At 43.5% G+C, this 72,089-nt stretch overlaps 1 protein-coding gene across 12 annotated transcripts; it reads left to right on the top strand.

Moving 5' to 3' along the window:
- Window positions 1–713: 713 nt before the first annotated feature.
- Window positions 714–35,250, top strand: HOPX (HOP homeobox). 12 transcript variants are annotated; one of them, XM_017849258.1, is made up of 4 exons: window positions 779–1,159; window positions 2,328–2,359; window positions 27,224–27,382; window positions 34,444–35,250. In XM_017849258.1, the coding sequence occupies exons 2-4, from the start codon at window positions 2,357–2,359 to the stop codon at window positions 34,519–34,521; spliced, it is 240 nt and encodes a 79-aa protein (XP_017704747.1). In that variant the 5' UTR covers window positions 779–1,159; window positions 2,328–2,356; the 3' UTR covers window positions 34,522–35,250. The 12 variants fall into 12 exon arrangements, with proteins under 12 accessions (XP_017704752.1, XP_017704747.1, XP_017704751.1 ...); XM_017849262.1 differs by having other exon boundaries at window positions 27,227–27,382; XM_017849259.1 differs by lacking the exon at window positions 779–1,159 and adding an exon at window positions 2,070–2,175.
- Window positions 35,251–72,089: the final 36,839 nt, after the last annotated feature.

Genomic DNA, 72,089 nt, shown 5'->3' on the forward strand with positions numbered 1-72,089 from the left:
AGGGAAAGAGATATTCTGAAAGAGCGCTGCTCTTCTTTCACTTATGGCTACTGTTCCCAAGAGACTCCAATGGGCTTTCTCTTTCTCCCGTGACGTGAAAAATACAGGGTGTGGCTCTCTGGATGGCACTTACTGGTTTGTGCTATGAAGCAGCAAAAACACACAGATACACCCGTAGATGATCTCACCAGACCTTATCTCCCTTCCCTCATTCCCTCAAAATCATACCCACCTAATAATGTGTTTAGTGCACTGCAATTGAGTATTAACTCCCGTATCTAGCTAATAAAATACATAAACATCCAACAGCCGGGTCCTCACACCCACACACATACCCTCGCCTTTAGAAACATTTGCACGGATTGTCACACGAGCCCCTGAACTCTCCATCACACTCTGCATGCATCTTCCCACAGACTTGCTCACACACTGGCTTTTTATTTGCAGGCCCATGGGGAATCTTTCACCTCTTAGACAGGAATTTCATTAACGAAGGGGAGGGGATGGTAAGAGGAAAGTACAGATGCAGGGCAAATAAATGAGAATAGTTTTTGAGGGAGACCTAAAATTGTATCATCCTAGTCCCGAATCTCTCCCTTTTAACTGTTCTTTATTTGTACATTCTGTGCCCAAAAGAAAACAACCTTTCATTAATTGGGCAATTGTCCAGGCTCTTAGCCTGGCATCCAGCCCACAGAGCTGTGAAATCAACCGCACCAGATCTACACTTTGAAATGAGGCAACATCCAACTGGAAACCCGCTCAAAGTAAGGAAGTGGGTGAAAAGACTCAGGGTCTCTTTTCTCTTCCCAGTCTTCTCTCAGCCACATCTCTCTTATCTGATCTTGGTGAAGAAGCTTGCTTGGCTAGGAGAAAGGTCAGGGACGAGAAGATAGTGACGAGAAAGTTCCATGAAACTCTCAGAAGTCCCAGCCTGAACATCAAACCTGAATAACCAGGAGAGACGTAACTTCAGCATACTTTCAGTGGTTTTCCTCCTGCCCACGCTGCAGGTTTTTCAGGTCCTTGCTGGAGTGTGCGCTCACAGGCATAAATAAACGTGCTATCAGCAGCCTGCGTCAGCCAGCCCAGCTATTTAAGCAGGCTGGCATCAGCAAACACTGCTTCCAAACCCAGGGCTTGCCTTTGCCTCTTCCACGTAAGTACCTTTCAAAGGTCTGCCTTTTATGCAGAGGGATGAGTTTGTGTAGGAACTAGACCAAAATGCTATCGTTACCGTATTTGCTCTTCTGTTGGAAAACGGTAGAGGTGAAAGGGAGAAGAGGAATGAAAAACTTACCCCCGAGCAGAAGCCAGGAAATGCTGCTGAGTGTAAGACATCAGTCCCTTACAAACAAAACTGCATGGGGTCAAGGGGAATTTGGAGGAAGGGGAGTTGGTGTTGGTCTTTTGGCCAGCAGGTGAGATGTTTTTCTTGCTCGCTTCTATTTCGGAAAGATAACTTTGAAACCAGCACTTGTCAGATGCCTATGATTTTCTCATTTAGGAGCAGATTATTGTTACTCTACATCCCAGACTTTTATCAAAAATCAGACATGGTATCATTTTAAAATATGTTTTCTGTTTGACGAGGGGAAGTGAGGGAGGTGTCTCTGGATGGAGAAGTGGCTTGATTTTGAATTTGCAGTTTATCGTTACTTCTGGTTCTCATAATACTTATTTACAACAACAAAAACATTGATTTTTTTTTTTTTTTTTTTTTTGTGAGGTGAAAAGGAATCCCAGGCTCTGGGGTCTAGAGAAAATATAGATTTGTGATATGTGAGTGGCATCCAAGTATTCAGGGTAAACTGTTAAATAAAGTGGAATAAGAATCATTGAATAAAAAGGTACAATCTGTCACATAGTTCAGATGAGAAGCTCTTAAAGAGAAGAGGAATGCAAACAGTTTCCGTGAAGTGGCACTGCCATTGGACAGGGCCCTGTAGTGTGTTTAGTTAAGTAGGGTTAAGTATAACCAGGGCAGGCAGAGAACAAACAAAGGTGCTGGGGAGGTGGGAAGGGAGAAGGGAGGAGCAGATAGTAAAGGATTTATAATTAGACATCAGATTCATAAAAAGCAGATAGGAAATTATAAGGAATAGAGCAGGGCATTAATTCTATAGTCTATCCCTTTGTGTCAAGAATCTGTTGAAAGCCAAGGACCTTTTTCAGGTATTCATTCCCCGCATCCTGAGCCTCCCCCTCCACCCCACTCCCCAACCCACACCTTGACTCTCACTTTCTGGACTCCTGGAAGTCCACGGACCCTAAATTAAGCTCATGTGCTTATTTATTTATTTATTTATTTTTTTACTGGGCTGAAGCTGCCAACTGAGGAACCTCTCCAGAAGTGATGGTGAGTTAAAAACCTTCAAGGTGGCAGGCATTTCTTAGCCACCAAACTGAAACTTGGTTTTAAGTTCATGAAAGTCTTATGTCAATCAAGCAAATAATGATTAAGGGCTGTATCTTAGCAAAGATAAGTTGAGGGCCAAGAGGAAGAGAAAAGAAAAAGTGATCTTGTTCTCAAGAGCTTGAAATCTAAAGTCCAGGGAGATAATTAGAAGTTATGTCCAGGCACAAAATAGGATGTGTTGAGTGATTACATTTGTACAAAATGATAGAAAATGCAAACTAATCTACAGCAAAAGAAAGTGGCTGGGCGTGGTGGCCTATGCCTGTAATCCCAGCACTTTGGGAGACCGAGGCGAGCGGATCACTTGAGGTCAGGAGTTTGAGACCAGCCTGGCCAACATGGTGAAACCCCATCTCTACTAAAAATACAAAAATTAGCCGGGCATGGTGATGGGCACCCGTAATCTCAGCTACTCGGGAGGCTGAGACAGGAGAATTGCTTGAACCTGGGAGGCAGAGGTTGCAGTGAGCTGAGATTGCACCACTGCACTCCAGCCTGGGTGACAGAGCAAGACTCTGTCAAAAAAGAAAGAAAAGAAAGAAAGAAAGAAAGAAAGAAAGAAAGAAAAGAAAGAAGAAAGAAAGAAAGGAAAGAAAGAAGAGAAAAGAAAGAAAGGAAGAGGAAGGAAGGAAGGAAGGGAAGGAAGGAAGGAAGGAAGGAAGGAAGGAAGGAAGGAAAAGGAAAGGAAAAGAAAAGAAAAGAAAAGAAAAGAAAAGAAAAGAAAAGAAAAGAAAAGAAAGAAGGAAGGAAGGAAGGAAGGAAGGAAGGAAGGAAGGAAGGAAGGAAAGAAAGAAAGATCCATGGTTACTTGGGAAGGTAGAGGCAGGAGAAAAAAATGTTTGGGGGGATTCCCAAGGGACACAGGAAACTTTTGAGGGTGATGGATATGTTCATTATTATGACTGTGACCATTTCTTATATGGGAAGATTTATCAAATTGTATACTTTAAACATTCAGTATTATAGCTGATTACCCCCAACAAACAATACTTTAACAACATTATTTTTGTTTTTTTGAGATAGGATCTCACTCTGTCACCCAGACTGGAGTGCAGTAGCACGATCTCAGCTCACTGAAGCCTCTGCCTCCCAGGCTCAAGCAATCCTCCCACCTCAGCCTCCCAAGTACCTGGGACCACAGACTTGTGCCACCACTCCCAGCTGTAGAGATGGGGTTTCGCCATGTTGCCCAGGCTCGTCCCAAACTCCTGAGCTCAAGCAATCTGCCTATCTCGGCCTCCCAAAGTGCTGGGATTACAGGTGTGAGCCAATGCGCCTAACCAACAATATGATTTTTAAATGAGTAAAAGCATTTCTAAAAATCAGCCTATGTAACATGCTGAACATAAAAGATGAGTATTTATGGAGAAAAGATAAATTCAATAAAGCACAGAGACCAGAGAGTAAGGATCATAGACTTTATTAGAACTGGGAGGGTTCCTGGAGATAATTTAACCTAGTGGTTGTGGGACATGGAGAACTTAAAAACAAAAAAACATAAGTCACTGGGGCAGGGCACGGTGGCTTATGCCTGTAACCCCAGCACTTTGGGAGGCTGAGGCGGGTGGATCACCTGAGGTCAGGAGTTTGAGACCAGCTTGACCAACATGGTAAAACCCCATCTTTACTAAAATACAAAAATTAGCCTGGGCGTTGTGGTGAGTGCCTGTAATCCCAGCTTCTTGGGAGGCTGAGGCAGGAAAATCGCTTGAACCTGGGAGGCGGAGGTTGCAGTGAGCGGATATCACGCCACTGCACTCCTGCCTGGGTGACAGAGCAAGACTCTGTCTCAAAAAAAAAAAAAAAAAAAAAATCAGTGACTGGCCCCACCCTGGACCAACTAAATCAGAATCCCTGGGTGTGCAGCCCTGGCATTGGGTTTCAAAGTTCCCCAGGTGAGTCTAATGTGCAGCTAGGGATGAAAACCAGTGAAATCAAAACCATTCACTTGACAGATAAGGATAGTAAGGGCCAAAGAGAGGGTGCCACCTGGCCACCAAGTCCAAAGGCAGGATGAGGCTGGGAGGCTAAGGGAACACAGCAACAGAAGCTCAGAGGTAAAGAAAGATGCTGCTTCTGGATACTCCCAGCTCCAGGTAGGATAGGGTATCCAGCACCTTCCAAGCAAATCCTTGGAACCCAGACATGCTGTGGGGCAGCAAACTAGAAGAATTACTCAGGGCCTCCAAGGTGCATTATTAAAGGATTGTGCTAATGAGTGAGAAGGGATGTTTCAAAACTAAAGCTTCCTTTTGTTCCCGATTAATATCTGGCATAAGCAGAGGATTCTAACTATTGAAAGGAATCCTAGTGTACACACCAGGCACTCTGCTCTGGGGGACAGCCAAGTTGTTCTTTCAAGAAACAGCATGTGTGCGTTCCCAGCATTGGGATGAGTCTATCTGGAAGTTCGGGGTCTTTTAATTAGGACTTCCAGGTCAGGCCCAGGTAAAAGCATGAGTGGGTGAAGTTTGTCTTTGTGACTTCTGTCCTTCCTGTCTGTGGCTCCTTAGCTCTCCCTCAGCACCTGTATGGGTGCAGGTGTCAGTTCAGAGGTGTCTGTGGGACCACAGAGCCTCATTGGCTCCACCCTGGTTGTGTTTCCAGTCTGTTCTCACCTCCCCTTCAATCCAAATGTGCCACTTTCCAGGTCTCATTCTCTCAGGGCTTGTTTTCCTCATCTGTGGAAAACTAATTAAAATTAGGATGTTAATAGACAATAATTGTTTAATGAATTATGTCCCTCCCTGGTATATTAAGTAAGTTCCAGCAAGATAACATATCTAGGAGTTCCTTGAAATGTTATATATAGTTACCATTTGAATTTTAAAAGGGGGCAATCAAGAGAATCAAAGTTTTATGCAAAATATGTCCTCCTTACTGGTCAGAATTCCAAGCATCTTGCTGGGCAAAAACATACCAAGATTGTGGGTTTTCAGTATAATTTTTCAAACCCTATCCAGTAGGCAACCATCTATAGGTTGTGGGCCCTGTTAGATTGTTTTTTCTGAATGAGTCCATTCTTTGTCAATGCAGTCGAACTCATCAGAAGTAGATGCATTTCCTGTGTCTTTCTGAAAAATGGAGAGCCACTTTAAGGTTACTATAATGAAGACAAAATGTCAAGAAATTCTGCTCATAGGGATTTTAAAATATTACCTGCTTCTTTCTCGGGAGCAGAAGGCTGGCACCAACAGAGTAGCTTGCCTAGTCTTAGTGACCTTAGTGGCCAGGAGCCTCATTCTTTGGGGACCCAGTTTTGCAGCTCGGGCAGGGCCCCCCCAGTGCATGTGGCCATGGGCCCATTCCGGCACTTTTGCCCCGTTCGAAAACCAGATTGCTGCAGCTCTTGAAAACAAGTGGCAGCTGCATGTGGCTAGTCCTGCCTCTGAAGAGGGGCATGTCTGGGTGTGTAATTAACATCTCTTCTGGGGAAGCAGTCTGCAGGCTGTCAGGGCCCAAAGCAGCCCTGCGGCCAGAGGACACGCTGTGACAGCAGCAGTGGGGAGGAGAGGGTGAAGGCAAGCTCCATCTTGAGCCCCTGGGAGCCCTGGCACTCTAGCTCTGGGGAAAGGATTAAGCCGTTGGCATCAGGACAGCAGTCAATACCAGTTTAACGCCCCTATTTGGAAGCCAAATGCTTTTTCCTGTTATTCAGAGCTTCTCCAAAATTTAAAAAAAGAAAAGAAAAGAAAAGAAAAATAAATGACAAGCTTGCAAAATTGATAAAACAGGTTTATATGACCAATAGAATTTCTTCCTTCCTTGGATGACTTTTCTTTGAATATTTCTCCTTCACCTTCATTTCCAAATTCTCTCATTACACAGTGACAAGAGGTCACTTGGACATTTTTCAGGGCTGTGTTATGACCTAACTCAGCTTAATTTCTGGATGTTGTTGATGGCTTCCTTAGACTTTTTGTTGCTGTTGAGACAGAGTCTCACTGTCACCCAGGCTGGAGTGCAGTAGCACGATCTCAGCTCACTGCAACCTCCACCTCCCAGGCTCAAGCAATCCTCCCACCTCAGCCTCTAGAGTAGCTGGGACCACAGACACACACCATCATGCCTGGCTAATTTTTTGTAGTTTTGGTAGAGACAGGGTTTCACCATGTTGTCAAGGCTGGTCTCGAACTCCTGAGCTCAAAAGATCCTTCCACCTTGGCCTCCCAAAATGCTGGCATTAACAAGCATGAGCCACCACACCCGGCCGGCTTCCTTTGACTTTTAAAACATCAAGTGACTAGGGACAGTGGACAGTGCTATAGAAAGATGAAATTGTTGGTAGAAGGATAACCTGTGGCTTGGAGTGGTTTATAAAGAAGTAACCTGCCCTTTTAAAAACCAACACCTGGGGATCCTGAAGCAGCCCCTGCTCTGTCCTGGACCATAGCCATCCTGCCCACTCACTTGGGGCATCGCCTGCCAGTGGGGAACAGGTCTGATAGAGGGGCAGCAAGCCTGATGCTGCAAATGGAAGGCTCTTGTCTCCTGGTGCAGGAGGTGCGTGCATCTGCTGTCTTCCTGGGCAACGGCCCTGATGTGTTTTTGGCCTTCCAGTGCTGTTGATTTTGAACACACAGTGCAACCAAGCAGGTGCAGTTTAGGCTGTCCTTTTTATTTGCTGGGAAAGTGCCTACATATATCTTTTACAATATGCTGAACAATCTTCCCCAGGACTCCAGGCTGAGCTATCTCCTGCCAGGGGAGCAGAGGACAGGTCTGGTGAGCAGGAACCTGGCTCCTATTTTCTCAGCTGTAATGGAATTTTAAAGCAGCTGTGAGCCTGAAAGATTCGTTGTCCTAGTGGTATTACTAATAGCACCCCCTTTTACTCTAAAAAATACCTGGCCTGAGCAATAAACTATATGGTCACCTGTGCGTACAATCCACTTTATGCAAGAGCATAAAGTGATTTGCTTGGAATCTTAGGATGAGCTGGTATCTGAGCTGGCTCTTGAACCCAGGCAGCCCCAGGCCTCATTCTGACCTCCGTGTCAAGTCATTTACTCTTGCTGTGACTCAGGGTTCCTGCAGGAAGCATTGTATACCTCCCGTCCAGGCCGAGAACTGGTATATTTATGTTGGGTAAACCAAAAAGAAGTTCAGTATAAATGTCGGGCATTCAAGGAATTGCTCATCACAAGGTCATGCTACTCTGATCTTTGCTTCAGCCTCTTATTTGGCTATACTTAGGTAGTAATAGAAGCTCTTTTAAATGTAGAGAAGTTGGCTGGGCATGGTGGTTTGTGCCTATAATCCCAGCCCTTTGGGAAGCAGAGGTGGGAGGATTGTTTGAGCCTGATCTCTACTTTTTTTTTTTTTTTTTTTTTTTTTTGGTTAGCTAGACGTGGTGGCACACACTTGTAGTTTTAGCTACTTGGGAGACTGAGGCGGGAAGGTTGCTTGAGCCCAGAAGTTCGAGACTGTAGTAAGCTATGATCACGATGCCACTGTACTCCAGTCTGGGCAACAGAGCAAGACCCCATCTCTAAAACAAACTAATAAATGAAAAGTAGAGAAGTTAATTTTACCCATATCCACATAATTTCTTGTAATTTGCTTCCGGTAGTTTTGATGAAATGTGACCGAACATGAAAACACTGTGAGATCTTTCACAAATGATCTACTCTGTCCTTGTACGTTCAGAACGAAATGAAACAAAAACCTGAGGCAGACATTGATCAGTTCTAATCTCTTAGTGTATACTGGGCAGGAAACAAGTGGCAGTCATTCTGGCTGTTAGATCTAGTCATTCTATCTAGGACCATGAGGAAAATTTCCTAGGTTTCTTAAGGTCGTGACAGATCTGCTTAGATAGTCTAGTCGTTGTTGAGGTATTTTCATTTTTTTCCTGTGTGGCTTCTTCCTAAGGAAATGTACATAAATAATCTTCCTTAGTCCTAATATCCTCATCAACCCTTTCCAAATTTTCAGTTTGCTGGTGCCGGGAGTGAAATCTGTTTTACAAAAAACTTTAATTCAGTGGCTAACATTTAATTGAATAACTAATGTTGGAAGTATCTATCACTTTATTATATATGCCTTACCCTCTTCCTGGGACATAGACTAGCATCTTTGGAGATGGCTGGAACTGGGATTTACGAAGCAGGAGTGAAGAAAGCAGGAGGCCACCCCTACTTTCATTAACACACTGGCTCAGGGTTCCATAGTTGAAAAGGGAGGAGAGTCCTTGGAACTAACTCAAGAGTTAAACAATAGTTGACTAAACAATAGTAAAATTAGGGCCGGGTGCAGTGGCTCATGCCTGTAATCCCAGCACTTTAGGAGGATGAGGTGGGCGGATCACCTGAAGCCAGGAGTTCAAGACCAGCCTGGCCAACATGGTGAAACCCCGTCTCTACTAAAAATCCCAAAATTAGTTGGGCATGTTGGTGGTGCATGCCTGTAATCCCAGCTACTCGGGAGGCTGAGGCAGGAGAATCAGTTGAACCCAGGAGGCGAAGGCTGCAGGGAGCCAAGATCACAGCACTGCACACCAGCCTGGGTGACAGAGCAAGACTACACAGACACACACACACACACACACACACACATAGAGATCAGATGTATAAGGAACACAAAAAGGCCTGATGTTATTTAGCTTGGACAAGAGAAGGCTATAAAGCCACTGAATGATGGTGTTGAAAAGCATGGAAGGAGGTCGTGGAGATCAATACCCAGCTCTTCACCTTGGCTTTTGAGGAAAAAATCCAAGACCAAGGGTTGGTGGGGCTGCAGTACAAAGGACATTAAGTAAGCCGTGAGGTATTCCCTCATTATACAAAAAACACAGTGGAAAGAATTAATTATACAGGCAAACTCTGAAAGATGAGGCAGTCCACCAATCTTTTAATTTTTAAAGCCCCTTTTTTTTGTTTGTCTTTAGGCCTGTAATGAGTTAACATAGTCCTTCATTCATGGCATACACAAGACCCCTTCTTAGGTTTTATATCTCATTCCATTTCTCCTGCTCTCCCACTCTCCCTCTTTTCTCTCTTTCTTTTCACTGAACGCTAAAATTTTAAGAGGTATCTGTGTTGTTGATGATATTTCTAATGCATTATTATCAATAGTCTGTTAATTACATGTATCTTTTACTTATTGACTCCTCCAATAATGGACATCTTTCTTGCCTCCAATTCTCTGAAATGATGCTGTAATGAATATTCTTATACATATGTTCTACCACCCTTTAGATCTGGTTCGTGGGAAACAGGAAGGGAAAGGAGTGGGCTAGAAGGCTTATGCTTTCTTTACGCAGCATGGAATATTGAACTGTCCATGAGAAATGGAAACATAATGTAACCAGTTAGTATTTCAAACATTTAGAAGCTTCTCCAGGTTCCCTTGTACTTTAATAAGAGATTGAGTGACACATAATTTTCTAGAACTAAGAGAGCACAATCTTCAGTGATCTCCCCTTCTCAATATAATTTTCCTTTTTTTCATTAAAAAAATTTTTTTTAGCCAGTCAGGCTGGGTACGGTGGCTCACACCTGTAATCCCAGCACTCTGGGAGGCTGAGGCAGGCAGACCACCTGAGCTCAGGAGTTCGAGACCAGCCTGGCCAACATGGTGAAAACTTATCTCTACTAAAAATACAAAAAGGTGTGGTGGTGGGCGCCTGTTGTCCCAGCTACTCGGGAGGCTGAGGCAGTAGAATCACTTGAATCTGGGAGGGGAGACAGAGGTTGCAGTGAGCCAAGATCAGTGCCACTGAACTGCAGCCTGGGTGACAGAGCAAGACTTCGTCTCAAATAATAATAATAATAATAATAATAATAATAATAATAATTTTTTTAGCCAATCAAATTTAGCAGTGGGGGATTGTATTCAATGTCATCTTCTTTTCTTTCTTTCTTTTTTTTTTTAGACAAAGTTTTGCTCTGTCACACAGGCTGGAGTGCAGTGGCACCATCTCGGCTGCAACCTCCACTTCTCGGGTTCAAGCAATTCTCATCCCTCAGCATCCAGAGCAGCTGGGATTACAGGCGTGTGCCACCATGCCTGGCTAATTTTTGTGTTTTTAGTAGAGATGGGGTTTCTCCATGTTGCCCAGGCTGGTCTCGAACTCCTGGCCTCAAGTGATCCACCCGCCTCAACCTCCCAAAGTGCTGGGATTACAGGCATGAGCCACGGTGCCCAGTCAAATGTCATTTTCTTAAACTTGGCTTTATCAATTCTAGAAGCATTTTATTTCTGGATATTGGTTATTGATTACCCAGAAAAAGCAAATGACATGTTCGAAGAAATCTTATTAGTCATGAGATTGAGTGAAGTTTCTACAATGTTTTGCCATTTTAATGATTGCAAAACCTGATGTCATTTAGTTGCCCAGTTATATCCTGATTCACTGGGAAAGCTGGATTAGAACCTTAATAATGGTACCTTGTATTTATGTAACGTTGATAATTTATAGTGCCATTCATAAACATAATCCATCTCATTGAATCTGATAACACTGTGTGACAGGTGGGGCAGGTTAATAGCTTCAGTAGTAGATGATGAAATGGAGGTCTAAAGCAACTAAGAGAGTTGTCCAAAGTTACCTGGAGACTATGTGATAGAGCTGGAAGGAGACTCCGGGTCTTCTGAAGCTTCACTCAATCTCTGCAGTATCATGGCTGATGCTCAGAAAAGTGATCTATTGTAGGTTCAAAGCTATCCCCTGAGCTGGACATTCTGGTATATCTGTCCTTTTCAATTATTTTGTGATGTTAATGAGTTGGCTAAAGCTGCACACCCTCTGTTTGTCCTATTAGCTGAACACCTGCTCATAAAAACCACTCAATTGGGGAAAATATCTGGTCCATATCACTGAGTAGCATGGCAACAAGCAGCATGGGTGGTTGGACTTTGGCATAATTAGGAGCTCTGCAAGGCACCAGCTGTGGGTCATTTTATCCATGACCTAATTATAATCATAAAATAAGAATGGTAGTTGGACCATAAAAATAATAATCTATTAAAATATATTTATGCAAAGAGATAATTCCATTCTGTCAGAGACTCTTTTCTGGACTTTTCAAAATACTCAACTAACCTGAGGAAGTTCTGTCTGCTCGCAGTAGACGATCTAATGGTCTAAGGAAAGCCATGTGATTGGGCAGCCTGAAAATATACTCATGGCGCATGTGCAACACCACACAGGTCTCTAATGTATCTTGCTATGTAATTTGAGCTCAGGCAAAAATACTGTATAACCCAGCATATATTTTCAAAAAAACCAATCATGATGTCACATCCCCAGAATTACAAATGAACAGCTCTTTTCAGAGTCAGGCACTGGGAATGAGAACATTTTTAGAAAGAACATTGTAATGTTTTAAAGTGATTGGATGTCTACAGAGCAATATGACAATTTTATCTACTTGATTCTCCATTGTATGTGTAGCTTATGTGTATTAGATTTTTTTTTTCACCCAGGCTGGGGTGCAATGGCACGATCTCGGCTCACTGTAACCTCTGCCTCCCGGGTTCAAGTGATTCTCCTGCCTCAACCTTCCGAGTAGCTGAGATTACAGGCGCCCACCACCATGCCTGGCTGATTTTTGTATTTTTAGTAGAGATGGAGTTTCACCATGTTGGTCAAGCTGGTCTCAAACTTCTGATATCAAGTAATCTGCTCACCTCAGCCTCCCAAAGTAATGGGATTACAGGCATGACCCACCGCGCCTGGCCTGTATTAGATTTTTTAAAACTACCAAACTGATTTATACCATCATTTAAGTTTTTGAGCACCCTTTGTCCTCCATGCAACAAATATATCTCTCTATCCTTCAAATATTGACCTAATTAATCTAATTATAAACAAAACATAAGAAGTTAAATGGGCAATCAAAAATTAATAACATACTCCAAAACACAAAAGGAATATTTATTAGCTGTCATTTAAACTTATTTGAGCCATTTTTCCTCTCTACAAACTATTTAGAAAGTTGATCCTTTTGTTATTTGCTTCCAAGCTTAGTAGTACACATTTCTCTTCTGGTTTAAAGGTTCTTTTTAGAAAATATTGAGACATTTCCCCCATATCAGAAATCTATTTGCCTCATTTATTGGAGGCAAGTAGATTATTAGGACATTAGACATTTTCAAAGAGATTTCATAATTCAATTTGTTTGACAAATCAGACCCCTTCTCTATTATCTGGTTTGAAAAGCCCTGAGTGCTTGGCTGTGCCCCATAGAAATCTCTAGGACAAACCATTTTTGCTTCTCTGTTTATATTTGATCACAGGACTGACTCTATTGGAGATGTAATGGATATTCACACTTACTAAGCATTAGCACAACCATATTGACAATAACCAAAGCAGGCAGAGGCCCAAGCATAACTCGGTCTACCAGACAGATTCCTATCCTACGTATTCAAGTTGCAATAAAAATGAAAGATCAGGAAATTTGAAGCTAAACTGTTTCCTCTTACCTTTAACCACAGAGCTGCAGCATATGCATTTTTAAGAGGGAAAAACAGCCTCCTGTCCATCACTGTGGTTAAATATATGTTATTCTGTCCTCTAACATCCTAACATACCTGCATTTTGCTAATCCCTAACAGAAGTTAGGGTACCTAGGTGCAAGAGTAGCATTTTTGCTATTCTATACCTAAGTGAGAAATTTAACATTTTATGTATAATAAAGGCACCAGATATCCAGGTCTGCCTGGGACACTTCTGATGCATGCCTGTTGTACTGGTGTTATTATTATTATTATTATTATTATTTTGAAACAGAGTCTCACTCTATTGCCAGGTTGGAGTGTAGTGGTGTGATCTCGACTCACTGCAACCTCTGCCTCCCAGGTTCAAGCAATTCTCCTGCCTCAGTCTCCTGAGTAGCTGGGACTACAGGCCCCTGCTACCTCGTCTGGCTAATTTTTGTATTTTTAGTAGAGATGGGGTTTTGCCATGTTGGCCAGGCTGGTCTCGAACTCCTGACCTCAGGTGATCCACACGTCTCAGCCTCCCCTGGTCTAATTATTAATAGTACTCCTTTTATCTTCACTGTTCTAGGTTGGGTGACAAATTATATGATCACATTAACTTAACAGCCAGGTTGAATACTAACAAGCACCTTCGTTCCGAATGTTTCATGGGCTCCTCCATTGTCCCTTGAAGTAGAAACTAGGCACAAAGTGTTCAGCAAATCAGGAGCAGAGCCTAGAACAGGGCTCCGTGCTCTTCCTTCTTGAGTCAGCAACATTAGCGACCTGTTGATGAGGAAGAACCCTATCACTTAAAACCTAGGCCACTCTGACTGTCAGAACTTGAGAAGAGAAACTTCCTCAGAAGTCATCTGGCCCACACCTTCACTTTTCTAGATTAAGAAATAAGTATAATACTTCTGGAAATGCATATGCCATTTTACACTAGAAAAGTGCAAGGTTGTTTCATGAGCATAATCTCACTGGATCACAACTGGAGTAAAGAGGCAAGGAAGAACATTCTTAGTCACATTTTACAGAGAAGAGAGCTAGGTTTTAAATAAGTTAAATAATGCAGCCAAGGATATGTGAGTATGAAATGGAGGCATTAGAACTGAAATCCAGCCCTGACTCCATACCCAGTACCGTTCCTATGTCTCCATACCAGTTTAATATTTTCATTCATTAGTGAGGATTTACAGCATATTTCCTACATGTATTTTATCCATTACAGATACATAAACATTCCCTCTGCAACTAATGCTATATACTCAAAAGTATCTTCTTTCAGAGCCAGGCATAACGGCTTAGACCTGCAATTTCAATGACTTGGGAGGATTGCTTGAGGCCAGGAGTTCAAGACCAGCCTGGGCAACACAGCAAGGTCCCATCTCTAAAAAAACTTAAAAAAGAACAGGCACTTTAGTTCTGCTTCTCTATCTTCCTACATGACAAGAACTCTGGCCAGCAACTAAACTGTTTCTGCCTGACAGCACCACTTGGTGGTTGGGTAGGGAAATGAGAGGGCAAAATCTTTCTGTCTCCTTCTTTCTGGTGCCTTGGGTAGAAGGATGAGGAGGAGAAGAAAATGCAAAGTAACTCCTGCTTTTTCTTTATTGTTCACAGTTAACAACATGAATCATATCTCAAACAACCTATTTCTCATATTGATATTTCCATTCTCCTTTGTTCGCTTTCTTTATTTCATCTATGACACAAGTATATAAATATAATCAGTTTGGCCGGGTGCGGTGGCTCGCTCCTGTTAATCCCAGCACTTTGGGAGGCCGAGGCAGGTGGATCACCTGAGGTCAGGAGTTTGAGACCACCCTGGTCAACATGGCAAAACCCCGTCTCTACTAAAAATACAAAAATCAACCGGGTATGGTGGTAGGCACCTTCAGTCCCAGTTACTCAGGAGGCTGAGGCACAAGAATTGCTTGAACCCAGGAGGCGGAGGTTGCAGTGAGCTAAGATCGCACCACTGCACTCCAGCCTGGGTGACAGAGTGAGACTCCATCTCAAAATAATAATAATTACACCAGTACAACAGGCATACATCAGAAGTGTCCCAGGCAAACCTGGATATCTGGTGCCTTTATTATACATAAAATGTTAAATTTCTCACTTAGGTATAGAATAGCAAAAATGCTACTCTTGCACCTAGGTACCCTAACTTCTGTTAGGGATTAGCAAAATGCAGGTCTGTTAGGATGCTGGAGGACAGAATAACATATATTTAACCACAGTGATGGACAGGAGGCTGTTTTCCCTCTTAAAATGCATAGTGCTGCAGCTCTGTGGTTAAAGGTAAGAGGAAACAGTTTAGCTTCAAATTTCCTGATCTTTCATTTTTTTGCAACTTGAATACGTAGGATAGGAATCTGTCTGGTAGACCGAGTTATGCTTGGGCCTCTGCCTGCTTTGGTTATTGTCAATATGGTTGTGCTAATGCTTAGTAAGTGTGAATATCCATTACATCTCCAATAGAGTCAGTCCTGTGATCAAATATAAACAGAGAAGCAAAAATGGTTTGTCCTAGAGATTTCTATGGGGCACAGCCATGCACTCAGGGCTTTTCAAACCGGATAATAGAGAAGAGGCTAGATTCGTCAAACAAATTGAATCATGAAATCTCTTTGAAAATGTCTAATGTCCTAATAATCTATTTGCCTCCAATAAATGAGGCAAATAGATTTTTGATATGGGGGAAAAATGTCAGTGTTTTCTAAAGAGAACCTTATGCTTTTATATCAAGATAAAGGAAAGTCATACTTCTTGATGGGAAGATGAAATTCAATCAACATACATTTAATAGATATTCACTGAGTACCTACCAATGTGTCAGCGACAATTCTGGATACCTGGACACATCGAAGCTGTGCTATGAATCTGTACAGTCCTCAACAGTTCCTTGAAACTCTCATCAATATCTGTACCAAAATCTCATTTCCCTAAGCAAGATTTTAATTAAAATTGAATTTTCTTAAGTATTTTCTTTTAAATGACTTCTTATTAAATTGCACCAGGATATTTCAATAGGATTATTTTATACTTTTTTCCATTACAGATATATAGCATTTTAGTACCTATATAACCTCTAGTGGGTTAGCCTGGGATCTTACCTACACATATGGAATACTCTTTCTCGAGAAAACTTTTCCTGAATTCATAATAATCATCATAGAGCTAGATTAGATCTGTAGAAAAGCAACCTGTTTACAAAATGGAGATCGCCTATAAGGAGATGATGGAAATAGAATTGCTTTCTTTTGTTTGCCTGTTTATTTCTATGAAAGTAGACTAAATACTCCACTTATTTCATAGCACATTCAAAGAAGAAGCCTAAGGTTTTATGAGCATCTTTCACTATTTCCCCAAGTTTCCACATACAAGATTAGAACACAAATTGGGCTATCAATGAAAAGAACTCAGTGCATATGCAGAGTTTTATGTCCAGAGTTGACTAATGATTCATTCACTGCTGGAAGTCATTCACAAACACCCTTTCCTCCAATGGCTTTTCATAATATCTTCCTGTTTTCAGTAAGTGGTTACAGAAAGTCTGGACTACTGAGAGACTTGTTTCAACAACAGTTTCAGGAGGATCCTTAATTAAACAAAACTCTGTACCTCTAGGGATTAAGTGGCAGCACTCATCACTGAGCTCCAGCTGGTCTGGTTGAAGCCAGCCTTTCTATTCTATCAGATGCTGTAACGTTTCTTGTTTGGATTCTGTATTATTCACATAATGCCATCTTTCAATGATGTCTGCATCAATTGAAGAAGAGCGTGTGGGGAAGGAAAGCCAGCCTGGCTGGTGGTGCCGGTGGTTTTAACTGAAATCACTGGCTAATCCATTGAGCTAGGGCAGAGCCGTGTCTGGTCACCAACATGCCGTAGGGAGGGAAGTACTCAGAATGGCCCCACCCACAGGGAGCCAGGGCAGACACAGGGCACTGCCTTCCTTCTGTTCCTCGAGCCCACCTGGCTCTACTTCCCCTTTTACCACAACTTCTCATCAAGGATCTGCTGTCTGCAGAACTGTTCAGTGCAAAGAGGAAAGATGGTGTAGTGATTAAGGACATGGATGCAGAAGTTAGATTTTCTGGGTTGGGTCTCTTCTCTGTCACATACTAGATTTGTGATTTGGTGAAAGTTATATCCATCTTCTTGGGAAGGGTATATAAGTTTCCATCTATATAAGTTTCTACATGTATAAAATGAAAATAAGAACACATAGTGTTGCTGCTCCTCTGATGATAAAGTGAATGAATGCATCTGAGACACTTAGACAGGACCTGCCACATAGTAATTATTCCACAAATATGTTGTCACTATTGTTATAATAACGGAGGTAAGGTTTCTGTAGGTGATTCAGCAATAGGAATCAACTCTATGTGGTTTGGGGGCACTGAGGATGATATCAAAAGGCTAGAGTGTATTTTCTTCAATTTTACATTTTGCCTAGATCTTGTTGAACACAGAGCAGTTTTTTCCGAAGTTATGTCCTAAATCAAGTCATGTTAAATGCCATTGGCTAGGTTCTGTTCAACAGCCATCCAGTGAGCACATATTAAGTCCCAGACTCTCCTAATGAATACTGGGGAGATTTAAATGTATAAGAAATGACACATCCCCCATAGAAGTGCATATAATTTAGTGGGGAAGACAGGCTCATGAACAAATTATTTCAAAACAATTTCAGCCAGGCATGGTGGCTCATGCCTATAATGCCAGCACTTTGGGAGGCCAACGCATGAGGACTGTGCTGAGCTCAGGAGTTTGAGACCAGTCTGAGTAACATAGTGAGATCCCATCTCTACTAAAAATAAAGAAAATCAGCTGGATGTCTGGATGCTCACATGTAGTCCCGCCTACTCAGGAGGCTGAGGTGGGAAGATTGCTTGAGCCCTGCAGTTGAGGCTGCAGTGAGCCATGATTGGGCCATTGCACTCCAGCCTGGGTGACAGAGCAAGACCCTGTCTCCAACAAAACAAAACAAAGAATTTCCATTTGGTCATTACCCTTATAGGCCATGACAATCTCAAAAAATTGACTCACCAATTCATAAAATATTTGTTCCTCCTTGTTATCAATTTCCTCATTATTCATCTTCTGTCCCTTATGCCTCCTCATTAATAGATGGGAGGAGAGGGGGAACTAGGGGGTGGTGGTGAGGAAGGAGCAGATAAATTATTATTTTAGTGAAAATGCTAACAACTAAGTATAACCCGATGCATAATGTACAAGTGTATAATGAGAAAACATGCTTATGATATCACATTCCTCCCTGCCATGCCGTTCTTGAGAAGTTCCATGTAGGGATACATGTTACAATAAAGCAACATATACAGCATTGGATGTTTTTTTTTTTTTTTTTTAAAGGGGTCTAATTTCAACCATTGTGCTTTACCATTCCAGAAAGATAAGAGATTGTAACCCAGAAGAAGTGAAATTTATAAGCTCTTCTTACTGGTTTGCCTTCCAGGGGATACTTTACTGAAAGTCTAGCTCATAGCTATTTAAAGAATAGTAATAGCAGGCTAGGCATGGTGGCTCAGGCCTGTAATGACAGCACTTTGGGAGACTGAGGCGGGTGGATCACTTGAGGCTAGGAATTTGAGACCAGCCTGCCCAACATGCCGTCTCTACTAAAAATAAAAAAATAAAAAATAAAATAATAATAATAAATTAGCTGGGCATGGTAGCACACATCTGTTATCCCAGCTACTAGGGAGGCTGAGGCAGGAGAATCGCTTGAACCTGGGAGGTGGAAGTTTTGGTGAGCTGAGATCACACCACTGCACTCCAACCTGGGTGATAGTGTGAGACTCCATCTCAAAAAAAAAAAAAAAAAAATATCTTCCAAGCAAGCACTTTACAGTTGAGAGACATGTTCCCTATAATAACATCATAAGAACTTTACTATAAAGCTGTGAACTAGGCAAAGGTAGACATTATTATATTCCTTCTTTACATAAATGAAATGGAGGTTCAGCAAAGTGACATTTCAGGTAATTAGTACAGAAGACTTCTGATTGTTTGACCTTTTTTCTACATTAATTCCAATTTCATTTTGTTCTTAATTCTGCCGTGTTTCTAAAACAGAGTGGTTCCTAAGGCAAGAGGAAAGCCAGCCTAGAAAGGAGGACCTGGGAAATAGCAAACTGGTTCAGCAACTACACAGAGTACCTATAAACGCACACATCAGGCTGGGTGTGGTGGCTCACGCCTGTAATCCCAGCACTTTGGGAGGCCGAGGCAGGCAGATCACGAGGTCAGGAGTTCATCACCAGCCTAGCCAACATAGCGAAACCCCAATTCTACTCAAAATACAAAAAATTAGCCAGGTGTGGTGGCGGGTGCCTGTAATCCTAGCTAATCAGGAAGGAGAATCGCTTGAACCCGGGAAGCAGAGGTTGCAGCGAACCGGGAAGCAGAGGTTGTGCCACTGCACACCAGCCCGTGAGACAGTGCCAGACTCCATCTCAAAAAAAAAAAAAGCACACATCGTATATGCAGAACTGAAAATTTTCAAAAGCAGCACTTAGTATTTTTAAGAGATGGATTAACTACTGAGATATATACCATCCCGTAGCAGGGCTGAAACATCAAAAACCAAACCTGATGACACCTTGATCTGACAAAACTTGCAGGAATAAGAGGTACCTAGGAGGGTGTGGTCACTGGTGACCAGTGGGAATGGCATGGATTCAAGTATAGTTGTCATCTCGATCTTCCTGCCTCATCAAGTCAAGTGCAGCGTGTTCTAGGAGAACAGCAGGCTTGCTTGTCCTGAATTAGTAAGTGGTTCGGCATGTACCTGTAATTGTTACATGGGGTCAAAAGTTAAGAGCTCAGACTTTGCAGAACAAAAGAACAACCTGCCCAGATCGTCTGTATTTCAATTTACTCTTGTGAAAAATGGAATCAGAACAAAACTTGAAAGGAGAGATTCCATTTTTTATTCCTTTATTGCCTAATATCAAGTAGATGTTAGGGCTTTTTAAAGAGATCCATGAAAGTCTCAAAGAATGTCGCCCCAGTAGCCAAGTAATGAAGCAGGAGAAGGTTGACAATGGCCTATATCCCACAGTGGGAAAGAAAAGACAGGCTGCCTCCAGCCCCAACTCTTCACTAAAGGGACACACGATGATTAAGTTAGAGCTTAAAGATTCAAATAGGTGATTTGGTGATATCTTAGAACCTCTGACATCAATAGAGCATAAGAAAAATATATCTGGGGGCCGGGCACAGTGGTTCTTGCCTGTAATCCCACCACTTTGGGAGGCGGAGGCGGGCAGGTGACTTGAGGTTAGGAGTTCCAGACCAGCCTGGCCAACATGGCAAAACCCCGTCTCTACTAAAAATACAAAAATAAAGAAGGGTGTGGTGGTGTGCACCTGTAATCCCAGCTACTCGGGAGGCTGAAGTAGGAGAATCGTTTGAACCCAGGAGGTAGAGGCTGCAGTGAGCCAAGAACACACCACTGCACTCCAGCCTGGGCAACAGAGTGAGACTCCGTCAAAAAAAGAAAGAAAGAAAGAAAGAAAATAATACATTTGGACGAATGAATCAATCTTGATGCTCATTAAATCAAGAGCCTTAACTGCTATAGCCAGAATAAAAGGTAGAATTCTGAGTCTTCCTCTGATGCTGTAGACAATTTAACTCTTAAAAAAAAAACTCAAAATAGAACTAATTCCATTCTGATTTCTAAGAGAGAATTGTGAGAGAAATGAAAATAACTAATATCAAACTGCTTTTGAACTGGCACTTAGCTGTTTAAACATTTAAGCTCATTATTTGAGTTTACATGTATATCCTATTTTAAACCCAGAGCTTAACAGTTTTCTGTCCATCTTTCTTTTACACTTTATTTTCATTTTTCTTTTACACTTGCCATCTCTCCCTTATTTCTTCTTCTTTAATTGGTCATTTTCAATCTATCTCTGTGGTTTTCATCTGGAGACTTTGATATTTACTTTTGTGGGAGTGACTAATAATTAATATGGCTACCACATTTTAAAAAGCAAAATCAAATCCTGACTCCCAGGAGTTCTGTAGAAGGGAAAATGGGAACATTTTAGCATGATACAGACAAAGGGTGCTTAGTAACTAGTTTTCTTTTCTTTTCTTTTCTTTTTTTTTTTTGAAAAGAACTCCGAGTCTGCGTTCTGCTCCCGGCGCTGGAGTCGGGGCAGTGGCGCGATGCTGGCTCACTGCAAGGCCCGCCCTCCCGGGTTTCAGGCATTCTCGGCTGGCCCCCCTCCAGCCTGCCTGAGCAGTGGGACTAGCAGGCGCCCGCCACCGCAGTCGCCCGGGGTAGTTTTTGTATTGTTTTAAAGTAGAGACCCCGCGGGTCTTCCCACCATTGTTAAGCCAGGATGGTCTCGATGCCTCCTGACCGCGTCAATGATGCCCCCGTCTCGGCCTCCAAAAGTGCTGGATCTGACAGACTTGAGGCCACTGCGCCTGGCCAGTAATTAGTTTTCTATACATTTTATTTGTTTTGTTCTTGGTGACCAATGGAAATAACTTGGCTAGCCTGGAAACAGAGTTCATAACTCTCACAAAATACCTCAACTCCCCTTTTGGGCTGCAACAGGAAATATTTTTACACAGTAAACAGTAAACATGTGGAAACTTTTAGCCCCAAGATGTCAGGCAGGCTGAAAACATAAATAGCTTCAAGAAGACTTAGATACTATTCATGGATAAAAGAATATTCAACAACTTTGGCAAAACTAAGTTTGACCGTAGAAGTGTTGATGAGGATTTGGAGCAAAGGAAATTCCACACACTGGTGGTAAGGGGGATAGTTTTGTTCAACAACTTTCAAATACAAGCTGACATTATATTGTAAAGCTAAACAGCACACACTCTGTAAACCAGGAGTTCTACCCCTACTGTATACCCTAGAGAAATCCTCATAGAGAGGCTGCAGAAGGCATATACAAGAATGTTCAGAGAGGCAATGTTCAAATAGAAAAAAATCTGGAAACAGCCTAGATATCCACCAGTAGGAAAAGACATCTACTACATAAATTGTATATTTATAAAATAAAAACAGCATTGAATATGAATGAACTTCTCTATATGCAGAATGTGGATTTGGTTTGGAAACACTGTTGAGTGAAAAAAGCAATTTACAGAAAAATTATATATGGTATGACACCATTTTTATACAACTCAAGAGCAAAACTAAAAAAAAAAATGTTCTTTTAGGGATCCATACATATGTGATAGAACTAATTTAAAAAGCAGTGACTGGACGCAGTGGCTCATGCCTGCAATCCCAGCTACTCAGGAGACTGAGGCCTGACGATCCCTTAAGCCCAGTTACAGTGAGCTATGATGGCACCACTGCACTCCAACCTGAGGGTGACAGCAAGACCCTGCCTCTAAAAAATTGAAACAAAATGAAAAGCAAAGGAATGATTAATACAAAATTCAGAATTGTGTTTTTTTTCTGGGGGCAGGTCAGCAAGGGAATGGGACTCAGGGCGAAAAACAGATAGCTTCCATAGTCTTGGTAATGCTTTAATTCTTAAATTGAGTGGGGTTCACTAGTGTTTATTTTATGCTTCATAAGTTACATGTACATTACATATATCCATTTGACACCTAATAATATTTGCATGAAAAATGAAAATATTTACTTCCCTAATCTTCTAAATAGTCTTGGAAAACAACTCTCATACTTTTCCAAAAATTTTATTTGGTAACAATAATCAAATAAAATTTTGAGCAAGGTGGACAACTGGTCTGATTGAGGACATTGTTATATAGGGGAAAAATTTTTTTTTTTCAAATCCCAAAGTCATAAATGCTTATTATAGAAAATATGAAAAGCAGAAAATATAAAGAAGAAAATGTTTTAGATTGTGCAAATCCATAGTTGCACAATCTAGATACAACCACTGTTAACATTTTGTGGGATTTCTTTCAGGTTTTTTAAAATATGTAAAGTTGAAATCAACATAACATTTTAAAATGCATTTTCCTATTTAGATTTGGGATCTTGTTCCCATAAAGGTAGGAATGATGCTATGTATTTGGGATGTATTCAGAGTAATCTTCGGTTCCAAGTTGTATTGAATATGTTTTGTACATAAATAATAACTTAAATTTTAGCATTTTCCTCACAGGGAAATTTAAGGAATTAGAGAACAGTCATACTTAAGATTGCCAAATCTTTTCCATTGTGATTTCTGGCATCTAAGTCATTTATTAAAATGTGTGTGATGAACTGGAAGGAGTTTTCCTTTCGATGATTTGCTATCTTAAACTCTGATCTCAACACAAGAACGCATTTTCTGAAAGGTTTTAAAAGGGTTTTATTTCATTCCTGAACTTTTGAAAGCATAGGAGAATATCTGTTTTCTTTTGCTAATTTATAATTTTAAAGGCATTTCCCCCATTTCTGACCACATATACAAAAGATTAATAGCATTAGGTTTAAATTAATCATTCTAATATCTACTTCTAAAAGCTTATTCCTTTAAAATGACTTCAACCTACCATCTACTTAAATGTTAAGATGATATACAGCATTAGAGCAGATATAAGGCATAAGAATATTTAGAATTGATTTTAATGGTTAAATTGCAAATCTTTTCAAGAGCTGAAATACTTTTTGTGTCTCTCCCGTGCTGGGTTTCTAAAATGCAGTTCTGGTTTAAGAGGTCTATGGTGGGCTTAGACATTTCCATAGGTAATTCTGAAGCCCATCCAGGCTTGAGAAGCACTGCTATTAGCTTAAGGATACCAACCGCCAAGTCTATACTTAAAAGAACAATTCTCTCTCTTTGTCTTTCTCTCTCTCTCTTTCTCTCTCTCTCTCCAGCTTTTGTGCTAGCCTGGAGAGGCAGATGAATACTTGACTTCTGTTTTTCAATTTCTGGGGGGGCCTTGACAGTTTGGGCGATGCCCTCTCCTACCCTCTTCAGAGTAACTGAATAAGTGACGAAGGGGAAGACCCCATCCCCTTTCAAAGACCCACCACTTCTTTTGCGGAAGTGGCCACACATCATTTTTCTCACTTAGGAAAATACAAAACGTTTCAAGAGCCCATTGCTTCCAGGAAGTTCACAGTGAACATAAAAGAAATATAGACTAAAGAAAAATCCACTGGCTTGTTTCCCTTTTGGCCAACTCACCACAGGACTCTGGGTTAATCTGGAGAATCTGCCATTGATAACCTTTTTCTCTTGGTTTCATATTAGTGCTATTACAAAGAGGTCAGAATGGCTGGGAGAGGGAGGATAAGATGGCAAATGTGAGCCCAAAGCAATTTTTTGGTTACTACAAAGGTAACCAAAGATTCCCAGTTGATAGCGCTTTTTGTGAGCTAGTGTATATAGGTAGATACTTTTAAAATTAATGATTACAGGATCAGGGGACAAAAATAGAGCCATTGGGTTGACACAACTGTCTACGCCAGGCATTGGAATTAATTTAGATAAAAGCCAGTAGCTTGCATTTAACATCTTGAAAATGCTTATGCAATGTCTTCCCCCAACCACAAAGGAAAAATATAACCACAGGACAAATTACTCTTTGAATGTTTGATGAGATATGAGTAGCCACAACAATAACACTTGTGCTAAGATTAACGTTTGAGTAGCTTTAAAGTATTTTTAGTTCTTTTAATCTGAAATTGTTTAGACTATTTTCAGAGAAACTTCTCAACTGTTTTCTTACTGGAAATAGTTGAAAAGCTTTATAAGGCCAAGGTTACCCAGCCAGTTTGACTTATATCTTCTTTGAGAGAGACAGAGTGAGAGAAGAAAGGAAGTAACAGCAAACATTTGTTAAGCAAAGGGCTGAGAGCTTTGCAGAGAAATAACAGATACATTTGACTATGGAGATTGTCCACCTTCATTTCTAGAAATCAGGCTTGCTTGGTGTACCTTGGAGAAGAAGTAGGTGCTTTCAAATGGTCCTCCCACAAGTCTTAGCAGCTAACCAAGGCCAATGGTTCTCAGTCAACTAACCCAAGGAATTCTTTAAAGTTAACCAGGACCTCTCCACAAAATCTCATACAAAGTCCTGTAACAATAAGCCACAGAAATCTAATAAAATAAAATGCACTAAATTAAATGTAAAACCAATAGCAGCCCTTGAGTTTTATAACAGGAATTAAATAACCAAAAAAGAGGGGAAAGTATATGCAGAACACTCAGTTTAGAAATTAATATTTCTGAAGGACTGAGGATTCTACAAAGACAAAGCCAAAATTTTCATGGAAGAGCCAGCACAACTATGTTACATAAAATCAGCTGGACCCTTTCTAAGGCAAGAAGTAAAATCAGAGGCAGCGGTCTCCCAGCCCTTGTTTTCTTTCAAACAAAGCAAGCAGTGATAGGTTGTTCCCGTGGGCAACTTTGGCTAGAATTGGTGTCCTACTAGGAGAGTCCATGCCCATTCAAAATGGCAATGAGCTCCTGCCTGCATTATGACTACTGCCCTCCTGATTTTTCCTACCAGACTAATGACAGACTGCCCCACTGAGAAGGGTCTAGCGGAGCACAGGTCACCAGCTGGGTAACATTCAGAAAGTTAGTCTTCCTATGCTCATTTTCCTGGGCTGTTACAGAAGAAGACTGGAAGAGGTAATTTCCAAGGTTCTTCCCAGCTCTGAAGTTGTGTGTCAAAGGTAGGGGCAACGGATGCACACAGAAGAGGAAGTGTTTCTGACCTGGTATGACCCTCTCCTGCCCAGCATCATGACAGGAATCAGTGCTATGATTTTTAGGTGGGAAAGCACAGAATCCCCTAAAAACATGGGATTTCATGGTGGCTTGGCAAGTGACTTAAGCCAGACTCTCACAGCAGAATTACTTCCCGTTGTGCCTGAAAGCCCCTTCAAAGTGACCCAAAGGAGAGGTAAAGACATTTATTTAGGAAGTAGAAGATGCAAGTCACAGTGGAGAAGGTTATAACAGCATTGGGTACATTCTGCCAGCACATCAGTGAAGTGTGGCTCATCCCAGGCACAAACCACATCACAACCTACTCAGGATTGTGCTGGATGATTTTGCAATTGTTTGTTAAAACAACAAACCAACGTGATTCCCACACTTGCCCTTGTCTTTTACTGTTAGCGACAGTCTAGTCCTGACAGGTGTGCCAAACCCACAGCCAAGGATATCTTGAAGACTCCAACTTTCTATACCTTCATGCATCTTAAATTAGGAGGAGGAGGTGGATGGGGTTACATATGCCAATTTTTAAATTTTTTGTTTTTGGTTCCAATTCAGAGACTTTGTAGGTATGGAGACAACCCAGCAGGAAGTCATGTTGCTTCAAACTTGCTAGAGTAATGGTTGGCTTTAAAGTAAGGAGATGCAGGAGATCGTGAAGCTTGTGATGGGCCCATTTTCCTGACCTTATAGTACATTTTAGTACAATCATAGGGAAGTCTGAAATTTTAAACGACAGCTGACTGGAACCTCCTCAGTTGGATTTTGGCTGCATCTTGCAAGTCCTCCCCTCGGGGAGCACACAGTGAGGCAAGTTCTTTGCCGTACATTGTGGAATAGCGGCCTGGTGACTGCAGGCCGGGGACTCACTAAAGCATACTTAGAAAGAGCGGGGACAGGGAGTTGAAGGAGGAGGTTGCAGAGCGGCAGAGTGGCACGTGCAAGCCCACAGGTGGAAATTTCTCCCGTGGCTCAATCCCCCGCCTTAACTCACTTCTCTGCGGACCTATCTCCATCTCTGTAAGATGGAAAGACATTAAAAGCACCGCCTCCACCTCCCCAACTTTGAGAAGTAATTTGTCTTGTGGGTAACTTTTTTGGAGGAAGGGTGGGGTGTGCAGCCCTGCCTGGAGAGGGCCCCAAAGCGCCAACCCACTGCAGAGACAGAAGGCCGCGTACCGAGGAGGCCGGCTAGCAGCGGACTCGGGCGAACCCACCCTAGCGATCTGTCAAGTCTGTCCCCAGGGGAGGTCCCCCTTTCGGGAGGAAGCTTTTAAGGGGATTTATCAAAATCACCCCCGCGCTTCCTTCACTCCTTCCTTAGAGCCGGAGGGCGGTGAGGACCCGGGGAGTCATCTATCTTGCCCCCGTCGCAGGCAGGGATCCAGGGGGCGTTGCTGCAAGGGGTCCCCCGGGGCGCGGGAGGCGCCAGATGCCAGGCTCTGCAGTCAGCCCGCAACAGCGCTCCGTCCGGGGAGGGAGGCCCGGGTCGGGGGCAGCCGTAAGCCCCCGCTCAGTCTGCTGCCGCCGGGGACTTGCGCGGCCGTGGCACCGCGGAAGGGGGCGGCCAGGGGCTGGGGCTGCCCGGCGGCGCAGCGACCGCCTTCCTTTGCTGCGTCCCGCCGGCCCCCAGCCTCGCTCACCGCTGCCGCTTCTCCCTGCCCAGCAGCGCGCAGGGACCATGTCGGCGGAGACCGCGACCGGCCCCACGGAGGACCAGGTAGAGATCCTGGAGTACAACTTCAACAAGGTCGACAAGCACCCGGATTCCACCACGCTGTGCCTCATCGCGGCCGAGGCCGGCCTTTCCGAGGAGGAGACCCAGGTGCGTCCCCACACGCGCCCAGAGCGCCCCGACCCCTGCCCGAGCTGAGCCGTCTCGCGGCTGGGCGGTCCTGGTCGTCTGTGCCTCCCGCCGGGCTGCCCTCCCCCCGATCTCCCATCGCTTCTGCCCGCATCCGGGGGCCCAGACCCTGCATGGCTCCCACTGCCGCCTCCCCGCTTCCCCGTTCCCATGGGCGCCCAGTCTCCCCGCCACCCCCATCCAGCTGTGGTTCCCCGGGAGCTGCATAGAAACCCCGTGGCCACCAGTCCTTGCCTTTCCACTCTCCCCGGCAGCCCGGGATACACGCTTTCTCCCTCTGCGAGTTGGGAGCAGCGTCTCTCGCCTGTCCCTGTTTCGCCTTCCCGGCTCTGTCCCCTCTGGTCTGTCTGTGAAACCTTCGGGAAGATCTATTCTAGGCGGGAATGTCAGAGCTGGAAGGCTCCCCAGAGACCAGCTAGCCATAAATTCTGTCCTCTGGTTTGGCGAACCAGGAGGCTGAGCCCAGGAGGGAGGGTGCTGTCAGGATGGCAGGAGCCGTGAAGCTTGCTCTCTCCACCACATCACGCTGCAGCGTCCCCCGAGCTGCAGAACTCACACTGCACGAAGCCAGGGAGATGTGGTTCCGATTTTTAAAAAAATTCCCCAGCTCTAAGGTTTAGAGGCTTTTCAGGGCGTTTTATAAGACGGTAGATAGCTGACATTTCAGCTGACAGGAGCGGCAGCCAATGTCCCCCTAAGTGCATTCATTGACTTATCTATTTTTTAAATGCTCCTATATTATCCCGAAAAATGCCAGGTAAAGAATGCAACACTACCTGTGGTTGTTCACCACAGGTGCAATGTTGGAGCCTTTAGCTGACTTTTAAAACCCGTCTAAACTCCGACTTCTCTTTTCCCTTTGGTCATGGAAAGACAATCCTTTAAGCATGATAGACTACTTGGAACTGATCTAGCATCTCTCCTGTGGGTCCCCAAAGCACTTCACACTTCTAACCTCAACTCTAAAGCAGAGACGTTCTTATTTTTCCTATTTTATATACCAGAGCATCAGGCACTTGTCCTGTCACCATGAGCCATGCTTAGTTGAGGTTTAGAAGCTTGTAATGGATCCAGTAGATCCTAGGACCAAGACCCTGGACCTCAAGTCCAAAATTATTTTTACTAATTAAGCCAGAGGCACTCTTTGGAGAGCTTGTCCATAGACGATCCTGTCATTTACAGGTCAAATAGAAAGGCAAACATATTTATTTTTAGCAAAAGAAACGGCTGTCTGACCAACCAAAACCAGAACTTAATGGAAGGTGATTTACTGTAACCCAAGTCTAACAGCTCATGTTTCTTGGTATCTCCTGAGAAGGCAGCCTGCTGAAATTTTATCATTTGAAATCCCACGCTATGCTTAGAAAAGAAGAGTGATCATGGAGACAACTTATCTTTTAAAAACAAGGCTGTGAAGTATTGTGGGCACAGCACTAACAAGAGGTCCAACTCCTTCTCGGCCTCTGATTGTGCCTGGCGAATTGCCATCAGTCACCTTACCTATAAAGCAACATAATTACATTGGCCTTTGTAATGGCTAATACTTGCCAGGCATTTTTCCAGGCACTGTCCAAGTAGTAAATCATTTATTTGTCACAACAATACTGTGAGGGTAGATACTATTAGCCCACTTGTCCAGATAAGGCAACTGAGGCACAGAAAGATTAAATATACTTGCCCAAGACAGCAGCTAGAAGGCAGCAGGACCAGGATTTGAACCCTGGAAGCCCAAATTCTTAACCACCATGCTATGCTGTCTCCACAGAGGAGGCATGGAAATCACCAGATGAGCAGGAAGAAAGAACTGACAACTCACTTGGTGTTATCTTTCCCCTGCATTAGGCAACAGTCCTCCCAGGCTATAGTCAACCTTTCCTCAAGATTCACATGATATCAGAAAATTGAAATAAAATCTGGTTAGGGGTAGGAAGAAGAAAAGGGCACCTGCTTTTTTTCTGTGACTGAGGTCAGCCAATTCAGACCTCTGCATAGCAGGTTCTTCTGCACCTCTCAGGCTGTCCTCCCATTTCCCCCTTCTGCCATTCTCAAATAAACAAGTGGTAGACCAGCCCCAAAATGAGTGGATGTGGGGTGAGTCAGCCTCTTAGCAGGGCCCCTGGCTTCCTCTTCCTGCCACAGGACCAACACCTTCTTCCTCCCTACGGTGACCACAGCTTGGCTTGCCCCTCTGTCTTCCTGCCTTGACCTGCAGGGAAGCATCTGGAACCCCAGAGCTTAGAGACAGGCAGCACTTAGCAAGCTCAGAGAAAGAGATTTCCTAGGAACTACAGGCTGCCTGCTTGCCTTTACTGGATTGGGTCTCATCTTTCAATTTCCCATTCTTTCCCCTCTCACCCCACTACCCCCATGGATACTGGTGAATGAGAATGATTTCTTCTTTCATCTTCTCAAACAACATTTATATTTTTAAAGAGTATCTTCTATGAAAAAGAAAGTGTCTGGCTGGGCACAGTAGCTCACACCTATAATCCCAGCACTTTGAGAGGCTGAGGCAGGAAGATTGCTTGAGGCTAGGAGTTTCAGACTAGCCTGGGCAACATGACAAGATTCTGCCCATCTCCACCAAAAAAAAAAAAATAGAAAATAAAAAAATCAGCCAGGTGTGCTGGTGTGTGCCTGTAGTCTCAGTTACTCTGGAGGCTAAGGAAAGAGAATCCCTTGAGCCCAGGAGTTCAAGGCTGCAGTGAACTATGATCATGCCACTGTACTACCTAGCCTGGGTGACAGAAGGAGAACCTGTCTCAAAATAAATAAGTAAATAAAATAAAATATTAAATATTTTAAAATATTACAAAAGAAAGTGTCTTCTGGAAACGTATGCCCAATGACGAACTTTCAGTCATATAAAATTATTTTTTGTTATAGCAGTCCTCGTAAGGACCCTTTAAATAATTTCTCCATGGAGGCTAGGGCCTGCTGGGCCATACATATATAGTAGTGTCTGATATTGAACTTCCCCTGTTCGTTTCCTTCCTTTCCTTCCTTCCTTCCTTCCTTCCTTCCTTCCTTCCTTCCTTCCTTCTTTCTTTCTTTCTTTCTTTCTCTTTCTTTCTTTCTTCTATTTTTGGAGACAGTGTCTCACTTTGTCATTCAGGCTGGAGTACAGTGGCACGCCCATGGCTCACCTCAGTCTTGGCTTCCCAGCCTCAGGCATTCCTTCTACCTCAGCCTCCAAAGTAGCTGGGACTATGGGCATGTACTACCACCACATGTGGCTAATTTTTAAGCTAATTTTTAAATTTTTTGTAGAGATGGGAGTCTCACTATGTTGCCTGAGCTGGTTTCAAACTCTTGGGCTCAAGCAATCCTCTTGCCTTGGTCTCCCAAAGTGCTGGGATTACAAGCGTGAGCCATCGCACCCAGTCTCCCCTGTCTCTGTTCTTACTAGTGTTGCTGATTTCCATGGGAAAGGGTCACCAAAGCCAAACTAACATTTGTTTCATATGCCTGAGTCTTCAACCCACCCCAACACCACCCACCTCCAGAAATGGAATCATATTCTTAACTTTCCTAGAACAAGCAATACTTCAGTACAAGAAAAATAAGCCGGAGCTGCCCAGTGCTCTTGCAAGATTGTTACCAGAACTGATTCACAGGGCTGATACGTGGGGAGGGACAAGAGGGACTAAGAAGTTGAAACATTCTCTGTCTTGGGAGATTTGCTGACCTCTTTATAACTGTCCCACTTTAGGACAAAATTCTCTGTGGGTGTGGAGGTGGCACCCATAAGAACTCAAAGTAAAGTGAAGGGTGCTGTAATTGAAATAACTTTCTAAGTTGCATTTACTGGGATGTTAGAATGGGTTTTTCTCGTAACGGTAATCTAAATATCTCCTAGATTTACATTACATGAAAACTTACAGAATCCCAGCCTTATGTCTTTTATTCTGAAGTCAGTGTTAGAAGAGGCTGGGAAAGCTCCTTCTTTAGCCCCCTGGGAGGTTGGGATGATCTGGTGCTTTCTATTCTCTCTCTCTCTCTCTCTCTCTCTCTCTCTCTCTAATTCAAGCACAATGTAACTGGAATTGGTTCTTAGGGAGGTCTCCAAGTATTTTTATCTCCTCTAGATGTCCTGAGCTTGTTCCCGGAACCCAGTGGTTTTAGTCACTGGATGTTTTATCAGTGGAATAAAGACCTCTAAAGGTCTCTTTCTGAAAAGAATGAAATGTTAGTTGCTAGAGAAAAGGACAGGAACAGTGTTTCTCTGCCCCAGCCCCTTCCCATCACAGTGTCTAATTATCATCTGTTTACTCAGAGTAAATAAATCTCCATCAATGGGCAAGGGTAATGAGGGCATTCATTTATAAGCAAGCAAGGGATGAATGTCTTTCCCAGTGGATGACTGAAACAAAGAAGAGAAGGATAAAGCCAGGTGGAAAATTAGCACTGATGTGAGTGAGATTGATAAGACACAACTCTACAGGGAAAAAAGCAAGCAAGGTATTTAATGATTTCTGTTGGATTGCAACTGGTTTTGCCAAATTATTTTATATATACTTGATTTAAAATATGCGTCTTCAAAAAATTGTTGAGCTTTTCTTGAACCTCCTCCCATCCCCCAATGTTAGGGCTCAATTTGTTAAGCATTTGGGTACCAACTCACAAAACCACAAATGTCCCTGCTGAAGTTATTTTCAGTAACGGTCCATCAATATTCTGCTTCATTACATAGTGTAAAGATGTGGGTGGCTCTTTTAAATGAGACCAGCTCAACCATTTTGTCTTAAATGAAATCTGATAGAAAGTGAGATTTTCTTCCTCCAGATTTTAATTAGTCAGTCTTTACAATGCTGCCATTTATTCAGCTCTAGTAACTGGAAATCCTATTTAATCAGACCTTGTATCCTTGAAACCCCCCACAGTGCTACCTCATTAATGAAACCGGAACCTTGCTGCTCTCATACCAGAATCCAGAGTTAACTAAACACATGCACACAGGTTATAGAAGAAAATGGGCCCACTCTTAGCAGTATAATTTCAATTGAAGCTGCCAAAGTTGCATGAGTTCTCTCTTCTCATGAAGGGTAGTGATCCCTAGGAGCAAAATATGGCACCCAGAAAGTAGCCCCCAAAGAGAAGTTTTTCCCCATGATAGTCTGCTGTCCTTGTCTTTAGATTACTTTTCTCTACTGCCACCCCAGTGTAAAGGTATGTAAGATCTTGACAACTGTGTAAGGTATTTCAGTGTGTAAACTCTGCTGTACAGGTGGGTGAGGTGTAGGTGTGTTCCCATGCTGTTCAGCCAGCTTAGCATTGATGTGGAGCCCAAAACAGTCCTGCAGAGCCTTACCCCCTTCAAGCTCAACAGCCTCTCCTCTAGGCCTTGCTCCTTCTCCCCCTGTGGTTCTCACATTTTCTTCTGATCTTGGGCTTATACTGAATTCCCTTTCAGCTTCCTAGAGCCTATCCTGTTCATTCTGAGTATCTGGATAGGCATCAGCCCATGCTATGTGGGGAGCCCTCTAGAGCTTTCCCACCATCCCGATGTCTCCATCAGCACATCCCAGATCTGGCATCTCACAGCTGTGCTCTTTCTGCTTTCTTCCTGTTTCTCGTCCCCTTACCCCTAGAACAGGTGAATTATAGAAATACCAGAAGGGACAGTAGAAACACCCTAAGCTTACCTTTTAATTTACAGATGACTGGTGCTCTATTTAGGGCATAGCCAATTAGTTACTCTAGAGCTTCCTGTTGGCAGAGCCCAGGACTGCAGAGCCCTGGGGGGTCACCTACCACACAGCCTGCCTACACACCAGTGACACACAAATATCATCCTTCTCAATATACTCCATGGTTGGGAAGCACAGGAGAACACAGCTTGGGGGAGGTGCTGACTTCCCATAGAGCTCTCTCCTCATCCTTTCCAATGTAGGTCAATGCTTGCTCATCTGTTTCCTCACTAGTCTCTCTTCAAAGTTGTCTGGCTTTCTTTTTTTTATTCCCAGTTTCCTCTTGACCAACCTGGTCCAGACCCTGGCCCTATCCCCAGCATGGTTCTCCTGTTCTCCTCTTTGGGGAACTCTGTACCACCCCAGTTAGCAAGATAAAGGCAGCCACTGACTTCTCAAGAGTATACCACACTGCCTTACAACATAAAGGCATGTTCTAAGCCTCATATGATGCCGTGTCTAGAAACATCCTATCTGGGGCCTTCTGTACATCCGTGGTCACTTCTGTAAGGTGTGAATATTTGGGTCATGCGGAGCTGAGAGATTCTGAGCAAAGTGGTAGACCCACTTTAGCTTCTCTCACTGCTTGGTGGCCCTGGAGCAGGATAGATTGGGCTGGCCTACTCCATGCATCTGCAAGGAGTGCTCTGAGGCTGTGCAGTGCTCAGTTAACTATTAATCTTATTCAACAAATTCTTACCAACTGCTACCAATGAGGAAGGCCTTTGGTGAGCTGAGCATACATTGATGAAATACAGCAGCCATAGAGATCTATCTGGGACATTAAGGATATGCTTTAACTGCTTTTATTCATTCAGCAAATATTGATTAATTTCTAACTCTTAAACCTTTGTACTAGGGGCTAAGGATGCAGTGGTGATAGGATGAATATAGTCTCTGCTTTCATGGAGCTTACATTCTAGAAGGGAATGTAGATTAAAAATAAGTGAATACACAAGTAAATCACGACAGATGCTAAAAGTTCTGTGAAAGTAACAAAATACTAAATTGGGAAGTGAGGAGATGAGTGGGAAACCCACTTTAGACAGAGTGATCAAGGAAGACTTCATTGAGAAGGTCCTGTTTAAGCTGAGATGTGAGGATGACAGGGAGATCATCAGATAAAGAATAAAGAGAGAACATTCTAAACATAATATAACATGTGCAGAGGTCCTGAGGCAGGAAAGGTGTCATGGTGAGAGCCATCCCTATGGACACGTCCCTTGATTCTCTCCTTTCCACTTGTGCCACAGAGGCTACCTTTTAGAAAGGGAACAGGCATTTCAGTTTTTCTGTGTGTGACAAATATTTTTGCTCTTTTCTCTCTTCCAGAAATGGTTTAAGCAGCGCCTGGCAAAGTGGCGGCGCTCAGAAGGCCTGCCCTCAGAGTGCAGATCCGTCACAGACTAAGGAGATGGCAGGCACTGACAGCTTCACTCCATGAAGACCATCTGCTGTTTCTCTCCTCCGCTTAATCAAGCTGTTGTGGTTTTTCAGCATAGTGTTGTATGTTCCATTGCTAGCTGTCCTGCTATTTAACACAGTGTTGTATTTTTTTCTAAATGTACATAGTTAGAAAAGAAAATAACAATAGGAAGCTACGTGTATCTTCTGTGTAAAGCAGTGGCTTCACTGGAAAAATGGTATGACATGCATTTCCCTTTGAGTCATGATGACAGATGGTGTGAAAACCATCTAAGTTTGCTTTTGACCATCATCTCCCAGTAACAATTTGCTTTCATAATCCATTTAGCAATCCAGGCCTCTGTTGAAAAGATAATATGAGGGAGAAGGGAACACATTTCCTTCTGCACTTACTTCCCTAAGTCACTTTCCTTATGTTTCATCTAATACAATGATGGCTGAGTTAAAATACAGAAGGGGTGTTTGAGTATTCAGATTTCATAAAACACTTCCTTGGAATATAGCTGCATTAACTTGGAAAGAAGCCTGTTAGGCTAGAAGACAGAAACTCCAACTGGCAAAAAAGCAAGGAACTAAGAAAAAAACCCACCAGAGGTCTTGAATTTACGGTATTTAAAAGCATTGGTTAAGTTTATTTTGCTAAATAAAGTGAACTGCAATTTTGTCTCTAAAATGATATTCTAAATAAAATCTTAACTTTTTGTTGAAGATGCACTGAGTGAGTTCTCTGCAGGTTTTCAACCAAATAAGAAACATATCAAAGAGAAACAAAGTGGCTCCTATATGGTATGGGCTGACTGACCAGAAGAGCTGCCATTTTCTAAATTCTTGCTACTCAAAGTGTGGTCCAAGACCAGCCTCATCAGCATTAGCTTTAAGCTGGTGAAAAATGCAGAATCTCAAACCCCATTCCAGACCCAGTGAATCAGAACCTGCATTTGTAGCAAGGCTCTCAAGTGGTTTATATGCACATGGAAGTTGGAGCAGCACTGTTCTAACAAACTCTACAGTCAATTTGCATCCATTTACTATCATAGCACACTAGATGTCTGCTATGGCCTGAACGTGTCCCATCCCCTGCCCACCCCATCCCCGCCCCGACAAAATTCATATGTTGAAACTTAATCCCTAAGGAGATGATATTAGGAGGTGAGGCTTTTGGGAGGTGACAAGGTTATGGGAGCTCCACCCTCATGAATGGGATTACTGCCTTATAAAAGAGGCCTGAGCAAGCTTGTTTGCCATTCTGTCATGTGAGGATACATAGAAGGCACCTGGGAGGAATGGACCCTCACCGGATTGAGGGCTCACCATGGTCTGCTGGTGCCTTGATCTTGGAGTTCCCAGTCTCTAGAACTGCGAGCAGTAAATGTATGTTGTTTACAAATTACCCAGTCTAAGATATTTTGTTATAGCAGCCAAACAGACTAAGACACCATTTTAACAGTCTATCAGTTAAGATTGTTTGATTGCATGGAAGAGTAACTTGATTACAATGGATTAAGCAAATAGGCTTGTTTCTTTGTTCTCTTTTCTTTTCTTTTCTTTTTTTTTTTTTTTGAGACAGAGTCTCACTGTGTTGCCCAGGCTAGGGTACAGTGGTATGATCTTGGCTCACTGCAACCTCTGCCTCTCGGGTTCAAGTGATTCTCCTGACTTAGCCTGCTGAGTAGCTGGGCTTACAGGTATGCACCACCACACCCAGTTAATTTTTGTATTTTTAGTACAGATGGGCTTTCGCCATGTTGGCCAGGCCGGTCTCAAACTCCTGGCCTCAAGTGATCCACCAGCCTCAGCCTCTCAAAGTGCTGGGATTACAGGTGTGAGCCACTACACCCAGCCGTTCCTTTGTTTTCTTGATTGTTTTTACATAAGACATTACCAGGTAGGTAATCCAGGGCTGTTAGAGTAGCTCCCTAATGTTGTCAAGGAGCTGGGATCATTCCATCTTCCGATTTTACTATCTTTAGTACACAGCTTTTGTATTCATGGATACCTGGACACTGCATCTGCATTTCAAACAAAATGAAAAGAAAGAGGGAGGGAAAGCATAAGGCAAATGCCAGCTAAGACTTTCCCCTCTAAAAAGATTTCCTGGAAGCCCCCACCTAGCAACTTCCACCTACATCACATTGGTCAAAGTGGGTCACATGGCCACTCCTAGCTGCAAGGGAGTCTGGGAATTGGGGCATTTGTAAATGAGCATAGTGCTGCCTTGAGCAAAATTAGGGTTCTGTTGGTAAGGAAAAAGAGAAAGATGGATATTGGAAAGGCTGCTAACTATATCTGCTAATCCAGCCTGGAGTGACACTGGTATACACTTCTGAACTCTTACCTCCAGTTCAGGAACAGACTTTCCGGTTCTCTAAAATTAAGAACCCTAAAGTGGAAACACTAACAATTATTTATTTAGAATACAGATGTTTACAAGATCCTATTAAACATCCCTGGGCGAGCTTCCTCTTCCTGTATCTTAAAACATTTCTTCTGAAAACAAATACATAATGCACCAGGGTCTGAGCAAAACAGCCTCATATCTAGTAACCTCTCCTGCAACCTAAGTAGTGGTGAACTGAATTGTGGACAAAGCAGACTGAGTATGGTGATTAGTCCATATCAGGCAATGAGAGGAATACTAAACCAGGTCTAAGATTCAGGTCAGAAGTCTTTCCAACACACCAGAGACATGTTTCAAGAACAATCCAGAGCAACAGCCAGGCGTGGTGGCTCACGCTTGTAATCCTAGCACTTTGGGAGGCTGAGGCAAGCAGATCACTTGAGCCCAGGAGTTCAAGACCAGCCTGGACAACATGGTGAAACCCCATCTCCATTAAAATACAAAATTAGCCGGGCGTGGTGGCTCAAGCCTGTAATCCCAGCACTTTGGGAAGCCGAGACGGGTGGATCACGAGGTCAGGAGATCGAGACCATCCTGGCTAACACAGTGAAACCCCATCTCTACTAAAAATACAAAAAACTAGCTGGGCAAGGTGGCGGGCGCCTGTAGTCCCAGCTACTCGGGAGGCTGAGGCAGGAGAATGGCGTAAACCTGGGAGGCGGAGCTTGTAGTGAGCTGAGATCCGGCCACTGCACTCCAGCCCAGGCGACAGAGCGAGACTCCGTCTCAAAAAANAATGAGAGGAATACTAAACCAGGTCTAAGATTCAGGTCAGAAGTCTTTCCAACACACCAGAGACATGTTTCAAGAACAATCCAGAGCAACAGCCAGGCGTGGTGGCTCACGCTTGTAATCCTAGCACTTTGGGAGGCTGAGGCAAGCAGATCACTTGAGCCCAGGAGTTCAAGACCAGCCTGGACAACATGGTGAAACCCCATCTCCATTAAAAATACAAAAATTAGCCGGGCGTGGTGGCTCAAGCCTGTAATCCCAGCACTTTGGGAAGCCGAGACGGGTGGATCACGAGGTCAGGAGATCGAGACCATCCTGGCTAACACAGTGAAACCCCATCTCTACTAAAAATACAAAAAACTAGCTGGGCAAGGTGGCGGGCGCCTGTAGTCCCAGCTACTCGGGAGGCTGAGGCAGGAGAATGGCGTAAACCTGGGAGGCGGAGCTTGTAGTGAGCTGAGATCCGGCCACTGCACTCCAGCCCAGGCGACAGAGCGAGACTCCGTCTCAAAAAAAAAAAAAAAAAAAAAAAAAAAAAAAAATACAAAAATTAGTGGAGAGTGGTGGCATGCACCTGTAGTCCAACTACACATGAGGCTGAGGTGGGAGGATTAAGGCTGCAGTGAGCTGAGATCATGCTGCTGCACTCCAGCCTGGATGACAGATTGAGACCCTGTAAAAAGAAAAAAAAAAAAAAAAAAAAAAAGAACAATCCAGGACAAAACCAGCTGGGCAGAGAGTGTGCCTTTAGCTTGGACCCAGAAGCCCCATTTATGGTAAAAGGGTCAGTTCCTCTGCCCAGTAGTCTAGAGTCCTTGAATGGCATGTGGGAGGGAATGAGGGTTCAGTGTACTTTTAAATGCAAATATGTTACCAGTATAATCTCCTTGAGTTTGCTTTTTCAACTGTGAAACAGGGATAGCAATATTCTACTAAATTTTTAAAAAGTACTTTGTAAATAGTCATAATAATTGCTACTGCTACCAAGTATTAACAGACAGGGTAAGGTTTACTTTGATGCCTGAGATAAGTCTTCACAAGAACGCAAAGCTCTAATTTTTATTGTCAGGAGTCTCTTTTGGATACCCAGGGTCATACACCAAAACAATAATGCCCACCCTAGACTGAGAAAAACTGCACAGTGCCCTCTCTTTCCACCTTGTATCCTAGGTGTGCAGTTGCAGACACTGTTGGTTAGCTGGACCCATCATCATACCCAAGCCCCTTCTCTGTAGTCACGTTTCTTTCATGAGACTGTAAGGGCTGGAAACACTAAATCCTCTCTTTTCCATTCTCCCTTGAGGCTGTGTGGTCATGTGACACAGTCTATCCAATGAGGATCAGGCTGAAGGCTGGAGGTCAAAAAGCCTTTGGGGAAGGCTTTTGCATTTCTTGATAAAAGGGACTTAAGCAGCAGGTTCTGTTCTTTACTCCTTTCTTGCCTTGTACCATTTTTACTTGTTCATTGTAGAAACAGAAATAAGCAAAAAAAGAAAAGAAAGAAATGATAAAACCAACAAAACTCATAAAAATTACACATGATAGGGCTCCAAAAATTAGGGAGAGGGAAATCCCTGCCTAATGAAATTAATAAATGTTTAAAACACTGTAAAAAATTACCCATGATCCCACCACATAGAGGTAATGTCTTACTAATCTTAATATTATGCTGTATCGTATTGGGGGAAGTCATGTTTTCTATGCATAAATACACATGCAACAGGGAGAAGAAACTTAATTCAGAAGCTAGCAGTAGACTGAACCATTGTTCTGAGAGGATGGAAGGATGCTTGCTAAGGAAAAAATTGGTTGTCTTGTTCAGGAAAACATCTTTTTTTTTTTTTTTGAGATGAAGTTTTGCTCTTGTTGCCCAGACTGGAGTGTAATGGCTCAATCTCGGCTCACTGCAACCTCCACCTCCCGGGTTTATGCAATTCTCCTGCCTCAGCCTCCCCAGTAGCTGGGATTATAGGCACATGCCACCACACCCGGCTAATTTTTGTATTTTTAGTAGAGACGGGGTTTCACAGTGTTGGCCAGGCTGATCTTGAACTTCTGACCTCAGGTGACCTGTCCATCTCAGCCTCCCAAAGTGCTGGGATTGTAGGCATGAGCCACCACGCCCAGCCTAGGAAAACATCTTAATAGTTTTGGGGGCTGTGAAATACAGGTCTAGAAGAAGAGCAAAAAAGAACTCAGTGGCTGTGCACAATAAAATAGCATTTGTCCCATGTAGATTCAGGTAAGATGACGTTTAGGATCCTTGGGCACTTGGAGAAAGGAGAGGTGGAGGAGAACGATTTGGTAAGGGAGGGCAGGCACAATGTCAGCTGACCCAGAAGAGCACCAGTGAGAGGCTGGTAGACTGGGCTTAGGAACTTTGAAATATCAAATGTTCTGTTTTCAATGACTATCTATACAGTGCTGTGCTTGCTGTCGCTGTGCTGTAACTGTTTTTTGCTGTCTTCAACCTTCCTGACAGCTCTGTCTCACAAAATGGCCTTGTACTGGTGAGGCTTTAGGGAGTGGGGAAGGATCTGCTTGAGCCAAGCTTGCAGCAGGCAGTAAACAGTGAAAGTGCTTGCTTCTGTCTGCCTCTTTTCTGGTAATAGCACCTTTAGATGTGGGGAATTACTTCTACTTTATGTGGTCCTGGTAGAGTCATTAATCACAGTGCCCCAAATTCCTCCCCCATGACAGTTAGACCCAGGCTGGCCAATGACAGTGTCATATTCCTTGGCATACATGAACTGAACCAAGTATGGGCTCTTGACCTCACAGATTCAAGGGATCCTACTGCCTTTACTTCTGTAGTCGCTTGGGCTATAGGCATGCACCACCATACCTGGCTAATTTTTTTTTTCTTGAGACAGGATCCCACTATGTTGCCTAGGCTGGGCCAAAGTCCTTTGCCACAATTGTTGCAATTGGACTTAGAGGGATGGTTCTATGTTGTCACCCTTCATGGAGAGTTGTGAAAATGGAGGGCTGGGGTTGCAGGTAGTCTTCGACTCGGCCTCATGGAGAAAGCTGTTCTGTAAAGGGAGGGAAGGAAGCCGGGCAGATGGGAATGAGAAAGTCTTGAGGCCTTGATTCCCACTCTTCCCCAGCCTTCCTGGCTCTGTGAACTAGTGAATCCCTTTCTCGGTGTATCTGTCATTTGTAATAAAAAAAAGAGTCCTAATGGTAGACCAAATAAAGGAAGAGAGAAGTGCATGGAGGGAAGAATCGCAGCCCCTAGGGTAATTAAGAATATAGGGGAACTAGAGATTCATAGTAAGAGGTAACCAGAAGTAGCACTAGATTTTTCCCAGCCAACAGGAACTTGAGAAAAATTATTTTTACATACTAAAAGAAAAGAGAACCCCTGACAAGTGGATAATATATGGACTTCAAGGGGTTACATAATTTTTAAAACTATATACAAATGTACGGCAGATATGTTACCCTTTTTTTTTTCTTTTAAGAGATAAGGTCTCAGCTGGGCATGATGGTTCACGCCTGTAATCCCAGAACTTTGGGAGGCTGAGGGTGGGCATATCGCTTGAGCCCAGGAGTTTGAGACCAGCCTGGACAACAGTGAGACCTCATCTCTATCTCAAAATTTAAATTAAAAAACAAATAGAGACAGAATCTTGTTTTGTCACCCAGGCTACATAGACTATGGTGGTGCAATCATAGCTCGCTACAGCCTTGATCTCCCTGGCTCAAGGGATCCTCCTGCCTTAGCCTTCGGAGTAGCTGGTACCACAGGCACTTGCCACCACACATGGCTACTTTTTTTTCCTGACATGGATTTTCTTTATGTTACCCAAGCTGGCCACAAACTTCTGGGCTCAAGCAATCCTCCTGCCTCATCTCCCAAGGTGTTGGGATTACAGGTGTGAGCCACTGCACCTGGCCTGTTACCTTCTTGGAGGCTTTTTGCTACTCTCTCAACTCTTGCCCTCATGTGTAAACCTTGTTCCATATCTTCTATTGTCCACTGAAAAGTCCTTTAAAAACCTCATATCAACTGTTCAAATGTATCCTTGTCTCAATTCAATGCCAGAGTGACTAGTAACAATAGTGGTAATAATACAAATAATTTGAAACTTCACATTCTTTTCCCATGATGGACGTGCTAAGAGGTAGTGAAGAGGATACAAGTCAGGCAAGAATCTGGGACATCAGCCACTGCTTACATTGGCGAGGCAGGAGATAAGATTTTTTGGTTTTATGAAGCCTGGCATTATGAGCCTGGTGAGCTCTATAGAAACAATTATAGAAACAGAGGAGCAAAGGTTCCTAAAGACCCTCTCCTTTACCTTCACCAAGACAACTGTATCATTACAGATAGTGAGTACTGCTGCATGAGGAATGTGCTCCTGTAAACAAATTTCAATGTGGCTTCTTAGAAGAGTCTGCCAACTAAACTTAGAAAAACATAAGAAACACTGATTTGAATCTCAACTTATGTAACTCATCCAACTACTAAATGCAATGACAAACTGACTCATGGTTCATATGAATCATCCCTAGTGTTCCAGATTAGTAATGCAGAAGGCGTTTCTTTCTTCTTTCTTTCTTCTTCCAGATAGAAGCTCCCTCTTCCCACTCCTGTTAAAACAAAACAAAACAAAACAAAAAAAACAAAAAAAAAAACTCTTTATATAGAAACTTGGCATTCTCTGGGAGTGAAGAAGGCAAGTGTCCTGGGATAGTGACCCTAAGAGGAAGAATCCTCAGGGGCATAGGAACTGTAATCCAGAGGCATAGTTTCATTTCATGTATTCATGTATGAAAAGGAGACCACACATGTGTATTTATGGAGCTAGAAGGGCAGGTTCAGGGAGAGAATTCTGGTTGTCCCCTAACCCTTCTTCCCTTCTTTCCGTAGTTTTATCTGGGAGATGGCTGCCTGTCTAAAGGCTAAGTTTTCTCGCCTATTTTATAGTTAGGTTTTTAGCCAGTCCCCAAGATGCCTCCAACAATCTCTGCCTCCTGGTATTCACACCTTTGCATAGTCCCTGCCCACACTGTGCCACAGAGTTGGTCTGTGTGACTAACACAATTAAGCAGAAATAATTCTAGGTCACTTCTGAGATTAGGTTCTAAAGGACACTAAGCTTTCTCTCTCTCTCTCTCTCTCTCTTCCCCCTGGAATTACTTGCTCTGGGAAAAGCCAGCTGCCATGTTGAGCAGCCCTACATGTTGAGAAGCTCATGTGGCGAAGAACAGAGGACTCCTGACAACAGCCAGTGAGCAGGTGAGCTCTGCCAACAACCATGTAAGTGAGCTTAGAAGTACATCCTCCAGCCCCTGCTGAGCCTTCAGATAACTGCAGTCCTTTAGCCACAACCACTCAGCTAAGCTGCTCTTGAAATTATTTGATATCATAAATGTTTGTTGTTTTAATCTGCTAAGTTTTGGGATAATTCATTATGCAGCAATAGATAACTAGAACATTACATGTGGCCAAGGAAGTAATATGTGCCACTTCAGGATCATGCCTCTAAAATGAGTAAGTATGCTCTCTTGTTTCTCCTTCCCACATCCTAGAATGCAAGCATAGTAATGAGCCATCTTACCATCGAAGCCACATGGGTGCCAGCAACACCTTAGGGTTGGAGGACAGCCATGCAGAAAGAGCCTGAGTCTCTGTATTCATCAAATACTAGGTTTAGCTGCACTAACAAACAACTTCCAGTCTTAGTGTCTTCAAAGCAGCGGTTTATTTCCAACTCCCTCAAATCTGCAGCAGCTCTGGGCTTCTAGAGTTGCAGTTTGACAGTGACTACATTCTTCTTCCCAAGACAACAGCTTCTATCAGGAGGGCTCTCTACACAGCTACAGGTCTCTCCAGCTTTCGGTAACATCTTCCTCCCCTTGACCCTCCCTTTGACCCAAGCCTAGACGTGGTAACTGTTGTTAGTCCCAATGCTTCACTACCCCTTGTTGGTTTCCCTTAATATTCTTCGTATCTTTGTAGAGTTCCTTCATTAAACTGCCTTCAATTACCTCTGCCATCTATCTTCTGTCAATATCCTGACCAATCCAATCCTTCTTCCTCAAATGATAGCTACAGTAAAAACAGCCAATGACATAAGAAATGGAAAGACATGTAAGTCCCAAAGGATGATCTTTTAGATTATAAGCAGAGTGAACATGCACTAGCACCCAAGTCTCACAGTGCATAGAAAAGATATCCCCTTTGTTGTCATCATCAACAAAGTGAGAAGCAGTGGCATCTAAAATATTTGTGAATCTAGGCCAAATCATTCCAGTAAAAAGCTATTTGACCTACTTATTCCAAAATTAAAGCTTATTCCAAAATAAAGTATCATTGACATACCAACTTAATTCCTCAGCTGTGCTTCCACTGAGTTCAGGCAGAAAGTTCTGAATTACGGCATGAAGTTTGCCAGGTTTCTGTTTTGAACAAGTGTATTAGTCCATTCTCACACTGCTACAAAAGTACTACCTGAGACTGGGCAATTTATAAAGAAAACAGGTTTAATTGACTCACAATTCCACATGACTGAGGCCGCCTCAGGAAACTTACAATCATGGCGGAAGGCAAAGGGGAAGCGAAGACCTTCTTTACATTGGGGTAGATAAGAGAGCGCTAGCAAGAGTAGGGAAAACTGCCTTACCAAACCATCAGATCTCATGAGAACTCACTCACTATCATGACAACAGCATGGGGGAAACCACTTCCAGGATCCAATCACCTCCCACCTGGTTCCTCCCTCAATACCTGGGAATTACAATTCAAGATGAGATTTGAGAGGGGACACAAGGTTCAGGGAGGCTTCCAAAAATCTCCTCACTGGCCACAAAGTGTAGCTCACAGCCCAACTCATTGCATGGAGAAAAAAAAAAAAAAAAATGAAAGAAAGAGGAGGAGAGAGAAGAGAGAGGGATGCTTATGAGGTTCACAGAAAGAAAGATAACTCTTGAAATGAGGAGACGCCTCTTCTACATTAAAAGCAAACAGACAAAAAGCCTCATTTGGAAGTCCTCCCTGAGGGGCCACAGGTAGGGGACCTAGAGAAGGATAACCTCATCCAGAATAGCGTGACTTTGCTCCAAACACACCAGCTCCCAACAGGGAATCTGAAGAGGCCAAAGGGGCAGCCAACAAGATAATGGAATATGATTGTTTATCACAAAGATGCCTAGGACAGAAATTCCTGTGGGATCAACCACACAGCTAGGAAGAAAATGAAAAAGTCAGATTCTTCATCCATTTATTGAAATATTCACCAAGGCTGGGCATGGTGGCTCATGCCTATAATCCCAGCACTTTGGGAGGCTGAGGCAGGTGGATCTCCAGAGCTTAGGAGTTGGAGACCAGCTTGGGAAACATGGAGAAACCCCATCTCTGCAAAAAAATGCAAAAGAAAAAAAAAATTAGCTGGCTGTGGTGGTGCACACCTGTGGTCCTGAGAGGTGACAGTGCTAGCAGCCCTCACTCTCAGCACCTCCTCGGCCTCGGCGTCCACTCTGGCGGCGCTTGAGGAGCCCTTCAGCCCACCAGGGCACCGTGGGAGCCCCTCTCTGGGCTGGCTGAGGCCAGAGCTGTCTCCCTCTACTCCCGGGGAGGTGTGGAGGGAGAGGCGTGGGCGGGAACCGGCGCTGCGCGGCCCGCATCCAGGCCAACGCGAGTTTCGGAGGGCGGGGGCGCGGCTCCGCGGGCCCCGCACACGGAGCGCGGGCCAGCGCCAGCGCCAGCGCCGGTGGCCCAGGGCAGTGAGGTACTTAGCACCCGGGCCAGCAGCTGCGGAGGTTGTGCCCGGTCCCCCAGCAGTGCCAGCCCACCGGCACTGCACTCAAATTCTCGCCAGGTTTAGCTGCCTCCCCGCGGAGCAGGGTTTGGGACCTGCAGCCCGCCATGTCTGAGCTCACCCCTGCAGTGGGGTCCCGCGCGGCCTGAGCCTCCCCGACGGGCGCAGCCCCCTGCTCCGTGGCGCCTGGTCCCATCCACCGCTCAGTGGCTGAGGAGTGCGGGTGCACAGCTGGGACTGCTGGGCAGCTCCACCTACAGCCCCAGGGCGGGCTCCACTGGGTGAAGCCGGCTGAGCTCCTGAGTCTGATGGAGACTTGGAGAACTTTTAAGTCTAGCTAGAGAATCGTAAATACACCAATCAGCACTCTGTGTCTAGCTCAGGGTTTGTAAATACACCAATCAGTACTCTGTGTCTAGCTCAAGGTTTGCAAATACACCAATCAGTACTCTGATTAGTTAGTATCTAGCTAACCTAGTGGGGACTTAGACTCCTATCTAGCACTCTGTCTCTAGCTCAAGGATTGTAAACGCACCAATCAGCACTGTGTCAAAGTGGTCCAATCAGCTCTCTGTAAAGCGGACCAATCGGCTCTCTGTAAAATAGACCAATCAGCTCTCTGTAAAATGAACCAATCAGTAGGATGTGGGTGGGGTCAGAGAAGGGAATAAAAGCAGGCTGCAGGAGCTAGCCAGCAGCAACCTGGTTAAGTCCTTTTCTATTTTGTGGAGGTGTGTTCTTTCTCTCTGCAGTGAATTCTGCGGATGGTCAGTCTTTGGGTCCATACTGCTTTTATGAGCTGTAACACTCACCAGGAAGGTCAGTAGCTTCACTCCTCATAGCGTGATCACAAACCCACTGGAAGGAAGATGCTCCAGACGCGTCTGAACATTTGAAGGAACAAACTCCGTACACACCATCTTTAAGAACTGTAACACTCTGCAAGGGTCTGCGGGTTCGTTATTGAAGTCAGTGAGACCAAGAACCCACGAATTCCGGACACAGTCCCAGCTGCTGGGGAGGCTGAGGCGGGAGGATCACTTGAGCCCAAGAGGCAGATGTTGCAGTGAGTCGAGCTCATGCCGTTGTACTCTAACCTGAGTGAGACCGCACCTCAAAGAAAAGAAAGAAAACATCAGCCATTCTAATTCACAACAAGCAATGAAAACAAAATCCAAAATCATGCATACTTGTTAGGATGCTTTTTGCTACAAGTGACTGAATAGTCAAGTGAAAGTGGCATATCAGGTTTTCTGTTTTTCTGTAGGCCATTCCAGGTTCAGTTAATCCAACAGCCTGAGTAGGCCAGAGCTCTCAGTCTTCCTTTCTGGAATTTTCTTCCCTTTCTCCGCATGGTCCAAAGATGATTGCTCCAATTCCAAGCATCGCATTCCACATGACATCATCTAAATACAGGAAAGGTCCTGGCTTAAATTTTCCGGCACCTCTCATTTTATCACAGAGGAAAAGCCTTTTCCCAGAAGCTCTTTAGCAGTCTTCCTTTCTGGAGTTGGACCACATGCCCACTCCATGCCTATAATTGGTGAAGACAATCAGCACTTGGAACAGACCGGCACATAGCAGGAGCTTATTACATATTTGTTGAATGAATGAAAGGTGACTTGGATTACCATGGTTGGCTTAGACCAATTATAGCTGATTTCCTAGAGCCCATTTTCGTAGAACACATTGTTGCTTAATGGCTGAAGAAAACTGGCATTTTCTTATCAAGGAAGAAGGAAGGAATGGCTATTGGGCAGTCAATAGTATATGCCATATTATCCTATTTCTTAAAGCAGGGAACCAGAGCAACCCATTAAAAGGGCTTATTGTTTTCTAATGGTTACTTTGTAAAAGAAAATGTTTTGGGATTTAAACACATTGTTTATGCAAGGGGTATCTCATTAGCGAACAAGTTACACTATTCTAAAGAGAAATGAACATCTTTTTTTTTTCTGCTCCAGTTTAGACATCAGTTCGCGTAGACATCATATGCCCCCTGCCTAAACCCCATCTGGGTTGGGTATCCTTCCTCCGTGTTATCATGCACTCTACCTCCCCACGTTACAGCAGTTACCACACTGGATTATTTCCACTTATTCTCTCCTGCAGTACAGGCTGTTCACCAAATCCTGTTTCCTTCTGTGCTACCTTTCTTAATCCCGTTTGCAGTTAGGTGTGGCCATATGACTCAGTGTGGTCAATGGAATGTGAGTAAAGTAGTGTATACCACTTCCAAGCTTGGCCATAAAAACTACCCGTGCAGTCTCCTGGCTTTCTCTTTCTTAATCTGCTGGCTTAATGGAGAAGACTTTGTGGACATAAAAAAATGTGGAAGGAGGCTGGGATCCTGAACGACTGCATGGAACAGAATACCTGTCTTCTCAGCAATCCACGCTATTCTAAGATGACATTGGTGAAGAATGCATCTTTTGTTGTGCTAAGCCACTGAGAATTGAGTATTTGTGTTTTTGTTATGGTCGTTATCCAACTCTAACGAATACAGTTCCTCATTAGAATAAAAACTTATTGAAAGTAGAAATCTCCTCTGTCTTGTTCACCATGCTGTTTCTTGACCTAGCACAGTGTCTGTCACATAATAGGCACTTAAGACACTTTTAAATTAAAACTGAAATAAACGTAATTCTCCCAACATGTATTGAGTACCTACTAAATGTCAAAATAGCTTGAACTTTGTAATGCCATTGAAAAAACCTAAAATATTTCTTCCCTAAATTTTGAGGAGTCAAAGACACTGAAACAAAGTGTTGAGGACACTGAAAACACAGAGGAACGCTCTGCCTCAGCCTCCATTTGCCTGGTGGCAAACCCTTCTTTCCTTACTGGGGACAGCACTTGCTTATGGGTCGAAAGAGGGCATCAGCGGGCAGCAGAGGACTCGGGGAACAGATTTTACGATCTTCCCACATTGTCCTGTCTTTTAAAAGACTGGAACCGCTCTTTCCTTTGTCTTGTCACTGTGTAGGATTTATGGCTCTTTGTTAATATGCTATTTAATCTAGGCCCCAAGCTGGCTTGAGAAATACTTTTAAACCGAGGCCTGTCTTGCATGGTGGGTGCAGCATCCGCTAATGAGCTTCTGCTTGTTTTCCTCTTTTAATCTGATTTTGTTTTCAGGAGAATGTCTCAACTAAGAACCTAAAATGGAGGAAAACAAACAAACAAAAAAAGAACTTATGTTTTCTCCCCTACATTATAGTAGTAATTTTTGATATCACTTCATAGCTCAACATAGAAACAAATGTCAACAGAAGAATGGTGAAGTTCATAATTCAGAAAGGAGAGTTTTATTTCTCTTAAAAGTTTGCATCCTGCAGGGTTGCATTCTTATGAGCCGGGAGGCATAGCATCCAGCCAGGGCCCGGAAACAGACACTTCAACGGTGGAAAGAATAAGACTGGAATTTATGCTCAGCAGGGTGGCCAAATATACATATTCAATGAGGTATAGGAGGAGTGAGGAATATGAGAGGAGGAACATGCGCATGTGCAACTGAACTTCATGCCTCTCCACGTTCCCAAAATGGTGGTGTTAGCATTGATACAAGAATGGGGTGTTTGTTTATTTGTTTGAGACGGAGTCTGGTTTTGTCACCCTGGCTATATTGCAATGGTGCAATCTCAGTTCACTGCAATCTCCGCCTCCCAGGTTCAGGCGATTCTCCTGCCTCAGCCTCTCGAGTAGCAGAGAATACAGGCATGCACCACCATGTCTGGCCACTTTTTGTATTTTTAGTAGAGATGGGGTTTTGCCATGTTGGCCGGGCTGGTCTTGAACTCGTGACCTCAAGCCATTCACCCACCTGGGGCTCCCAAAGTGCTGGGATTACAGGCGTGAGCCACTGCACCCGGCCCAAGAATGCAGTTTTCAACCCTCTGAAGTCAAAAGGTGGAGGAAAGATCATAGAAATCCTCACTGCGCATTCTCCATAGACTGGACAGAACCAATCTGTGCTCTAAGGAGGCCTGTCCGACCTCCCCATTCAGTCTTGGCCTAGAACGCAGCTTCCAAGGCTTCACTGGAGTCCCAGTGACCAAGAAATAGTCCGTTCAGTCATTTTGGAGGCTTGTGATTTTATTTTTCTCATTGACAATAAATCCCTTAAAAAGAAGGGCTGAGAATTATCTATTGTGATTGTCCTTTTGGCAAAAGGAAGGTAGGACAAACACTGCATCTCACTTTTTTTTTTTTTTTTTTTTTTTTTTTTTTTTTGAGACGGAGTTTCACTCTTGTTGCCCAGGCTGGAGTGCCATGGTGAGATCTTGGCTCACAGCAACCTTCGCCTCCTGGGTTGAAGTGATTCTCCTGCCTGAGCTTCCCGGGTAGCTGGGATTACAGGCGCCCACCACCACGTGGGCTAATTTTTGTATTTTTAGTAGAGATGGGGTTTCACCATGTTGGCCAGTTTAGTCTTGAACTCCCGACCTCAGCTGATCTGCCCACATCAGCCTCCCAAAGTGCTGGGATTACAGGCATGAGCCACCGTGCCCGGCCTGCATCTTGCTTTTTAACCTGTGAGTGGTTCTAAGAACTCTAGGGGACAAAGTGGATGGTGGAAACTTCCCCCCAATTTTCATGTGTTTAAAAGGACACTTGTTAGCGCGTTTGTTGGTCTGTGGATCTGTCTCTAGTTTCAACGATGTGTGGATTAAACAGACCCAGGACTCCCTCTCTTCCAGCCTCTGACTGCCCTCCCATCTCCTCTTCACCTGCAACCTCCAGAATCACCTTCTCCACCATCTCCTGCTTCTGGGGCTGTTGCAGGACTTTTCTATAGTTCAGCTAAAGATGGGGGTCCTTGTCCCACAGCCACGAAAGTTTAGGTTCAAAGACGGTTTGAAGGGTGAGTAAAGCAGAGCTTTATTGGGTGAAAAGGAAAAAAGGGGGGAACAGGGACTCTCTGAAAGGCCAGAGCTCCTCTTGGTGCGCTTCCCGCCTCGCAGTTTGAATCCCAGGTTCCACACAGGAAGAGGAGGGGCCAGACTCTTCCCTGCTGCAAACTGCGTGAACTCCTCAAGGCTCCTCCATAGTGCACAGGCTAGTTGGAGTTTTTCTGGCAACCCTTCCCACCTGACTGTGTTAGGACCAGCCACACCATTTTTGTGGTTAGCTCCTTGTTGCTGACCAACCAACCATGAGCTCCCAGATTTATCAGAATTATTCCACATATGTGGAGGCAGCCATCAACTCCATTTATGGTCTTCCTACAATTACTTCTCTCTGGGCTTCTATTTCAACCCTGATGATGTCTCTCTGGAAAGCGTGGGTCACTTTTTTTTTGGAGGTGGGAACAAGGTCTCCCTCAGTCACCCAAGCTGGAGTGCAGTGGCAGTGGTACAATCATGGCTCACTGCAGCTTTGACCTCCTGGGCTTAAGTGATCATCGCGACTCAGCCTCTTGAGTACCTCGGACAACAGGTGTGCACCACCACACCCGGATAACTTTTTGTTTTATTTTTGTAGAGAGTGAGTCTTGCTCAGGCTGCTCTTGAACCCCCCGGGCTCAAGTGATCTTCCTGCCGCACCCTCCCAAAGTGCTGGGGTTATAGTCATGAGCCACAGCACGTGGCCTACTTCTTCCACAAATTGGCAGAGAAGAAGCACTAGGGTGCCCAGTGTCTCTTGAAACTGCAAAACCAGTTTGGCAGCCACACCCTCTTCCAGGACATCCAGAACCATCTAAAGATGAGTCGGGTAGTACAGATGCAGTGCCTCACATCTGTCATCCCAGCACTTTGGGAGGCCCAGGTGGGAGGATCTCTTGAGGCCAAGAGTTTAAGATCAGCCTGGGTAACACAGCAAGACCCTGTCTCTATAAAAAAAAATTTTTTTAATTAACCAGGCATGGTGGCATGCACTTGTAGTCCCAGATGCTTAGGAGGCTGAGGTGGGAGGATTGCTTGAGCCCAGGAGTTCAAGGTTACAGTGAGCTATGGATCACGCCACTGCACTCCAGCCTGGGTGACAGAGTGAGACTCTGTCTCAAAAAAAAAAAAAGTTAAAAATACAAATCAAATTTTTTTCCCTACCACTAGAATTATTAAATTAGAACCTCTGCAGGTAGGGCTTGGGAATCTATATTTTTAACCAGCTCCCCAAACATTCTCATGTCCAATGAAATATGAGAAATATTGCTGCCTACCTTGCCTATGCTCGTATGTTTTTCAGTAAGTTAACTGAAAACAATTTTAGCATCTCCCATTCCATCAGATCCCTTTCCCTTTTAACTAGCTAATGTCCATGCTAGGAAACTGCCTAAAAATAGCTTAGGGTTTCCTTCCTGCTGGCACTGGTGGGGGTAAGACAGTGACAGGCTTCCCCTCTCACCTCTGTTTTTATTGTTTGTCTTTCATCAGCCAGCTGCAAAGCATTACTGGCTCCATATCTCACAGGTCCTTGCAAATTTCATGCTGCCAGGACTTGGCCTAGGTTAAGGTAGCCATTGACTTTCTTTTCATCTCAAAAATGACCACTGGAATTCTCATTGTTGATGAAAGTGTACAATGATACAATTTCTTTGGGAAAACTGCTCAGCAATGTCTACTAAAGTTAAATATGTACCCACTCCATGACTCGGCAATTCCACATCTAGCTATATACCCAAGAAAAGTTAAATGTGTACATCCACAAGAAGGCATGGACACCGATGTTCATAGCAGCTCATTCATAATAGCAGCAAACTCAAAACAACCCTTCTGGGTTTGTCCAGTAACAGAAGAATGGATCAATTTATGACATATTTATACAACACTATATAGCAATCATTTAGAAAACAATTGATACATGTAGCAATATAGATGGATCTCAAAAACATGTTATGCAAGAAGAGCCATCTGCAAACGAGTATATGCTGTATTATTCCATTCATATGCACTTCAAGAACAGGCAAAGTTAACCCGTGGTGATAAATAAGAATAAGAGCTACTTATAGGAGAGGGGAGGGGGCATTTGAACTGGACAGGGTATGAGATAATTTTCTGGGAAGATGGAAATGTTCTATTGACAAATCTTGATTTGGCTGATGGCCTCAGAGGTGTATTTGTGTAAAAATTCATTGAACTGTACTCTTAAGATTTGTGCATTGTACTGTAATTCCAGATAGATGACTGGATTCCATTGCTATCAAAAGACAGATCTAAAAGCACATGCTTGTTACTTCCCCACCCTTTCTCGTGTGAATTTCTTCCACTCCACAGGCCTCTATAGTTTTTTGTGTTCTTACGTACTTGCCAGACATTTCTTGTGGCTGCCAGTCTCTTCTGTTTTCTTCTGGAGTTTCCTCTCCTTGCAGTTGCCGTGAGCAGCACCCAAACCAAAGCTCTGTATCCACCCCCTTTGCCTCCAACAAGGGGAGCAAGGTTGGGTCACTAACTAGCTAGAACTCTGCATGCTTGGCCCTTTTATAACCTGAAGTAGCTGTTGCTACTTTTTTCTTTTTCTTTTTCTTTTTTTTTTTTTGAGATGGCGTCTCTCTGTGTTGCCCAGGCTGGAGTGCAGCGGTGTGATCTTAGCTCACTGCAACCTCCAGTTCTTGGGTTAAAGTGATTCTCCTGTCTCAGCCTCCTGAGTAGCTGGGATTAAAGGCATGTACCACCATGCCTGGTTAATGTTTTGTATTTAGTAGAGACGGGGTTTAACCATGTTAGTCGTGCTGGTCTTGAACTCCTGATCTCAGGTGATCCACCCACCATGGCCTCCCAAAGTGCTGGGATTACAGGCATGAGCCACTGTGCCCATCCGCTGTTGCTACTCTTTATGACTCTTTAAAATCTTCCATTTCTATTTATTTGCCCATTTCCATCTTTTTCATAAATTGGCTCCAGCTTCCGGGGATGAATGAAAACATATTCCACTTTGGTTGGTAGATTTAATTAGGACTGCTGTAGTTTTGGACACAATCCCAGATAGATTTATCAAACAGAGTCAGTGTGGCAGCAAAGCAATGTGGTGAGCTGTAACAGTGGAGGATTTAGAACACCAAAGCTGGGAGGCCAAGATTAAAGACAGTTAAATGAACTGCTAAAGTTGGATGATCAATACAGAAGAGAGAGCACAGATGTGTGTAAAAGCCCTCACATGTATGCTGTATCTTAATTTTTCACTCAGAAATTTACAAATGATAACATTCAGGTTTTTCAGAGCAGAGATGCCAACATATTTGGACAGAATCTGATTTTTGTTCCAAAGTGGAATGAATGAATCTCTGCCTACGGTTGAAACAACCTAATCCTTTTAAAGGAGAAAAAAAACTGTAAAGCTAAACTACTGAACATTTCTGAGTCACCCACAAAAATGAAAGTATCAGTTAAACAGGAGAAATTAAGGAGCCATTTTGGCTTGGAAGGAGAGTCTGTTCTTGAGGGCATGTTGTCTTTGCTGATAGCTGTTCTTGGGTAAAAGTAGACAGGGAAAAAGAGCAGTCATTTCTCAAGTAATCCCAACCTGTTAAGAAGGCATGATGCTCTAGGCTGGTGGTGCTCAACCTTGGTTGTGTCCTGGAATTACCTGGGGAGCTTTAAAAACCACTGTGGCCTGGATCCCACCCCAGAGATTCTGATTTAAATGTCTGGGTGTGGCCTGGGCATCAGGATTCTTAAAAGCTCCCATGTGATTTTAATGTGCAGCCAAAGTTGAGAACCACTACTCTAGATTCTAGAACCTGGACCCAGCAGGGCACCTCACAGGCTACTAAACATTCAATAAATATGTGTTGTACTGGTAACAGTAATTTTAAATGTTTTAAGTTGAGATATAATCCACATAACAAAATCCACCATTTTAAAATTTGATTTGCTGATTTTTTTGTCCACTTATCATGTCATATAACCATCACTCCTATATGATTCCAGAACATTCCCATCACCCCTGCTGTAGACTAAACATTTGTGTCCCTCCAAAATTCATATGTTGAAATCCTAACCCCCAATGTGATAGTATTAGGAGGTGCCTTTGGGAGGTTACTAAGTCATAAGGGTGGAGGCCTCATGAATGAGATTAGTGCTCTTACAAGGAAGAGACAGAAGAGCGCTCTGCTCTCTAGTAGATGAGGATACAATGAGAAGACAGCATCTACAAACCAGCAGGTGGGCTCTTACCAGACACAAGATCCACCAGCTCCTTGATCTTGGATTTCCCAGCCTCTAGAACTGTGAGAAATAAATGTTTGTTGTTTAAGGCACCCAGTATATGTTAATTTGTTATAGCAGGCCTATATTAGGCCATTCTTGCATTGCTACAAAGAAGTACCTGAGACTGGGTAATTTTTAAAGAAAAGAGGTTTAATTGGCTCATGGTTCTGCAAGCTTTACAGGAAGCATGGTGCTGGCATCTGCCTGGCTTCCAGAGAGGCCCCAGGAAGCTTATAATTATGACAGAAGGCAAAGGGGGAACAGGCACATCACATGGCAAAAGTAGGAGCAAGCAAGAGAGAGTTCGGGGGGAGGTGGCACACATTTTTAAATGACTAGATCTCATGTGAACTCAGAGAGAGAGCTCACTTAGCACCAAGGGGATGGTCACAAGCCATTCATGAGGGATCTACCCTTATGATCCAAACACCTCCCACCAGGCCCCACCTCCCGCACTGGGGACTAAATTCAACATGAGATTTAGGCACAGCATCTAAACCATATCACAGCCCAGTATGGTTTGGTTGTGTCCCCACCCAAATCTCATCTTGAATTGCAGTTCCCATAATTCCCATGTGTCGGGGGAATGACCAGGTGGGAGGTAATTGAATCATGGGGGCAGCTACCCCCATGCTGTTCTCATGATAGTGAGTGAGTTCTCGTGAGATATGATGGTTTTATAAGAGGCTTCTCCCCCTTTGCTCAGCATTGCCACTATGTGAAGAAGGACGTGTTTGCTTCCCTTTCCGCCATGATTGTAAGTTTCCTAAGGCCTCTCCAGCCCTGTGGAACTGTGAGTCAATTGAACTTCTTTCCTAATAAATTATAATTACTGCTGGGCAGTTCTTTATAGTAGTGTGAGAATGGACTAATACACAGCCCAAACTAAGACAACTCCAAAGAGAAACCCCATACCTATTAGCAGTCTCCATTTTCTCCTCCCCTGAACCCCCAACCACTTATCTACTTTCTGTCTTTGTGAAGTTTCCTATTCTGGATATTTTATATACATAGAATCATATGATACATTGTCTCATGTCAGGATATTTTCAAGACCCATCCATGTTGTACATCGCAAGGTCAAGCAGCAACCATTTGGAATCTTTTGGAGGTTTAGATAATTCAATTCCTTTTCAATTAGGTGTTAAACAAAGTTTACAGGAAGGCATTGTTTTGGACCAGTCTCCTGCACTAGGCTCCAGCAGACCAGACCAAACCAAAATGGAGTCTGAAGCTTATGTTAACTGAAGCAAGTACATCCCCACATGGACCAGTGTTTTCCTGAAAGCAAGAGATTCACAGCAACCAGAAAAAGCTGAGTTTGCCTGAGTCAGCATAATAAGGAAGTCCCCTCTGCTTTAACCCTTATAAGAAGTGACCTGTAGTAAGCTTGTGTTAACCAATCTACTTTTTAAAATTATTGTTTCCTCTGTTCCAATGATGCATTCTGAAAAAACTTTTTAAACATTATTGTTTCCTTGTTCCCACTTACAAAATCTATTCTGCCATGCCCAGGAGAACACTCATTCTATTCTATAGATTGAAGTGTTGCCCAATTATAGAATAGCAAATAAAATTCACTTAGATTTTTAAACTAAATGTGTCATAATTTTATCTTTTGACATAAGTTGCCCTATTTGTACCAACAATTTAGAATTGTGAGTGAAAACCCCACCAATAGTTTTAGATTCTGCAATTAGTAAATAAGTTGTAGACCATCTCCAAAGCCAAGGAAGTTTCAAAACAATAGCAGCAACCTAAGAGGTCCTGTTTATAGGGTTAGCTGAGCCTAAACAAGGATAATAATCAGGGAACTTGCTTTACACTGTTGGGGGAAAAAGCCACAGTAGGGCTAGATTTAACAAGTATCCCAGAGAGAAGGATTGTTTTGCTTTAAGAAGCTGAACAGCTAGCCAGAAGGAGAGAGAACCTTTGGTATTTTTTTCCTGCTCTGGCCAACACTGTCATTCCTTTCATCGTCTCTCATGAGGAATATACTATGTTGTCCAGTCCTGGTACAAAATACTTATTCCATAAAAGCACATGAGTCTCTAGCCTGACAATCAGAAGGGACTTTCCCTTCAATCTCTCCTCTTTTGTGCTCTGCACTCCTTAATGCTTGGGGGATGTGGAGAGCAATAAGAAAAGCAAAGCCAAAGAATTAGGATCCTTGGGTCGTTTAATGAAGCTAGTTTATTTATTTAGTTTAGAGCCTGAGACTTACTTGGGGATATTAAAAAGTCTGATAAAGTTGATCCAAATTCCGCAAATATGGACTAAATTCAGTTTCATTTCAGTACAGTAAACATTATCAGAGTGGTTACAAGGTGGCAGACAAAGGGCTGGGCACTGGGGTCCAGAGATGAATGAGGCCTTGACCCTGCTCTCACTAGATGGGTTTACTTAGCATCCAGCTCCAGAATTTAAGCAGATTTCCCAGGGGCCATGTATGTCTGTCTTATACAGTACAATTGCTCTCCAAGTTTGCATGTACCTTCAGAACTGAACTCAGGTTAAGGATCAAGCAGAAGCTCAGATGTGGTTGGAAAAAGGGTGTTGGCCTTCCATGCTTAAAGGTGTAAGACCTGATGCATATAAGCTCACCCTGTGATGAGACATCCCTGCAGAGCCTCCTTAGCTGGTTTTCACAACATTTTGAGATCAGGATACATCTTAGAGTCACGTACTCAGGAGGTGGAGAGGGAAAGGCTACCTCCCCCTGCCAATTGCTGCACTTTCCATTCCAGTGGGTAACAGAATGCTGGGCACCCAAACAGCTTATCTAGGCCCAGCTGTGAGGCTAAGATGACATATTGTCCTCTCTTTATATAGGAAATGCTAGAGGACTAGAAAGGCTGACAATAAGACTGTTAATGACTTTGAAAAGATTTAGAGCTGCAAGGAACTGTGGAGAACATTTGAGTCCCAAGCAGTGGAAGCAAGAGGGGAGTGGTGAACAGAATGGACACTGGAGCAAAGAGCTTGTTGTCATTGTCCTTCTTCTCCATGGGCATGGCACCTCCCAGCGGTGGGCCACCCAGCTGGGCCCTGGGGCTCCAGCCCACATGGGAAAGCCTGGAGCCAAATACTGCCACTGTGGCCTCCCTGCTTAGTTGAGTAGAGACTGAATAAAGGTTTCATCAGACAACTCACAAAAAAGAAAGTCAATGGGCTCACACAATCCCCTTTCCACAGAAACAGGGCCTATCTTGGACAAAATTATAAATTTTGGACTGGTTTCTGAGGTCTTTTTGTAACCACCCAATGGGTTCATCTTGCTGGCTGCCCAGACAGAGCCAATTTATTAGGACAGAAATTGCATAGAGAAAGAGTTTAATACACGTAGAGCCAGCTAAACAGAAGACTGGAGCTTTATTATTACTCAAATCAACCTCCCTGAAAATTTGGAGGCTAGGATTTTTTAAAGATAGTTTGGTGGGTGGGGGCTAGAGAATGGGTGCTGCTGATTGGTTGGGGATGCACTCATAGGGTGTGGAAATAGTCCTCCTGCCCTGAGTCTGCTTTTGCGGAGGGGCCACAGGACTAGTTGAGTCATGAGTGGATTCACAGGTTGTCAGAAATGCAAAAGTCAGAAAAGACACTTCAAAAGGCGAATCTTAGGTTCTACAATACTGATGTCATTTACAGGAGTAATTGGGGAAGTTACAAATCTGACCTCTGGAACAATGGCAGGTTATTAACTATACATACATCTTAGCAGAATTCAAGCCCGTCTTGTAATCCTAACTTTGCAGACTTTAGTTTTACAAAGAAAGTTTAGTTTGGGGGAGGGCTATTATTATCCTTGCTTTAAGGTTACACGATAAACTAAATTTCTCCCAAAATTAGCTTGGCCCATGCCCAGGAATGACCAAGGACAATTTGGAGGTTAAGGTCAAGATGGACTTGGTTAGGTCAGATCTCTTTTACTGTCATATTTTTCTGTTATAATTTTTACAAAGGCAGTTTCACTTTCATATTTTATTTCTCATCCCAGTCACCCATGGGAGACTATGGCCTTTTCCTTATCTTCAACTTCTTCCATCAAAACTTATCTGTCCTATGTCTCATTCTTTCAGTTTCCTCTCTGCTGAACTGTGTCGAGAGGTATCCAGTGTCTCCAAATGTGACCACATATGTAATGGTTGATATCGGCTGGGAAGGGAAGTCTTATGACTTAGCAGCAGCGACCACTGTGGCCAACCCACAGGGTAGCCACAGGACTTTCTTGAAAGCTTCTTGGAGAAACCCCAGAGATTGTCAGGGAAGCACACCTTCTGACTTCACTCTGTTGAGAAATAACTCCTGCTATTTGGAAGCTGAAATTTTACTAGGGGAGATAAGACCTACATACAAATAAAATATATGGCCTGTATTAGTCTGTTTTCATGCTGCTGATAAAGACACACCTGAAACTGGGAAGAAAAGGAGGTTTAACTTGACTTACAGTTCCACATGGCTGGAGAGGCCTCAGAATCATGGCAGGAGGTGAAAGGCACTTTTTTTTTTTTTTTGAGACAGAGTCTTGCTCTGTCTCCCAGGCTGGAGTGCAGTGGCGCGATCTCGGCTCACTGCAAGCTCCGCCTCTCGGGTTCACGCCATTCTCCTGCCTCAGCCTCCCGAGTAGTTGGGACTACAGGCGCCCATCACCATGCCTGGCTAATTTTTTGTATTTTTATAGAGACGGGGTTTCACCGTGTTAGCCAGGATGGTCTTGATCTCCTGACCTCGTGATCCACCTCCCAAAGTGCTGGGATTACAGGCATGGGCCACCGCGCCCAGCGAAAGGCACTTCTTACATGGCAGCAGCAAGAGGAAGTTGAGGAAAAAGCAAAAGTGGAAACCCCTGATAAACCTGTCAGATCTTGTGACACTTATTTACTATCGTGAGAATAGCATGGGAAAGACTGGCCCCCATGATTCAAGTACCTCCCCTGGGTCCTCCCACAACCTGTGGGAATTCTGGGAGATACAATTCAAGTTGAGATTTGGGTGGGAACACAGCCAAACCATATCATTCCACCCTTGGCCCCTCCAAATCTCATGTGCTCACATTTCAAAACCAATCATGCCTTCCCAACAGTCCCCCAAAGTCTTAACTCATTTCAGCATTAATCCAAAGTCCACAGTCCAAAGTCTCATCTGAAACAAGGCAAGTCCCTTCCTCCTATGAGCCTGTAATATCAAAAGCAAGCTAGTTATTTCCTAGATATAATGGGAGTACAGGTATTTTATAAATGCAGTCATACTAAATGGCAGAAATTGGCCAAACCAAAGGGGCAACAGGCCCCATATAAGTCTGAAACCCAGCAGGGCAGTCAAATTTTAAAGCTCCTAAATGATCTCCTTTGACTCCAGGTCTCACATCCAGGTCACCCACAAGAGATGGGTTCCCATGGTCTTGGGCAGCTGCACCCCTGTGGCTTTGCAAGGTACAGCCTCCCTCTTGGCTGCTTTCACAGGCTTGCATTGAGTGTCTGCAGCTTTTCCAGGGTGCACAGTGAAAGCTGTTGGTGGATCTACCATTCTGGGGTCTGGAGGACAGTGACTCTCTTCTCACAGCTTCACTAGGCAGTGCCCCAGTAGGGACTCTGTGTGTGGGGGCTCCACATTTCCCTTCCACACTATCCTAGAAGAGATTCTCTATGAGAGCCCTGCCCTGCAGTAAACTTTTGCCCGGGCACCCAGGCATTTCCATACATCTTCTGAAATCTAGGTGGAGGTTCCCAAACCTCAATTCTTGACTTCTGTGCACCCGCAGGCTCAACACCATGTGGAAGCTGCCAAGGCTTGAGGCTTCCACCTTCTAAAGTCACAGCCCGAGCTCTGTGTTGGCCCTTTTCAGCCAAGGCTGCAGAGGCTGGGACACAGAGCACCAAGTCCCTAGGCTGCACATAGCACAGGGACCCTGGGCCCAGCCATGAAACCACTTTTTCCTCCTGGGCCTCCAGCCCTGTGATGGGAGGGGCTGCCATTAAGGTCCCTGAACGGGCCTGAAGACATTTTCCCCATGGTCTTGGGGATTAACATTAGGATCCTTGCTAGTTATGCAAATTTCTGCAGCTGGCTTGAATTTCTCCTCAAAAAATGGGTTTTTCTTTTCTACTGCATCATCAGGCTGCAACTTTTTGAAACTTTTATGCTCTTTTTTTCCCTTCTAAAACAGAATGCTTTTAACAGCACCCGTCACCTTTGAATGCTTTGCTGCTTAGAAATTTCTTCTGCCAGATACTCTAAATCATCTCTCTAAAGTTCAAAGTTCCACAAATCTCTAAGGCAGGAGCAAATTGCTCCCAGTTGCTTTGCTAAAACATAACAAGAGTCACCTTTGCTCCAGTTCCCAACAAGTTCCTCATCTCCATCTGTGACAACCTCAGCCTGGATTTCATTGTCCATATCATTATCGGTATTTTTGTCAAAGCCATTCAACATGTCTCTAGGAAGTCCAAACTTTCCCACATTTTCCTGGCTTCTTCTGAGCCCTCCAAACTGTTCCAGCCTCTGCCTGTTACCCAGTTCCAAAGTTTCTTCCACATTTTTGGGTATCTTTTCAGCAATGCCGTACTCTACTGGTACCAATTTACTGTATTAGTCCATTTTCATAATGCTGATAAAAACATACATGAAACTGGGAAGAAAAAGAGGTTTAATTGGACTTACAGTTCCACATGAGTGGGGAGGCCTCAGAATCATGGTAGGAGGTGAAAGGCATTTCTTACGTGGCAGTGGCAAGAGAAAAAATGAGGACGAAGCAAAAGTGGAGACCCCTAATAAACCCATCAGATCTCATGAGACTTACAGACTATTATGAGAATAGCACGGGAAAGACCAGCCCCCATGATTCTGTTACCTCCTCCTGAGTCCCTCACACAACACATGGGAATTCCAGGAGATACAATTCAAGATTTGAGCGGGGACACAGCCAAACCATATCATGGCCAAATAATACTTTGAAATGTGGATTTCTTTCTTTTACTCTCTGTAGGGCTCCTCTCCCTTCCTCCAAGAAGGGTCTTGGCTTCATTGCCTTGGGGAAGGAATGTAGCAAGGGAGAACACAGATAAAGCTTGAAAGTGGTTTTTTGCTCCTTGTTCCAAAAGCTTACACCCATAGGGAATCCAAGGGGTGGGGCACTGTGAAGGAAATTAAAAAAAAAAAGAACCTGTGTCATCCCCAGACTGGAAAGAGTTTTCCATGGGTAGGGGTAAAGAAGAAAAAAGGAGAGGCCATGGGTTCTAGGAGTGGAAAGGATTGTGCCTGGTTTTGCAACATGGTCACTACTTAGAAAAGAAAACCCTAGAGAGAAAATGGCTGTGTCTAAGTAGAAAGAATTGAAGGAGCCTCGTCAAAGGCTCCCACATCCTGGGCAGGCTAGAAAGGCAGCAGGAAGTTGAAGTACCCAAACGGAACATACGCAGGAGAACAACACATCCTAGCAGTAACCCGTGTGGACCAGAGCCCAGAGGATCATCCCAATCCGCCTTCCCTCCCATAATCCCCTAACCCCAGCCCTCCAGCCCCACCACTCAAATTCTTAGCACTTGGGAGGCTCTTGAAAATTTAGAAAGGTGTGAGACTGTTTTTCCACCAGCTGAGTTGGGGGAAAAAGGCTCAAAGTCAGAAAGCAAGCTGAGTTATAGAGAATAAAGTCATGCTTTTCATAGACCTGAGTTTACAGCCATGATTCAAGGCAGAGAAGGCAGTGTGTGGTACAGGGGAGAAGGATGTAGGTGGCTTTTGGGCTGGAGGAGGTTGGAGTCTGATTGTGGAGAGTCAGTTTGAGTTCTCCTGGATTAGCCAAACTCCCACCACAGGGAGGGAGTTGAAGACTTGGTTCTCTGCCTGAGCAAAACCTGTATGTTCTCAGAAAAAAAAGAAATGTGTTATTGCTGATCAACAAGATACTAACAATAAAGCACTTTGTTAAACACCTTCATATATGTTTGATGATATGGTGAATCCTGTAGTGAGAATTGCTAAGATACAGTGTTTACTTAATAAATAAGCAGAGGGAGATTTGGAACTTTGCCTATAAAGGGTGAAATAGATTCATCTGGATAGATTTAATGTTCATGATAATCAACCAAATGAGAAAGCTTATTTTGGCAATAAGTGCAAGGTATTTTTATTGCTCTCCTTTGGTTCTTATTCCTTATTGCCTTTGCAAAATAAATAATGCTGCTTCATGCAAAATAAACTTCAAGCATGCTTTAACCTGATTTGTGTGGATGAGTCAAGATTTCCCCAAGAAGCTATCCTGCAGCAGTCTCTTCTTCCACTAATTTATTTTTGTAAAAAAATTAATAGACTTTCTTTTCTTTTTTAGCAGTTTAGGTTTACAGAAAAATTTAGCAAAAAATACAGAGTTCCCATATATACCTCTGCTCCCTACCTCGCCCCCCAATTTCTCTTATTACATCTTGCATTAGTGTGGTACAATTGTTAAAAAATTGATGAGCCAATACTGATCATTATTATTAACTAAAGTCCATAGTTTACATTAGGGTCCACTCTTTGTGATGTATATTCTATGGGTTTGAATAAATGTATGATGGCATGTTTCTACCATTACAGTATCGCAGAGTAATTTCACCACCCTAAAAATCCTCTGTGCTCCACCTATTCGTTCCTCTCTCCCTTTCCCCACTCCAACCCTGGCAGCCACTCCTATTTGCTTTTATTAATACAGCAAATGAAATGAGAATCCAATGAATACACATTTACATTGTATATCTAACCTTTTATACCAGTTTACATTGTCTCTATCTTGATCAGTAGGCAAGTTTATATTTTTCCATAGCTATAATAACTGTGCATATTATTTTCAATTCTAATTGTGTTCAATCAACATCACTTCATAGATCTATTCCTATGTACAAGCAGAATCCACACACATATCATCTTTTATCTTGCATAATGTCTGAGGATGAATTACCTTATACTTGCTATGATTTTTCAGCATAAATTGGTGATTTCAGAATAAATCACCTACAGTTATGAGATGTTTGCTCAAGTTCTAGCTCTTCAACATAAACAACTGGCATTGCCATACAATTTGATTCTTGTGAACTAAATGGTGTCATACAGAGAGGGTCATTTTTCTTCAAAGAACAAGTTTTGGAGATCTCTCATAATTAAAGATTCATTTTCCATAGGAATAAATAAAGAGTATGAGAGATGCATTCTGGGCGTACAAAATCTATAACTATTGCAGTACATTTTGTTTTAATGCTGTTTTCATTTTTTTGCACTATTTTAATTTTCCTATAGGACAGTCTCCTAAATTAATAATATAGTAATAATTAGCATTATTCATACCATTTTCTCATATCTAAATTTCATGCTGGACTTTCTCATTTATGGTTGTATTTTTTCAGTCCATTTTTAGCAACATCATCACTTGAATGACATTTTTATAAGATTTGTGAAATCGTTCAAATTATAGTAACAGTCGCTATTAGAATAACAATATAATAAATACTAACCTCACTCATAGAATTTCAGATGTCTTTGAATAACCATGGTTCTCCTGACATGGAGAATGAAGAGGATTACAGTCTGCTAACTGAAGGGGCACTCTCATATGCTAGGCAGCAAAAGAGAACAGTTTACAAGTCACTTCCTTACAGTGAGACTTAATATTTTTATATCATGCTGCATTACATTACTTTAAATAGGGTATTTAAAGTATTTCCACAGCAGAATGCATGCAGCCTTCAGCTGGCCCCGCTGAACTGCATGCACCTTAAAAACAACTAGAAGAAGGCCGGGCAAGGTGGCTCATGCCTGTAATCTCAGCACTTTAGGAGGCCGAGGCAGGCAGATCACCTGAGGTCAGGAGTTCGAGGTCAGCCTGACCAACATGGAGAAACTCCATCTCTACTAAATACACAAAATCAGCTGGACATGGTGGCGCATGTCTGAATCCCAGCTACTCGGCCAGCCGAGGCAGGAGAATCACTTGAATCCAGGAGGCGGAGGTTGCGGTGAGCTGAGTTCGTGCTGTTGCACTCCAGCCTGGGTGACAAGAATAAAACTCCGTCTCAAAAAAACAAACAAACAAAAAAAAAAAAACTAGAAGTTTCCTTATCATCCAAATAAACCAAAAATCTCTTTTGGAACATAAGTTTGAGGTTTTCTTTTCTTTCAACATAAAAAACTTCCAAGGAGCTGGACAACAGTAACTCATTTAAAGAGGTTTCATTCTGACTATGCAAGCCACAGTCTGATTCTTGGGTCCTGACTTTCCTTTCCTTGTGAAGTGACTGCAGATTGTAGGCAAGGCCCTGGTCTAGCATTTCCCACGCAGGATTTACAGCCTCGCTGCTGAAGGGATGCCCAGTGAGAGGCTTTGAAACAGCTTGTTTAGGTAAATGTAGATGCTGCCGCGTCCCAGTTAGCCAGCCTTAGCCGTGACTCTGCAGTCCCTGATAGAACTGCACTGATAGACATTCCTCAGGTCAGACCTGCAGACCATCCTACAACAGCTGCTCCATGGAGATTAAAGCTATATAAGCTAGTTTTTTGTTTTTTGGTTTTTTTTCACTGTTGAGTTGTAGGAGTTCCTTATACATGTAGGAGATTAACCCCTTATCAAAGAGTTTGCAAATATTTTCTCCCACTTCATGGGTTGCCTTTTCACTCTGCTGATCTTCTTTGCTGTGCAGAAGCTTTTTAGTTCATTGTAGTTTCACTTACTTATTTTTTAGTTTTGTTGCCTATGCTTTTGATGTTATATTGTGAAGATGTGGAAGCACCCTAAATGTTCATCTGCAGATGAACAAATAAATAAAATGTGGTATATATATACAACAGAATATTCTTCAGCCTTAACAAAGAAGGAAATCCTGCCACATGCGACAATATGGACGAAGCTTAAGGACATCGTGCTGAGTGAAATAAGCCAGTCACAGAAAGACAAATACTGTATTATTCCACTTACATGAGGTATCTAAAACAGTCAACTTCATAGAATCAAAGAGTGGAACGGTCGTTGCCAGCCACTCGGGGGAGAAGAAAATGGGAAGTTACAACACGCATCAAGTTTCAGTGAAGCCAGATGAATAAACTCTAGAAATCTGCCACATTGTACCTATACAATAGTTCCTCCTTAACTGCAGTTTTGCTTTTAGAGGTTTCAGTTACCCAAGGTCAATCACAGTCTGAAAATAAGTGAGTAGCGTACAATGCAATATTTTGACACAGAGAGAGAGAGAAACCACGTTCACATAACTTTTATTACAGTATATTATCATAATTGTTCTATTTTATTATTAGCTATCATTGTTCATCTCTTACAGTGCCTTATTTATAAATTAAAGTTTATCATGGGCATGGCGTCCTAATTAGGGAAAAGGAGTCAGGCTTATAGGACCAGGGGAAAGCTAAGAGATATAGCAAATAAGCTATATGTCTGCCTTTCTTCATGGTCCAGAACATATAAACAAAAACAGGAAGCAGATAAGCTACAGGGCTGCTTTTCTTTATATCCCAGGACACATGGCCCTCCTGCACAGATAGCATACAGAACTCTCAAACTTCCTGCTTACCATCAAATGCTTCAATTTATCAAACACCCCAACTGGCAGAAGAATGCAAGTTAAGCTCCCTGTTGCCTTGGTGTTATCGATCAGCCCCAGTCCATTCTATAAAATCCTCAGCAAGCCCTTTGACATGGTTTGGCTATGTTCCCACCCAAATCTCATCTTGAACTGTAGTTCCCATAATCCCCATGTGTGGTGGGAGGGACCCAGTGGGAGGTAATTGAATCATGGGGGCGGTTACCCTCATGCTGATCTTGTGATAGATCTGATGGTTTTATAAGGGGCTTTTCCTTTTTTGCTTGGCACTTTTGGGTTCTGCCACACTGTGAAGAAGCACATGTTTGCTTCCCCTTCTGCCCTGATTGTAAGTTTCCTGAGGCCTCCCTAGCCCTGAAAAACTGAGTCAATTAAACCTCTTTCCTCCATAAATTACCCAGTCTTGGGTATGTCTTCATTAGCAGCGTGAGAATGGACTAATACACCTTTGTTTCCTTGCAGTCTGCTCCTCTTGTGCTGGTTCTGCCTGCTGCCTCCTGGCAATGTATTTTCATACTTTTCTTAATAATAAATCTGCCTTATCTACAACTGTCTTGGTAAATTCTTTTATCCCCTACTGATATGGGAGTGCTGGGAAGGGAAGAGCGTGGTCCCTTTAAATGATATGAAAGTGAAGAAGGGAAACACCAGGCAGAGCAGGGCGTGATCCCTGGCTAGGGCTCTACCCTCACGGACCTAGGTGAGGACAGGCACTTCTGCCTTTCCATCCAAATGTTGCATTTTCCAAGTCCGCCCTGGCCCTATAAAAGCCTGAGACCCTAGCAAGGCAGAGACACAAGCAGCTGGATGTCGTGAGGAACAAGGCAGAAGAAGACACAAGCATCTGGTTGTCGAGAGCATGCTGGTGGAAGAGCATGCCGACAGGCACTGGCAAGCCATTGACCAGCAGAAGGACGCGGAATTTGGCCGGAGCAGTCAGAGGCGGCCCGAATCCAGGGAAAAACCATCTTCCTTCTGGCTGCCTCATCTGCTGAGAGCTACTTCCACTCAATAAAACCTTGCGTTCATTCTCAAGCCCACGTGTGATCGATTCTTCTGGTACACCAAGGCAAGAACCCAGGGATACAGAAGTCCCTCTGTCCTTGTGATAAGGAAGGGGGTCTGATTGAGCTGGTTAACACAAGCCATCTATGGACAGCTAAACAAAAAGAGCACCCTGTGACGCATGCCCACTGGGGCTTCAGCTATAAACATCACCCCTAGACACTGCCGTGGGGTCAGAGCCCAACAGCCTGCCCATCTGTATGCTCCCCTAAAGGTTTGAGCGGTGGGGCACTGAAGAAGCAAGCCACACCCCCATTGCATGCCCTGCGAGGGGGACAAGAGGCCCTTTCCTGTTTCACTACCACTGGCTCAGGTAGTCATTGCCACCCCACAACAATAGGTAGGTAGGTAGTAGGAAGAAACATAGTACAGTCATGTGCTGCACAACAACATTTTGGTCAATAACAGACTACATATACGACAGTGGTCCCATTGTATTTCTACACTGCCTTTTCTATGTTTAGCTCCACAAATACTTTACATTGTGTTAAAATTGCCTACAATATTCAGTACAGTAACAAAATTCAGTACAGTGACTATACAGGCTTGTAGTTGAGGAGCAATAGGCTGTACCACCTAGGTTTGTGCAAGCACACTCTATGATGTTCAAGAATGACAAAATCACCTAGTGACACATTTCTCAGAGCATATCCCTGTCACCAAGTGACACATGATGTATACATAGGGTTCTGTACTATTCGAGGTTTCAGGCTCCCCTCGGGGTCTTGGAAGGTATCCCCTGCGGGCAAGGAGGGACTACTAAAATTAGCAATAATGCATTGTATACTTACAAAATCTGTTAAGGGGGTAGATCTCTTGTTTAGTGTTCTTACCACAATAAATAAAATAAAATAACTATGTAGATTAACACAGGAACATGAACACAGGAAAATACAGACACCTTGCATTGAACACCTGACTTGGCAGATGAAGGCTAATAAAGGAAGATCTTAAAAAAGGAATGACTCCCACACCTTGGAATTATTCAGCAGAGAGTCTGAACTTAGAGAGCCCCCGTGTGCCTCTTGTGTGAAAAGTCCTCACCACGGTCCACAGCCCTGGCTCCTGGCTATTTCTCTGACTGCCATCTGTCACTGTCCACTAGCTCACTTTGCTCCAGAGGGAAAAGGAAAGAGAACTCAAGGATTTTGTCAATATTAAAGGGACAAATAAAAGAAGCCATACAAGATCATACTTCTTATAAATTACTTACCTGGTGAACCCACACTGGTTCTTTGATACTTGCTACTCAAGGTGGTGGGGTCCACACACCCAGCAGGCAGCCTGTTAGGAGCTGACTTGTATCTCCACAAAATTCATGTGTTGAAGTCTTAACCCCCAGTACCTTAGAATGTGACTGTATTTGGAGACAGGGCTTTGAAAGAAATAATTGAGTTAAAATGAGGTCATTAGGTGAGCCCTAATTCAATATGATTAATGTCCTTTAAAGAAGAGGAAATTTGAACACAGATGCACTAGCAAAAAACTAAACAAAGACACAGAGATTGCCAAGGACAGAGATCTCAGAAGGAAACAACCCCACCAACACCTTGATGTCAGACTTGCAGCCTCCAGAGCTGTGAGATCATACATGTCTGTTGTTTAAGCCACCTAGACTATGGCACTTTATGATGGCAGCCCTAGCAAATTAATCCATGGCTGTAGCATCACCTGGGAGCTCCTTAGAAATGCTCAATCTCAAGCCCCAATTCAGATCTACTAAATCTCCAGGAGATGAAACCCCAGAACTTGTGTTCTAGGAAATCCTTTGAGTGATTCTTGTGCAAGTAAATTTTGAGCAGCACTCATCTGAGTGGTGGTTCTTGGCTGCACATTAGGGTCACCTAGGCGACTTTTGAAATAAGCCTCACCTTGAGATTGATTCACTTGGTCAAGGGTTGCCTTGTCAGGGGTTGCAAGGGTGGACTAGACTTAAGTATTTTGTTTGTTTGTGTGTTTGTTTGTTTGGTTTGAGATAGTCTCACTCTTCAGCCTAGTCTGGAGTGCAGTGGTGTAATCTCAGCTCACTGCAATCTCTGCCTCCCAGGTTCAAGTGATTCTCCTGCCTCAGTCTCCCCAGTAGCTGGGATTATGGGCACTTGCCACCATGTCCAGGTAATTTGTGTACTTTTTAGTAGAGACGGGGTTTCACCATGTTGGCCAGGCCGGTCTTGAACTCCTGACTTCAGGTGATCCACCTGCCTCGGTCTCCCAAAGTGCCGGGATTACAGATGTGAGTCACCACGCCCAGCCAGCTTAAGTATTTTTTAAAGCTCCTCTGTTGACTCTAAGTTGCAGGCAGGGTTGCCATACCCTGATTTAGTGCCTGCTGGCATAGTGTAGAAACCTACAGAAGAGAAGACTGATCGAAGGTACTTTGGGGGTAAACTGAGGCAGTTTACTACCTCCCTAGCCTAAGGAGCTTCTTTAGTAATGTGTGCCTTCAAGAACAAACTGGATATTTTTCTCTAGAGGTAACGAAGCATTCTTCCTCCACCTGCAAATCCTCAGCTTCCTTCTGTGACTTGGGAAGCACCAACGCTGAGGAGGTAAAGGCATTGTCACAAATCAGAGCAGCCTGACTCATCAGATTGGGAGAGGAATTTAGGAATTCTGGATCTGGCACTGCTGTCCTTTTGCCTCATGTGGAACTGGGCAAATGCAATGCCCCTCCCGAATAGTATAAGGATGTATGGTGCTATTTCTCCTAAGGGGTTAGTAAAGCTTATATTCTAAGCTTCTGGGGCTCCTCATTTAGGATTTTATAAACATCCATGCTGAGGTGTAAATGCCTGATAAGGATTAATAAGGTACCTTTTCTGCTGTGTTTGCATTTAAAAAAGAGATAAACCTTTAGGTGGTGGGGAAACAACTCTGGAGGTGGAATTTTTATGAGTTAGCAAACTGGCAAGAGAGATAGGGTTTTGACAGAAAAATAAAATAGCAATGATAACAATCATTGAGTGTATACCCTGTGCCAGAAATGCCTGTACTCAGAAGCGTTTCATCCATTGTCTCGCTTAATCTTCATAAGCATGCTGGAGGCAAGATCAGAGAAAACCTTTTTTTTTAGATGGATCTCGCTCTGTTGCCCAGGCTGGAGTTCAGTGGCACGATCTTGGCTCACTGCAACTTCTGCCTCCTGGGTTCAAGCTGTTCTGCCTCAGCCTCTGGGGAAGCTGAGATTACAGTTGTGTGCCACCACTCCTGGTTAATTTTGTATTTTAGTAGAGGCATTTAAAAAAGAGATAAACCTTTAGATGGTGGGGAAACAACTCCGGAGGTGGAATTTTTATGTGTTAGCAAACTAGCAAGAGAGATAGGGTTTTGACAGAAAAAAAAAAAAAATAGCAATGATAACAATCATTGAGTGTATACCCTGTGCCAGAAATGCCTGTACTCAGAAGCGTTTCACCCATTGTCTCGCTTAATCTTCACAAGCATGCTGGAGGCAAGATCAGAGAAAACCTTTTTTTTTAGATGGATCTCGCTCTGTTGCCCAGGCTGGAGTTCAGTGGCACGATCTTGGCTCACTGCAACTTCTGCCTCCTGGGTTCAAGCTGTTCTGCCTCAGCCTCTGGGGAAGCTGAGATTACAGTTGTGTGCCACCACTCCTGGTTAATTTTGTATTTTAGTAGAGGCATTTAAAAAAGAGATAAACCTTTAGATGGTGGGGAAACAACTCCGGAGGTGGAATTTTATGTGTTAGCAAACTAGCAAGAGAGATAGGGTTTTGACAGAAAAAAAAAAAAATAGCAATGATAACAATCATTGAGTGTATACCCTGTGCCAGAAATGCCTGTACTCAGAAGCGTTTCACCCATTGTCTCGCTTAATCTTCACAAGCATGCTGGAGGCAAGATCAGAGAAAACTTTTTTTTTTTTTTAAGATGGATCTCGCTCTGTTGCCCAGGCTGGAGTTCAGTGGCATGATCTCAGCTCACTGCAACCTCTACCTCCCGGGTTCAAGCTATTCTGCCTCAGCCTCTGGGGCAGCTGGGATTACCCACTCCTGGTTAATTTTTGTATTTTAGTAGAGATGAGGTTTCCCCATGTTGGCCAGGCTGGTCTTGAACTGACAAGTGATCCACCCGGCTCAATCTCTCAAAGTGCTGGGATTACAGGTGTGAGCCACCATGCCTAGCCAAGATCAGAGAACTTGAACCTACCACATCCACCTCACACTGTACTATGTACATGAACATGACTTAACATTTTTCCACAGCCTTCACTACTTTAGGAAATTCTTCTCCAGGATGATGAAGCTGCAAATAACCTTTATTGTTACTATCCTGAAAGTATTCCACCAGTCTCATCAATTTTCCTAGACTCTGTTGGAAATCGTTTCCTTATAGAGTCTATCAATCCCTTGCCCAATCCTATTCAAGCTCTCCCAGTGAAAGACCAGTCCTAGACCGGACCCCTCGAAATCTCATAAATATCCTACATTAACTAAATGCTACCAGGACTCCACTGAGACAGCGAGAGCCCTCTTACCTCAGTAAGCTACAAACTCAGCTTTACTTCATCCACAGGCTATGTGGTGGTGCATTGAGGAGCCAGCACTGACAGGGCTATTCTTCTTTCCATTTTACAGGTGAGAAAATTGAAGCCTAGAGAGGTTAGTTAATTTATCCAAATACACAAATCAAGTAAGTGGTAGGTCCTGCGTTCAAATCCTTTCTCATTCCAGAATGTACGATTCTAGTCACATGTCTACACTGCCTTCCCTGAACATCTGAAATCATACGATGCAGAGTCACTTCTTCTTTCCCCACCTATAGTCAACCATGGGGTAATAATCCCAGAGAAGCTGGAATTTGAAATGGCTGCCTGACTTAGGCCATGTTTTAAGTTTCCT

Source organism: Rhinopithecus bieti, unplaced genomic scaffold, assembly GCF_001698545.2.
Source record: "Rhinopithecus bieti isolate Rb0 unplaced genomic scaffold, ASM169854v2 scaffold_31527, whole genome shotgun sequence".
Lineage (NCBI taxonomy): Eukaryota > Metazoa > Chordata > Mammalia > Primates > Cercopithecidae > Rhinopithecus > Rhinopithecus bieti.

Coding starts and splice junctions, on each gene's coding strand:
- HOPX (XM_017849258.1), top strand. Junction 27,383..34,443: donor TTTCCGAGGAGGAGACCCAG/GTGCGTCCCCAC, acceptor TCTCTCTTCCAG/AAATGGTTTAAGCAGCGCCT.